The sequence below is a fragment of the Bufo gargarizans genome, chromosome 2, assembly GCF_014858855.1.
Source record: "Bufo gargarizans isolate SCDJY-AF-19 chromosome 2, ASM1485885v1, whole genome shotgun sequence".
Taxonomy (NCBI): domain Eukaryota; kingdom Metazoa; phylum Chordata; class Amphibia; order Anura; family Bufonidae; genus Bufo; species Bufo gargarizans.
This window is the reverse complement of record NC_058081.1, coordinates 29,537,631-29,609,719: the sequence shown is the minus strand read 5'-3', so window position 1 is coordinate 29,609,719 and position 72,089 is coordinate 29,537,631. Positions and strand designations below refer to the sequence as shown.

At 42.6% G+C, this 72,089-nt stretch overlaps 1 protein-coding gene across 1 annotated transcript; it reads left to right on the top strand.

Annotated features, from left to right (window-relative positions):
- Positions 1-27,820: 27,820 nt before the first annotated feature.
- LOC122929265 (leucine zipper putative tumor suppressor 1-like) lies at positions 27,821-55,799 on the top strand. Its single transcript, XM_044282782.1, has 4 exons — positions 27,821-27,864; positions 51,479-51,955; positions 52,207-52,833; positions 54,100-55,799. The coding sequence occupies exons 2-4, from the start codon at positions 51,590-51,592 to the stop codon at positions 54,604-54,606; spliced, it is 1,500 nt and encodes a 499-aa protein (XP_044138717.1). The 5' UTR covers positions 27,821-27,864; positions 51,479-51,589; the 3' UTR covers positions 54,607-55,799.
- The last annotated feature ends 16,290 nt before the right edge of the window (positions 55,800-72,089 follow it).

The window sequence follows — 72,089 nt, the reverse complement described above, 5'->3', positions numbered from 1 at the left end:
GCTGGCGGCCATCTTGGTTTCTGGGTTTCTTGTAGCCTCCCACCCTGCGGCTCCTCCTTCCCACTGGGAGGAGCTGGATGCCTAGCTCATATATATAGGAGGTCTGTGGCTTCAGTTCCCTGCTTGGTCCTCCTGTGCTCACATGCTTCTAAGACTGCTGCTGCTTCTGGTTCCTGATCCTGGCTTCGTCTGACTACCCTGCTGATTCCTGATCCTGGCTTCGTCTGACTACCCTGTTGGTTCCTGATCCTGGCTTCATCTGACTACCCTTCTGGTTCCTGATCTCTGGTTTCGCAAGACCCTGCTTCGGTTTAGCCATCCGTTTGGACTTTTGCCTTACAGCTTTATTTTCAATAAAGCCTTCTTATTTCCACTCATCTCTTGTTGTACGTCTGGTTCATGGTTCCATGACATGTGTGGTGCTCCATTCTCTAATATGCTGTATTCGTACTGACCCACAGAATAAGTTCTTCATGTCATGGTTACTACATAGTGAAAGCCATAATAAAAACAAAATCCAACAACAGAACAATGGCGGTATTGTGTTTTTTCACCCCACAGATAATTTATCTACAACCAGATGGTGTTTTACGGATTTTTTTTCAAAAAGTGTCCCCCTCCTTTCATTATTTTTTGCATTGTTTAAGGGTAACTACCAGTGTTGAGCGAGCATGCTCGGCTGAACACCGCGTGTGCTCAAGCGTGATGCTCGAGTCAGTGTATTTAAATCTAATTTAGCCTGTATTTCAGAAAAGTTTCTGCCGGGATTCAACTCACAACCTTCTATATTAGAGGCAAGGTACTTAACCACTCAGCTATGAAAGCTGCACAGCCAGTTATTTAAAGAAATAAAAAATAAAATATGAGACTTTTACTGTACTGTACTTCTACTGAGACCTATACAGTAGAAGTCTCATATTTACTGAGACCTATACAGTAGAAGTCTCATATTTACTGGCTATGCAGCTGTATAGTGTGTAGTGGTTGAAGTTCTGGACTATGATGCAGAATCTGTGAGTTCAAGTCCCGTCACAAACTTTTTTAGAAATAGATGTTAAATTAGATTTATATAGTTTTTTTTTTTTTTTTGTAATTGTAAAAAATGTATGGCACAAAATAAATGTGTAATTATAAAAAAATAAAAATAAATATATTTATATATAATCATACTTCTGATATATATGAATGCATAATATGTGGGAAACTACTAATGTTTTAAAGCCATAATATATTTACATATATTATAATATATTATATATTTTAAATATATAATAATATGTGTAAATATATTATGGCTAAAAATTATATATATGTTTAAATTAAGTTTAGCCTCTATTTCTGAAAAAAGTTTGTGACAGGATTTGAACTCACTGCTTCTGCATCACAGCCCAGAAGTTTTTAGCCATAACACATTTACACATATTATTATATATTTAGAATATATAATATATGTAAATATATTATGGCTAAAACATCGGTAGTAGTTTCCCAAATATTATTAGTGTTGAGCGAGCATGCTCGGCTGAACAGCAGTTTGGCTCCAGCATTGCTATGCTCGGCTCATTACAGTGTTCAGTCGAATACTGTGTATGCTGAAGCACAATGAAAATGAATAGGAGACCTGAGCATTAAACCAGGCACCCCCTGCTCTGAAGAAGAGAGAGTGCCTGGTTCCCAGAAAAAGGTTAGAAATTGATGGAAACACCACCGAAATGGTTTGAAAACAGCATGGGAAAATGTCTAGATGCATCTTAGAATCCAATCACCTATGACATACGATAGACAACCACACAAAGGCTATATGCCAAAAGCCAGGTATGTGCAAGCCAGCAATCTATCCATGAGTCAGATGCAGTCAGCATACCTTACAATGGCAGCCTTGTGCACTATGAGCCATTGAAAACCAGCTCTCATCTGACTGAGAACCAATAAGCCTCAAAGTTGCTTCATAACTGTTGGATGGCTTGGGTGGACCTGCACACCTAGATCATTATCATTAAGGTGACAAAAAGATTTCTGATTCTCCTAACATAATATTAAATAACCTTTCTATACAGTGGGCATATGTAAATTAGCTGAATCTGCTAGTTTTTCAGCTGAAACACAATTTGCATGGAAAATTCGCAATAAAAATTCGCAATAAAAATTTGCAATTAGAATATTCACGATCAACCCCACTCATGAACTGCGCCATTTATTGGATTCATAGGGCCAGATTTATCATTAGCTCTAGTCAGAATATTGGAGTGAAAAAGTAAAAAAAACGCTAAAACAGACTTTTTTCTGCTCTGCACTATGCTCGCCAGTTTTCTGAAAGTGGGCGTGTTTTCTTATGTAAATTAATCTCTAGACAGATTTACTATTGGGACTATTTAAAAAGTCGCAAAAAAGTCGCAAAAAATGCGCAATTTCACTCCAGTAAGGACCATGCTTATTTTATGAGACTTTTTAATAGAACATGTGACTTTTTCGTAAAAACGTGTAACTTTTTCATAAAGATGTGCGACTTTTGTAAAGCTGCTTACTGACAGATAAACTTCTACCGTCAAACCACATTTATTACAGTCTTAAAGGGCCGATCATAAATCTGACTTGGCTAAAACTGACTTTAGCCATATGTGAAAGTGGAGTGAGCTGTCAGAGTCATGATAAATTTGGCCCATAGTCTTATGAAAAGACTATGAATCAAATAGATGACGCTGTTTATGACTTATGAACAGCGCCATCTATTGGTTTTATAGTCTTATGACAAGACTATAAATCCAATAGATGGCGCTGTTCATGAGTCATGAACAGCGCCATCTATTGGTTTCATAGTCTTTTTTTTTTAAATACATTTTATTAGGTTTTGATATAATTTGCACATTTACATTCAAAGGTACATACTGGATCAAATTACAGGTCATATTCCTTTTTTACAGATATGTGCAGTGAAAACAAAGATAAAACACATATAAACCGGGCAATAATCCTTTCCCTAAACATTTCCCTTCACCCCCTAACCCTCCTCCCTTCTATAAAGGGGATGTGGTTTAAAATTTTCTTTTTATTATAGGTATTCCTGGAGGTGTACAGTGTCTCATTTCGGAGTTCATGTGGATTTACTGTCGTGTAGTCTCATGGTAGTGCGTCTTTATGTAAGGATTGATGATGCTTTATATGTTATTGGTTTCATAGTCTTATGACAAGACTACAAATACAATAGATGGCACTGTTCATGAGTAGTGTAGATTGCAAATATTGTAATCGCAAATTTTCCATGCAAATGGTTTTTCAGCTGAAAAACAAAGCATATTCTGTTCATGTGCATGTGTTTTCCATATGCCCATGTTTATGCAAATTTGTTTTTACATGACAAAACTGTATAGAAAGGTTATTCAATATTATGTTAGGACAATCAGAAAACGTTTTGTCGCCTTAATGATATTGATCTAGGTGTGCAGGTCCACCCAAGCCATCCAACAGATGCAAAATAACTTAAGTTTACTGGTTCTTAGTCAGATGAGAGCTGGTTTAGATTATCTCATGGCTGCCATTGTAAGGTATTCTGACTAAACCTGTCATCTGTCTCATGGATAGATGGATGGCTTGCACATACCTGGGTTTTGGTATATAGCCTTTGTGTGGTTGTCTATTGTATGTTGTACATAGTAGGAGTCTAAGACGCATCCAGCCATCCTCTTAATGCTGTTTCCAAGCCATTTTGATGGGTTTTCCATCAATTTCAAACCTTTTTATTATGAACCAGACACCCTTTTCTCTTCCGAGCAGGGGGTACCTGGTTGTCTCCTATTGACTTCCATTATAATTGGGTGTTCGGCCAAGCACACGAATATAGCAATGTGTTGGGGCCGAACACCCAAATACTTTGGTGCTCGCTTATGACTAGATACACTTATGACTAGACCACTGTTCCTTGGATCCGTTGGTCTGGCATATCTGAATCATCTCACATTTGCTGTGGATGTTGGCAGAAATATTGTTTGTCTTAGTGAGATTACTCTGTGTTGTACCACTTTGGTGAAACAGAGTAATACTGCAATAGTGTAGATAATTGATAACAGTAATTATTACCTGCCAAATTGTTGGGAGTTATCATTTTACAATCTGATATTTGATTCATTTGACCATTGTTAGGATCTCAGGGACATGCTTTTGCCACATGTGGAGTTCATCCAGGACTGTAGATATTTTAATGTGATTATTTATTACTATTTTTATTCATGTTTTAATAAAAACGTACTATTCATGGATACTATGTGGCATTGTGTTTGGTCCATCAAACAGCTAGCGCTGATGTATACAGTCCCTAAACCTTCCAGCCAGGCCAGTGCCAATATCTGGAAAGTAGCTCTGCACACAGCACAGGTATTGCTCTCTTGCAGCCATCTGCTGATGCACTCTAGATGGAATCTGTGTGAACAGAATAAACTGGAAATCTGCTCCCCTGATGAATAGTCCACTAAGCAGACAGAGCAGCATGCAGGCTCCTCAAGCTCTTGGCTGGTAAGGGAGGACTTCACACCGGTAATGCTGTCACTAGTAGGAGCACTGATGGTTTCAGGAATGAAGATGACAGGGGGACAGCTACTGCACTCAGATGTTAAAGAGGAGAGGCTCCTATCTTCATTAATTCTTCTCCTTTTAGTGTTGACCTGTACAGTTGTCCTTCTTTGCTGGCGGGATGATCGACTTCGCTTTTGATGGGCAATTTGCGAGTAATCCTGCACCCTTCCAGCTAATATACACACCTCCTCGGTACATTGGTGGTACTAAAGTACCAAAGGTCTATTAAGTCAGAGTATTAAAACTCAAAAGAACAAACAAGAGACACAAACAACAAAGTTTTTTTGATCAAATACTGCTGCAGAGATGCTTTTTAAAGCACTTCCCTTTGGCAAGTGGCGTCCAGCACAACATTGGAACATTACAGTAAGTCAATCATAGAAGATAACATCATAATCGTGTCTTGGAAACTATCACCTGCTTCCCATTCATTGTGACATCATAGTAGCGGCTTCGATATCATCGTCTGCTGCCCATACATTGTAAGATCAACATGGCTGGCTACTGGCTACTTACCTTACCAGAACATGGTGTAGCTCCAGGGATCATTATGGTCTATTACCTGCTCCTGTATGCCCTTATTGTGATACTAGATATGAATCCTGTTCTGTTCATTACCGCAGATACCCAGCTGGCCACCATCTTTATCATCACATCATCTTCTCCAACTGTAAAAATCACATCTCAAATTATCTTAAAGTTGCAGTAACACCATTTATAAAGGGATTTAACAACACAGTCAAAAAAATGCACATTGGACTTCTAGGCACATTGCAACTGTAAGAAAGTTACCTGTCCGGGCTCCATCGGCACGATCCACGGCAAGTCCACGCCCTGTTTACTTACCTGTAAAGACTTGCTAACACTGACTATGTTATGTATACAGAAGACAGGGCTCACAATAGACCATTATGTGATGTCCAGAAGATTTTATGAAGGTTGAGCTGGATGTGTTGGTGCATCATAATGTTGGTGTAAAGGATGTGCCCAGTGCCAGTCTGCACTTGTTGTTGAATGGTTCCTCAGCACATTGGACAGATGTATAATTATGCCATGATACTGCATACTTTGTTAGTTGAAGTGTAGATTTTGGATAAGCTTCATTTTCCTGTCTAATGGAAGATAGGTGGTGGGTGACATCTAGGGGGATAATGGTGATGGAAGAGCAGCTCATTTGGCTAGGCCTCCACCAAATTTTCCCAACATTTTTGAAAAAATTCCAGGGACACCTTGGAAGGGATGGGGTTGTCAGGTGCATCATAGTCATTATTTTATAATGCCCCCTAAGAGATAACCACAACTCTAAAACCTGTTTCATGCTGCTATATTGTATCAACATAATAAAGACATATAATAGGCAAAATTGCAGCGACTGGGCCACAGGAGCAATATGTGTGAGTTATGGTGGGCCGATGGGTGTAGCAATTTACTCACAGTTCTGTAGAAATCCCTTGGCCGGTGTGCAGTGAATAGAAGGACAGCACCAGTTCCTTCGGGGCGCACTCTGTTGTCCAGGGACTCCTGCCAGATGGTGGTTGAGTTGCCATTGGTGGTGTGGTTTTTTAGGTGCTGTGGAGGCAGGGTCCCTGGTGTTCGTAACGCCAGCACGGTAAGTTGCAAATAGGGGATAAGTTCACACGATAAGGAGACCAGTTTTCTTAACAAATTCCCAGTACTTTACTGAAGCGGCTCCAAAGGTCTTCAATGTGCACAAAAGTCATTTACAGCAAGGCAGCTTCTACAATGGTTCAGGTTAGTTCCCAAAAGTGGGATGAGGGGTTGTTTTACTCTATAGCATTAAATCTTCCTCTCTTGTTTCTCCAGGCTGGAGGGATGTACTATCTCTGCTGTACTGTATAGTCATAAGTCGGTATCCTCTCTAGGAATACTATCTCCTGATGGGTGGCCTTTCTGTCTTTGGTTATGGTGGGCAGCCGGTAGTTTAGAATCTCTCCACCAGTTACAGAGGAGGCTAGAGCCTGATAAATTACAATTACCTTCCTTTGCCAATATTCTCCCTCCCTCCTTGGGTTGCCTGGATCTCCTGTAATATTTCCCATCTATGGGTTGGTACAGGGAACTAACTCTGGAGTTTAGATAACTCTTCAAAATGGCTGCTGAGGTGCAGCTTTTCCTCAGACATCACAATCTTCTCCTCCTCCTTCTCCTTTCATAGAACAGGGCAGAGTCAGCCCTGGGGGGTTTGTTAGAACCTACCCCTCCCTGTACAACTTTATGGGAACTCAGGCACAAGCACATTGTCATGAAACAATCACAATATTAAGCAGTGTGTTTCAGGACACTGCAAAATGCAGTATTTATAAGCTAGCTATACATTTATTATCTGATGATAGATAGATAAAGAGGGAGAGAGAAATATGACTGCAGATCTCCAGCTCCTGGTAGGGTTTTCATGCCAGTTCATGGAGGCTCTTGAGTCTTTAGATGAAGATGAAATCTGACGTACACACAAATACGTTTCACCATTTATCATCAGTATACACCAGGTAGTGTCGCCATTCATCTTCTGTAAAAATCTATGTGTGTTGGTGGTCCAGCAAATAGCTAGTGCTGATGTATACAGTCCCTAGACCTTCCAGCCAGGCCAGTAACAATATCTGGATCGTAGATCTGCACAAAGGACAGGTGTTGCTCTCTTGCAGCCATCTGCTGATGCACTCTAGATGGAATCTGTGTAAACAGGATAAACGGAAAGTCTGCTCCCCTGGTGAATAGGCCACTAAGCAGCAAGCAGGCTCCTCAGGCTCTTGGCTGGTGATGGAGGACTCCACACCTGTAGTGCTGTCACTAGTCGGAGGACTGATGGTTTCAGGAATGAAGATGACAGGGGGACGGCTACTGCGCTCAGATGTTAAAGAGGAGAGGCTCCTATCTTCATTAATTATTTTCCTTCTAGTGTTGACCTGTACAGAGTACAAAGTACTTCTTTGCTGGCGGGATGATCGACTTTGATAGGCAATTGTTCCTGCATCCTTTCAGCTGAAGGATCATGTCCTCAGCCCTTTAGTGATACGAAAGTACCAAAGATCTATTAAGACAGAGTATTAAAACTATTTTTCTTTTTTTTGGGGGGGAGGGGGGTTACATAACAGTAATTACAACTCATTATTATTTCTAATGAATCCTCGTCACTAGAGATGAGTGAAGTTCTCAAAAATTCGATTTGGCTGCTTTGCTGAATTTCACAAAGAAATTAGATTTGTTACTAATTACTTTGCCACGAATCGCATACCATTGTATGGAGCGGACGCAATCGCGCTGCCCTCGGTCATGTAATCACTCAGATGCCACGTTCAACGCTGATTGCGGCGTCTGAGGGTCACATCAGAGGGTTAATCCGGGTTTAAAAAAAAAAAATGTACTCATCTCATCCATTGATTGAAGAAAACGCGCCAAATGGGGTGTGCGCTGGCGTTATGGGCACGACAGCCTCTTTGTGTTCAAATGGATGAGGTGAGTATGTTTTCTTTTTTCTGGAAAAATTAATTAGATACTACGAAGCGCTAGGAAATTCGGATTCGTGGTAAATCAAATTTTTCCTGAAATTCGGATAAAATTCCGTTTTGTTGACTTTAATTCACTCATCTCTAATCGTCACATGTAATTGTGCAGAAGATAAAGCAGAGGATGCGTAGAGGGAGCAGCGTGACATGTAACCGTGCTCTGCGTGAGACAGATAATTCATCTCCAGTAAGGGTTATGACAGGAGACGTGTGATGTCTTCATTAACAGCTCCCCCAGAGAGGGAGTGAGAATATTGGCAAAGGAAGGTAATAGTCATTTATCAGGCTCTAGCCTCCTCTATTTTTTTAGCAACATTAATTTTTCTTTTAAAAAAAAAGTGCCACGAATGGTGAAAAAAAAGCCTCATATGTTTGCAAAAAAAATAGGTCTTGAGCTAAAATGTTTGATTTTTGATGCCACTCACGACTTAAAATAAAACCTTCCACACCCCTCTTCCCACCTTCCCAAGGACCCTACCCTCACCAAGTAACCCATTAGATTATAAAAAAAAAAAAAAGTATGAAAAATATGTTTCCAAATCCAAAAAATATAGGAATATTCTTTGGATTATAGGTACATCTATGGTTACCTAAAAGAAGATGTCCATCTTTTTTCCCTAGCCTACTGGATTCCATTCTTCAACTTGGAGGTTTCCTCAAGGAGAAACTGTATTGCCCCAGCCTAGACCATTGATACCTCCTGACTAGAGTTGAGCGGACACCTGGATGTTCGGTTTCGACAGGTTCGGCCGAACTTCGCAAAAAAGTTTGAGTTCGGGACCCGAACGTGACCCCGAATCCGAACCCCATTGAAGTCAATGGAGACCCGAACTTTTGAGCACTAAAATGGCTCTAAAAATGTCTAAGAAAGGGCTAGAGGGCTGAAAATGGCAGCAAAATGTAGTTAAGAGCATGGCGAGTGCTCTGCAAACAAATGTGGATAGGGAAATGACTTTAACCCCATAAGGACTCAGCCCTATTTCACCTTAAAGACTTGGCCATTTTTTTGCAAATCTGACCAGTGTCACTAGAAGTGCTGATAACTTTAAAATGCTTTTACTTACCCAGGCCATTCTGAGAATGTTTTTTCGTCACACATTGTACTTCATGACACTGCTAAAATTGGGTCAAAAAAGTAATTTGGAAAAATTTGCAAATTTCCAAGTTTCAATTTCTCTACTTCTATAATACATAGTAATACCTCCAAAAATAGTTATTACTTTACATTCCCGATATGTCTACTTCATGTTTTGTATCATTATGGGAATTATATTTTTCTTTTTGGTTTAGAAGCAAATCTTGATATTTTTCCGAAATTTTCAAAAACCCAATTTTTAGGGATCAGTTCAGGTCTGAAGTCACTTTGCGAGGCTTACATAATAGTAACCACCCAAAAATGACCCTATTCTATAAACTACACCCCTCAAGGTATTCAAAACTTATTTTACGAACTTTGTTAACCCTTTAGGTGTTCCACAAGAATTAATGGAAAATAGAGATACAGAGATTTTCCATTTTAATAATTTTTTTCCAGTTACAAAGCAAGGGTTAACAGCCAAACCAAACTCAATATTTATCGCCCTGATTCTGTAGTTTGCAGAAGCACCCCATTTGTGGTCGTAAACTACTGTACGGGCACACGGCAGGGCACAGAAGGAAAGGAATGCCATACGGTTTTTGGAAGGCAGATTTTGCTGGACTGTTTTTTTTGACACCATGTCCCATTGGAAGCCCCCCTGATGCACCCCTAGAGTAGAAACTACATAAAAGTGACCCCATCTAAGAAACTACACCCCTCAAGGTATTCAAAACAGATTTTACAAATGTTGTTAACCCTTTAGGTGTTTCACAAGAGTTATTGGCAAATGGAGATGAAATTTCAGAATTTAATTTTTTGGCAAATTTTCCATTTTAATCCATTTTTCCAAGTAACAAAGCAAGGGTTAAGAGCCAAACAAAACTCAATATTTATGGCCCTGATTCTGTAGTTTACAGAAACACCCCATATGTGGCCGTAAACAGCTGTACGGGCACACGGCAGGGCACAGAAGGAAAGGAATGCCATACGGTTTTTGGAAGGCAGATTTTGCTGGACTGGTTTTTTTGACACCATGTCCCATTTTAAGCCCCCCTGATGCACCCCTAGAGTAGAAACTCCAAAAAAATTGCCCCATTTTAGAAACTACGGGATAGGGTGGCAGTATTGTTGGGTGGCAGATCGATCGCCGACAAGGTGGAAGCGGCGGTGGAGGAGGAGGAGGTAGCCTACACTGCTTTTTGGTTAGTTTATAAATTTTTTGTTTAAATTAGGGTACACCCTAAAACATTGGGAAATAAAACCTGTGATAACCCCCTCCAGTTGGGCTAAACACACGTTCAGACAATACACTGGCTGCAGGGCAGACCAGCACCTCCTAGGCATTAAGGTCAAGCTCAGGCCATGTGCCCAATTTGGAGACCCAGAAGTTAAAGGGGGCAGACCCATCAGTCAGTACGTGTAGGCGTGTGCACACATACTGCCCCAGCATGTCGCACGTCCCCGTGATGTTCACGATCCAATTGGAAATCTTCTCTATCAATTTTCGATGTTCTTTCTGCGCCTAGCATGTTGATCACGGTTAGCAGCGAATCAGGGTTCCACGGCGGAGAGGGAGCGTGAGAAAGGGATACCACATCCAAGGGTGGTCAATGGATGAAATTCAATGTGATTGAGCAGAAATGTGGGACAAAGTATTGAAGCAGAAGCTTTTAAGTTAAGGAGGGGGCGTGCAGCAATTACCCACTCCCGATTCGGGGAGGTAGTGACGATAAATAACAATACAGGACTCTTAAGATGCCCTGTTATTGGAATGATTAATAAAAAATTATAGGGAATGTCACTGTGGTATTTTGGATTGGTCAAAACCAATGAAGGGTCGAGCATGAAAATGGTAGGGCTCAGCCAATTCCTCCCAAAATTCAAATACAAAAATACTAATCCCCTAGGGGACAGAGGCGGTAAAACGTAACATTTAATAATAATGCTAAAATATCTGCGCTGGGTCACAGTAAGAACCAACAAAACATAAATAGACAGCCCGATTGGGCCTAGACAATCATACACTGATTGGTGCTTGTATATGTGTATAAAAAGGAACGCTCTCACCCATCGATGGCTGTACAGATAGATGGTCAAGTTTCTTCCAATATGATGAGTAGTGATGGACAAACATCTGCCAGGACGGTTCGCGAACGCGATCAAATGTTCGCGAACCGCAAGTTCGCGGCGGGTCCCATTCATTTTAATGGCAGGCGAACCTGAAAAACCTTCAGCTCATATTTGCAGCCAAGAAATAATTACTAGAAGTGCACAAATAGTCCCACAACATGGACAGTGACATACCAGATGTATTATTCGAATTTGCGATCTCCATTAATTTTTTTTTTCAATGCGAAATATCGGCAATATAATTTTCGCGTACGCGCATGCGCAAATGCACTATACAGTACCCAAATTCACTATAAAGAAAGTATATTGGTATATAACACCCCGCTTCAATCAGTTTTTGGGGGGATGACTGGTATATCACACCAGTAGAAATTATTTGTTCCAATAACGCTTGTGCCTCTATATACCTGCAGTATCGCAGCAGAACCGCACACAACTGCCGCACAATACAAATGCACTATAATATACTTTCTAACATAGAAAGTATATTATAACATTGTACAAGGAAGGCAATCTATTAGAATATACATAAAGATAAAACGTAATCTTTAATAATGTTACTATGAGGGTCCATTCACACGTCCGTAAGTTTTTTGCGGATCCGAAAAACACGGACACCGGCAATGTGCATTTCGCAATTTGCGGACCGCACATCGCCGGCACTATAATAGAAAATGCCTGATCTTGTCTGCAATTGCGGACAAGAAAAGGACATTCTATTTTTTTACGGAAACGGAAGCACGGATGCGGAAGTGTGGATCTGCAGATGCGGAACGGATGCGGACCCATTTTGCGGATGTGTAAATGGAAAAGATATCCCTCAAAATGAAAATAAATTAAATTATTAAAGTTAAGCAAAAAGCATAGATGTGGTAGGCAATAACAAGTGCTCAGCGGCACTAAATCAGGTGCTCGGCGGCACCAAATCAGAAACCATATGTCCTACCACAATCCGGGGAGTTCCAGTGCACATCCATGAATCCCGGAGGGAAAGCAAAAAACATCTATTACTGGGCTAGATGATGATGTGGTATTGAAGGACAGGGTGGGCAAAGAACTGTCCCTGATATTGCCCTACAGGGGGGTGCTATTCTGGCCGTGATAGCCTAAACATAGACCACCCGCCTTGATAAGAGCGACCCCATCCAGAACCTTACCCTATATAAAAATGGCCCTAGTAAGCCCCTAGCCCCCTGAATTCCAGGTGATCACTATATAGACGTATGAGTTTTTGACTCATTATAAAAGTATATTATAAGTATATCGCACCCCTCTGTGTATCACACCTATCGATGTAGAGGGAAAGGTGGGCCGTATGGTTTTTGGAAGGCAGATTTTGCTGGACTGGTTTATTTACACCATGTCCCATTTGAAGCCCCCCTGATGAACCCCTGAGTAGCAACTCCATAAAAGTGACCCCATCTAAGAAACGACACCCCTCAAGTTATTAAAAACTGATTTTACAAACTTTGTTAACCCTTTAGGTGTTGCACAAGAGTTATTGGCAAATAGGGATGAAATTTGAGAATTGAAATTTTTGGGGCAAATTTTCCATTTTAATCCATTTTTACAGTAACAAAGCAAGGGTTAACAGCCAAACAAAATGCTATATTTATTGCCCCGAATCTGTAGTTTGCAGAAACACCCCATATGTGGCTGTAAACTACTGTACGGCCACACAGTAGGGCGTAGAGGGAAAGGTGCGCCGTATGGTTTGTGGAATCCAGATTTTCCTGGACTGGTTTATTTACACCATGTCCCATTTGATGCCCCCCTGATGCACCCCTAGAGTAGAAACTCCATAAAAGTGACCCCATTTTGGAAACTACAGGATAAGGTGGCAGTGTTGTTGGGACTATTTTTAGGGTAAATGTGATTTTTGGTTTATCTTTATTACATCTTTGTGAGGCAAGGTCACCAGAAATAGAAATTCTGAAATGTCATCTCTATTTGCCAATAACTTTTGTGGGACACCTAAAGGGTTAACGATGTTTGTAAAATCAGTTTTGAATACCTTGAGGGGTGTAGTTTTCTTAGATGGGGTCGCTTTTATGGAGTTTTTACTCTAGGGGTGCATCAGGGGGGCTTCAAATGGGACATGGTGCCCAAAAAAAAAAAAGGCCATCAAAATCTGCCTTCCAGAAACCATACGGCGTTCCTTTCCTTCTGCGCCCTGCCGTTTGGTCATACAGCAGTTTACGACCACATATGGAGTGTTTCTGTAAACTGCAGTATGAGGGTAATAAATATAAGTTTTTTTTTTACCGTGTTCATCTGAGGGGTTGGGGAGGGGTATTTTTATAGAGCAGATTCTTACGGCTGCGGCGATACCAAATGTGTCTACTTTTTTATTTATTTATGTTTTACACTATATTATCTTTTTATAAACAAAAAAACAAAACATTTTAGTATCTCCATAGTCTGAGTTATTTTTTTTTTAGCCGATTATCTTAGGTAGGGGCTCATTTTTGCGGGATGAAAGGACGGTTTTATTGGCACTATTTTGGGGGGCATATGACTTTTTGATCTCTTGCTAGTACAATTTTTGTGATGTAAGGTGACAAAAAAATACCTTTTTTGCACCTTATTAAAAAAAATTTACCGTGTTCATCTGAAGGGTTAGGGGGGGTATTTTTATAGAGCAGATTCTTACTGATGCGGCGATACCTAATATGTCTACTTTTTTAAAAAGAAAATATGTTTTACACTATATTATCTTTTTATAAACAAAAAAAACATTTTAGTATTTCCATAGTCTAAGATTAATTTTGTTTTTAGCTGATTATCTTAGGTAGGGGCTCATTTTTTGCAGGATGAGAGGACCGTTTTATTGGCAGTATTTTGGAGGGCATATGACTTTTTGTTCGCTTTACAATTTTTGCGATGTAAGGTGACAAAAAAAAACTTTTTTTGCACCATTTTTATTTTATATAGCTTGAGGACTTGATCAGAGAGATCAACAGGTTTCCACTGGTAAGGGCACAAGTCACACCCCTGGGGATAGGTACCTGGAGGGGGTAGGAAGGGAGGCCGCGTTAATTTTTCCGCACGGTCCCACAAGCAGACGTAGATCTGGCGGTGAGGGACTGGAACAAGGGGATACTAGTATAAAAGTTATCCACGTACAGATGGTAACCCTTATCTAGCAGTGGGTGCATAAGGTCCCACACAAGTTTGCCACTAACACCCAGAGTGGGGAGACATTCTGGGGGTTGAATACGGGAATCTCGCCCCTCGTACACACGAAACTTGTAAGTGTACCCTGAGGTACTCTCACAAAGTTTGTACAGCTTCACGTCATACCTCGCCCGTTTAGAGGGAACATACTGGTGGAAAAGGAGTCTCCCCTTGAACGCAATGAGAGACTAATCAACTGCAACCTCCCTTCCAGGTACTTAGGCCTGTACAAATGGGGGGGGACATGCTGCATTATCTGAATAATGCAGGCATTTCCGGATAGCCTCAAACCGGGTGCGTGTCATGGCCGAACTGTAAAGTGGGGCCTGGTAGAGGACGTCCCCACTCCAGTAATGCCTGACACTAGGTTTCTTGACTAGGCCCATATGCAGCACGAGGCCCCAAAATGTCCGGAGTCCAGCCACCGGGCCTAGCCAAAAAGGAGCCCAGGTGTTGAGCAACAAACTGTTGGGCGTACAGGTTTGTTTGCTCCACCATTAGATTTACAAAGTGGTCACTGAAAAAAAGACTAAAAAGTCGTATTCAGTGAAGCCCACTGTGGAAATCTGGATTCCTGATTTGCCTACAAAATCAGGAATCATGGGCTCATACCGCTCTGGGGTACTCTGGGGTACACCAGGCAAGTTCACTGGCAGGGGGCTCCGGTGGACTTATCTGGTGGGCCAGAAAACTAGTACGAGCCCCAGAGCTGCTCGTACTAGGGTGGGCCACAGGGTCCCTAGCATGGCGGTCCCCTTGCTCCGCCTGGCGGGGTCTCCGCCGCCTTGGGGGCTCATCATCATCGCTAGATGATGAGGACGCGGATGACAAAAGGAAAGTGGGGTCATCCTCATCCTCACTGGGACTCTCGGACTCGGAGGCAAGCTGGGCGTATGCCTCCTCGGCAGATAACATCCGGCAGGCCATAGGGGAGTGTGTGTCTGTGTGTGTGCATGCGCGGAAAACTTTATTTGGGGGGTGTGTGGTGGCACGGGTGTTCGCGAACTTACCCTAAACCTAACAGACAAAAAAAAAAAGATTAACTAAAAAAAAGGAAAAACATGTGAAATTTTTTTATTCTGAATCGCTGATCAACCGTCTGAAGTTGATCAGCGGTGGGGTGTGCGATGCGCTAACAGAAGCCGGACACTAAGAGTGCCGGCCACAGTCAGCATACACACAAAATAAAACCACCTGCCTGCGCCCCAAAAAAGTTGTGGGGGGCGGGGGCAAGCTGCAGCACCCCTGGGGGGTCTAGGGTCACACAGCTGTGCTGTGGACCCCAGACACCCGATTTAGGGTGATGCAATCAGTAATTATTTTTTTTCCTTTTTCAACTAGCTTTCCCTAAATATCCCTGCCTAATCTAACTTGTCCCTAGCCTTTCCCTAAATACCTGGTGGTCCTGGGGCACGGGGAGGGGGGTCACAGGACATTTAGCCAAGGTGCCTGCTCAATGATTAGAGCAGGCACCGGGTTCCGAAAATACATAGAACGTACCGATACGTCCTGTGTCCTTAAGGATCGGGAAAGTATTGCCACCCACCCCCCTCCCACTCTGTTATCGGGTCACTTTCAGGTCTCCTGATGCAGCTGCTGCTGCCATCTCCAAACTACAGTATGTCACCTTGCCACTCTGTGGTCACCTCCTGCTGCTACCATCTCCGGTATGCTATTCCATCCAGTTTGCGTTTAGTTGGACCATCAGTTATTTTTCAACAGGACAATGACCCCAAACACACCTCCAGGCTGTGTAAGGGCTATTTGACCATGAAGGAGAGTGATGGAGTGCTGCGCCAGATGACCTGGCCTCCACAGTCACCGGACCTACTTTTACTAGACAAATCTAATGCACAAACTCTATGATTAGTTTAACTACAAGTATGTTACGTTCCTTGTATTAGTAATAAACGCGTCGGTTCATAGAACGCACAATATACAATTGTTTTGTTCTTTTCTTTTATGAACACTGTAGAGAGAAAGACGTTTCAGTCATTTTCTGGACTTTCTGGAAACGTGTCTCTAGTTAAGATCTTTTTTTTGGTCCTCTAACTTAATAACGTTGCTGCTAAAATGAAAAACTGGAAGTAATAGCTTCCTGGCTTGTCAGCAACTTGGCAACTCGAATTAGCGAGCGGTGCTTGGCATCATTTCTTCATGTCTGCGTTCTCGAATACTTTGTCATGTTGCATTGGTGTGATGTACTTTTGCAGCGGCTGTCGAATCTCCTGGGGCTCTGCCCACTTGTCCCTCCTGGATACATCTTGGATACATCTGGGTTGGCTCAGACTGGACGTCTCTTGCGTCATGGATAGCCGGGACCTCAGGTTCTCTTGGTTTCAGATACAAAGACTTTTAGGATTCCGCCATCTGTCCATCCATCAACACGTAATCCCATCTTGGGCCATCATCTAATCTTAAGAAAACAACAGACAGTAGGAGCAACAACGCAGCAAAAACTTTATCAAACAGATGATACCTGCCTATTTTAGGCCTTTGACTTATGCCATACTTTAGCCAGCAACTAGTTGAGGACTTTTATGTTTATTCCCAAAGAAAAACAAACTACAGGGGGTATCATAAATATATATAACTCTTCTTCCTCTGCTAGGCTAATACAGCCTTAGGTGTTATGCCTATTTTGGATAATGACCCAATCAATACTTTGATACAGAGTAATATATATACGTCCACATATCTGCATGGAATATAGCGACGACAAGTTAGTCACAATTGATAACCAATATGGTTAGTATAACTGTTCAATCTCTTTTCAGTCATACTATACCACCACCAATCATATGAAATTGATGATGTATCTCCATCTTCAAAATTTAGATTTTTCAATCTCAGTTCAGCTCTTGGCATTTTTAGCACTGAAATAAAACTCTACACAAACATCATGTTAATGATCCTGTGGAAAATGTTGATTAGTAATCAATATCATTAATCATTTATTTACTTGTTATAATTATTAATTTAATGAAGCAGTTTGTTTCATTTACTTGACATTCCTATCTCAGCAAAGTATTAAGCAACTTTTCCTTTATTCACTTCATGAGATAAAGAATTTACATTTATTCCCCCCTCCCATCTTTAAGATGGTGGGCCAAATTTTGGGACATACAGCATCTGCAGGAAAACTGATTGCATACACGACACAGCTTTGTGACCCCTGGGAGTACACTGTGGTCTGCTGTTACCGCAAACTACTCCTCACCCCTCCCTTAGGAGACTTTTTAAGGCAATTAGGGTTAGTTAACAGAGCTATTTAAATACAGTGTTGTGCTTTTCACTACTAAAACAAATTAACAGGTTCTAGGTACTCTGCTTTAAAAAAAAAAAATTATAATTCACAAACAGATAAAAAAAAATCTGAAACGATTAATCAGAGATAGATAATCCCCCAAGGAGGGAATTGTTTTATCATATCTGCGGCAATTGCAAATTGTACATTAGGATCCTATAAGAAAGCATGGTTACATCAACATCACTAAAACTGTGCTCTTATAGATTCTATTTATCAATAACATTGGGTCAGACTTTATGTATAAAGTTCCTCTATTATACTGTAATGCCCTGAGCTACAAAATTCAACCTCCCTGTATTCGGGGATCTCAATAAAATCAACTACTGTGATCTGAGTCCATTATATATATATGGGGGTTAATCTCTAACTATGAGAGTTAACTGGCCAGGAATTAATAGAAAGGTTCCTGAGTCAAACAAAGGACTAGAACCGGACCCTGTATCGCCTGGGTTAATGAGACCTACATCTGTTCCCTTTCTTGGGACAATTTACAATTCATTTCTGGCAATACAAAACATTAATTGTGTTTAGCATAGACAAACAACTCCTGAGTGTCACGGCGGACGTGCACTCAGACTCACAGATAACCCACCAACCAGGCTCTGGGCGAGAGACAGGGGAAGGGTCACCTCCTAGCTAATCCCTGACCTCTTTCCCTGCACTGCTCAGCCCACATGCAGACCTTAAAGGTAGGTAAGATGTGTCCCCCGTGCCTGGGCTGACAAAACTCCCTGAGATGGTGAAGAGAGGAAATAGGAGCAGCCTGCTCGCACAGAACCTGGATGGGAGAGCTGGCACAAAACAACCAAACTAGAATCACACTTATCTTACTGAGGTGGAACAGACAGACAACCTTCCTTCCTAGCTTCCAAGACCACAATGATTTGTATAATCCGCTCAGAGCACTGGGCTGGTGTGCTATTTAAACTAATGACCCCACCCAGTGCACCTGATGATCCAGCACGGCTCCAAAACACACACTAAACTCGTGCTGCTATCCTGGCCGACCTCCGCACATCGTCAGAGTGGGGCATGACATGTACTGGTTGCATTCATGTAATAACACTTTAATGCAACAACTCATCTACAGTTCTGGTATGGGCTTAACCCCTTCAGTGCCAGGACAGTAATATTGACTATGTATAGACCGTGCCCTTCTAAGGGTTGTAAACGTGATCTGGCTGTAGCATTTCTCGGTGGAACCTCCATTTATGTCATATATCTTCTATATAAAAAAAAATCTTCATAAAAAAAGAGAGAGGATCAAGAAAAAAAAATATGTATCAAAAAAATTATATGACCCTTCGAGTGGACATAAACACGCCTCTAAGTTCTTTTTATCAAGTACCTTAATTTGATTTGTGCAAGCAGTGAAACAAAGGGACAATTGTATATGCAAAAATATATAATCGTTTATTATAAAAACAAAGGATATAAAATCAATACAATTGCAAAACAAATTATAAAGTTACAAAATACCCAAAATGTACCACACGGTGGTGCTAACACACCCCTATCTCACCAGCACAGTATGATTTAGTGATTTATGACAACCAGTGTCATACTTTTAACAAACAGACTCATATAACAAGAGAAACTTAGGATCTTCTGTTTATCAAACAGAATATAACAATAAAACATGGATATACAGGAAAATAACTGTTATCCCTTATAACTTGACTCTGTTTCCCTATGACCAATCAAAAATATATGATATTAATATGATAAAATATAAAATATTCAGCTCGGTAGACAAAAAAAAAAATCACTGAAAAAACTAAGATAAAAACATCCTGCACTGTATGATATACAAATGTGCGGATGTCCCTGGCCATATTATTGAAGAAAATCACAGAAATAAGATAATAATGCACTTAGTAAAGTAGTTGCAAGCATTATATATGGACAAAGTCCTCACTCTGATATGATAATATCTGAGACACTTAACCAATATATTTTGATCAAAACACATCTGAGCCCGCCTACCAAGCGCCAAGGTGGTCTCAGGTCAGGCGGGTCCTAAGCTAAACCTACCTAAGCCATTGGGCTTCTATGTTCAGGAGCGCAGACGCCGCACATATGGTGTGCTGCTCCTAGTCACCTCCATGTGCATCAAGCAACCAATGGGAGGAGGGGCAAGCACACCCATATGTATCACCTAATCAAGGTGCTCTATTGGATAGGAAGGGCAAAAGTGCAGAGGAATGCTACTCCCAAGATAAAATAGGTGCGCATTCACACTTGAAGGTGCCAGCTCAGCAATCAGACTATGGAAAATAACTTTCCAAGGGTTTTTAGTCCTCTTTTCAAATAATGTCAGATCTTCCATTAACAATATGCATCTTTGCTAAGAGAATAACCAGCATTATGGAGGCACCTAACACTATATATTCCCACAATATGGGAACTCTTGGCTATATACCGAGAGAAATATCTTATTAATATCACGAGCAGTGAAAACAAATATACGTTACCGGGTCAAAGGTAGACAGAGTTCAGATGGGACCAGTTCTCAAGAACTTTCCAACTAATAAAAAAAAAATAATCCAAGTTTCCTCTGGTAAAGTTTTCTTTTTGGAGTTTTATTTTGGTCTTGATTGAGTGAATGGATGGATGGATCCATGGATCTATGGATCTCCCTTGCTGCTCCACACACAAGTAATTATTCCCCCCCCTTATCTAAGAATCATCCCCTTCTAGATTAGGGATTTCCAATCAGGTAAGGTGGGTGTATTTGCATGCTAATAACACCATGATGTCATATTAACTCTTGATATGGCATCAAACAAATGATAAAATATAATATTGTCCATCTGCCACCAGATGGCACTGTCGTACTCCAGATGAACATCACAACTTTAAACTAAATATCTAATACGTTCACATGAACTTCTTAACCTTTTGTATATACATCATTAAGGAAGGTCTTTTCCTGACACTTTTAATTACCTATATCCTGGACTTGTTGGAATCACGGTCTTCTCCTATCTTTTTGAAATATCTGTTAACTCTTCTCAGAAATCCAATTAACAGAAACTTACTTCAATGTCTCTGTATTTCCTACAGAATATATTCTAAATGATATATACATGGTATAACATATACAGTACAGACCAAAAGTTTGGACACACCTCATTCAAAGAGTTTTCTTTATTTTCATGACTATGAAAATTGTAGATTCACACTGAAGGCATCAAAACTATGAATTAACACATGTGGAATAATATACATAACAAAAAAGTGTGAAACAACTGAAAATATGTCATATTCTAGGTTCTTCAAAGTAGCCACCTTTTGCTTTGATTACTGCTTTGCACACTCTTGGCATTCTCTTGATGAGCTTCAAGAGGTAGTCACCTGAAATGGTTTTCACTTCACAGGTGTGCCCTGTCAGGTTTAATAAGTGGGATTTTTTGCCTTATAAATGGGGTTGGGACCATCAGTTGCGTTGTGGAGAAGTCAGGTGGATACACAGCTGATAGTCCTACTGAATAGACTGTTAGAATTTGTATTATGGCAAGAAAAAAGCAGCTAAGTAAAGAAAAACGAGTGGCCATTATTACTTTAAGAAATGAAGGTCAGTCAGTCCGAAAAATTGGGAAAACTTTGAAAGTGTCCCCAAGTGCAGTCACAAAAACCATCAAGCGCTACAAAGAAACTGGCTCACATGTGGACCGCCCCAGGAAAGGAAGACTAAGAGTCACCTCTGCTGCGGAGGATAAGTTCATCCGAGTCACCAGCCTCAGAAATCGCAGGTTAACAGCAGCTCAGATTAGAGACCAGGTCAATGCCACACAGAGTTCTAGCAGCAAACACATCTCTAGAACAACTGTTAAGAGGAGACTGTGTGAATCAGGCCTTCATGGTAGAATATCTGCTAGGAAACCACTGCTAAGGACAGGCAACAAGCAGAAGAGACTTGTTTGGGCTAAAGAACACAAGGAATAGACATAAGACCAGTGGAAATCTGTTCTTTGGTCTGATGAGTCCAAATTTGAGATATTTGGTTCCAACCACCGTGTCTTTGTGCGACGCAGAAAAGGTGAACGGATGGACTCTACATGCCTGGTTTCCCCCGTGAAGCATGGAGGAGGAGGAGGTGTGATGGTGTGATGGTGTGGGGGTGCTTTGCTGGTGACACTGTTGGGGATTTATTCAAAATTCAAGGCATACTGAACCAGCATGGCTACCACAGCATCTTGCAGCGGCATGCTATTCCATCCGGTTTGCGTTTAGTTGGACCATCATTTATTTTTCAACTGGACAATGACCCCAAACACACCTCCAGGCTGTGTAAGGGCTATTTGACCATGAAGGAGAGTGATGGGGTGCTGCGCCAGATGACCTGGCCTCCACAGTCACCGGACCTGATCCCAATCGAGATGGTTTGGGGTGAGCTGGACCACAGAGTGAAGGCAAAAGGACCAACAAGTGCTAAGCATCTCTGGGAACTCCTTCAAGACTGTTGGAAGACCATGTCAGGTGACTACCTCTTGAAGCTCATCAAGAGAATGCCAAGAGTGTGCAAAGCAGTAATCAAAGCAAAAGGTGGCTACTTTGAAGAACCTAGAATATGACATTTTCAGTTGTTTCACACTTTTTTGTTATGTATATAATTCCACATGTGTTAATTCATAGTTTTGATGCCTTCAGTGTAACATAGTAACATAGTACATAAGGCCGAAAAAAGACATTTGTCCATCCAGTTCGGCCTGTCATCCTGCAAGTTGATCCAGAGGAAGGCAAAAAACCCCTGTGAGGTAGAAGCCAATTTTCCTCACTTTAGGGGAATAAAAATTCCTTCCCGACTCCAATCAGGCAATCAGAATAAATCCCTGGATCAACGATCTCTCTCTAGTAGCCATAGCCTGTAATATTATTACGCTCCAGAAATACATCCAGACCCCTCTTGAATTCCTTTATTGTACTCTCCATCACCACCTCCTCAGGCAGAGAGCTCCATAGTCTCACTGCTCTTACCGTAAAGAATCCTCTTCTATGTTTGTGTACAAACCTTCTTTCCTCCAGACGCAGAGGATGCCCCCTCGTCACAGTCACCGTCCTGGGAATGAATAGATGATGGGATAGATCTCTGTACTGACCCCTGATATATTTATACATATTAATTAGATCTCCTCTCACTCGTCTTTTTTCTAAAGTGAATAACCCTAATTTTGATAATCTTTCAGGGTACTGTAGTTGCCCCATTCCAGTTATTACTTTAGTTGCCCTCCTCTGGACCCTCTCCAGCTCTGCTATGTCTGCTTTGTTCACTGGAGCCCAGAACTGTACACAGTACTCCATGTGTGGTCTGACTAATGATTTGTAAAGTGGTAGGACTATGTTCTCATCACGGGCATCTATGCCCCTTTTGATGCAACCCATTATCTTATTGGCCTTGGCAGCAGCTGCCTGACACTGTTTTTTGCAGCTTAGTTTGCCGTTTATTAAAATTCCTAGATCTTTTTCCATGTCATTGTTACCGAGTGTTTTACCATTTAGTATGTACGGGTGACTTGCATTATTCCTTCCCATGTGCATAACTTTACATTTGTCAGTGTTAAACCTCATCTGCCACTTATCTGCCCAAGCCTCCAATCTATCCAGATCGCTCTGTAGTAGTATACTGTCCTCTTCAGTGTTAATTACTTTACACAGTTTAGTGTCATCTGCGAAAATTGATATTTTACTATGCAAGCCTCCTACAAGATCATTAATAAATATATTGAAGAGAATAGGGTCCAAAACTGACCCCTGAGGTACCCCACTAGTGACAGTGACCCAATCTGAGTGTGTACCATTAATAACCACCCTCTGTTTTCTATCATTGAGCCAGTTACTTACCCACTTACAGACGTTTTCTCCCAGTCCGAGCATTCTCATTTTATATACTAACCTTTTATGTGGTACAGTGTCAAATGCTTTGGAGAAGTCCAGATATACGACATCCATTGATTCGCCGCTGTCAAGTCTAGAACTTACCTCCTCATAGAAACTGATTAAATTAGTCTGACATGACCGATCCCTCACGAAGCCATGCTGATATGGCGTTATTTGCTTATTTCCGTTAAGATGCTCTAACATAGCATCTCTCAGAAAACCTTCAAACAGTTTACCCACAACAGATGTTAAACTTACCGGCCTATAGTTTCCAGGCTCTGTTTTTGAACCCTTTTTGAATATTGGCACCACATTTGCCATGCGCCAATCCTGTGGGACATTCCCTGTCAGTATAGAATCTGCAAATATCAGAAATAAGGGTTTGGCTATGACATTACTTAATTCCCTTAGGATACGGGGGTGTATGCCATCCTGGTCCTGGCGATTTGTCTATTTTAATCTTTTTAAGTCGCTTTTTTTGTCTATTTTAATCTACAATTTTCATAGTCATGAAAATAAAGAAAACTCTTTGAATGAGAAGGTGTGTCCAAACTTTTGGTCTGTACTGTATATAAATCGATACATTGTTACACATAGATAACACATTATACAGATTATTGGTTAAAATATGTTGTAAACTAAATAAACCATACAGAGATATATACAGGTCCTTCTAAAAAAATTAGCATATTGTGATAAAGTTCATTATTTTCTGTAATGTACTGATAAACATTAGACTTTCATATATTTTAGATTCATTACACACAACTGAAGTAGTTCAAGCCTTTTATTGTTTTAATATTGATGATTTTGGCATACAGCTCATGAAAACCCAAATTTCCTATCTCAAAAAATTAGCATATTTCATCCGACCAATAAAAGAAAAGTGTTTTTAATACAAAAAAAGTCAACCTTCAAATAATTATGTTCAGTTATGCACTCAATACTTGGTCGGGAATCCTTTTGCAGAAATGACTGCTTCAATGCGGCGTGGCATGGAGGCAATCAGCCTGTGGCACTGCTGAGGTGTTATGGAGGCCCAGGATGCTTCGATAGCGGCCTTAAGCTCATCCAGAGTGTTGGGTCCTGCGTCTCTCAACTTTCTCTTCCCAATATCCTACAGATTCTCTATGGGGTTCAGGTCAGGAGAGTTGGCAGGCCAATTGAGCACAGTAATACCATGGTCAGTAAACCATTTACCAGTGGTTTTGGCACTGAGCAGGTGCCAGGTCGTGCTGAAAAATGAAATCTTCATCTCCATAAAGCTTTTCAGCAGATGGAAGCATGAAGTGCTCCAAAATCTCCTGATAGCTAGCTGCATTGACCCTGCCCTTGATAAAACACAGTGGACCAACACCAGCAGCTGACATGGCACCCCAGACCATCACTGACTGTGGGTACTTGACACTGGACTTCAGGCATTTTGGCATTTCCCTCTCCCCAGTCTTCCTCCAGACTCTGGCACCTTGATTTCCGAATGGCATGCAACAGTCCAGTGCTGCTTCTCTGTAGCCCAGGTCAGGCGCTTCTGCCGCTGTTTCTGGTTCAAAAGTGGCTTGACCTGGGGAATGCGGCACCTGAAGCCCATTTCCTGCACACGCGTGCACAGGGTGGTTCTGGATGTTTCTACTCCAGACTCAGTGCACTGCTTCTGCAGGTCCCCCAAGGTCTGGAATCGGTCCTTCTCCACAATCTTCCTCAGGGTCCGGTCACCTCTTCTCGTTGTGCAGCGTTTTCTGCCACACTTTTTCCTTCCCACAGACTTCCCACTGAGGTGCCTTGATACAGCACTCTGGGAACAGCCTATTCGTTCAGAAATTTCTTTCTGTGTCTTACCCTCTTGCTTGAGGGTGTCAATGATGGCCTTCTGGACAGCAGTCAGGTCGGCAGTCTTACCCATGATTGCGGTTTTGAGTAATGAACCAGGCTGGGAGTTTTTAAAAGCCTCAGGAATCTTTTGCAGGTGTTTAGAGTTTATTAGTTGATTCAGATGATTAGGTTAATAGCTCGTTTAGAGAACCTTTTCATGATATGCTAATTTTTTTAGATAGGAATTTTGGGTTTTCATGAGCTGTATGCCAAAATCATCAATATTAAAACAATAAAAGGCTTGAACTACTTCAGTTGGTGTGTAATGAATCTAAAATATATGAAAGTCTAATGTTTATCAGTACATTACAGAAAATAATGAACTTTATCACAATATGCTAATTTTTTTAGAAGGACCTGTGCCTCAAGGATATGAATTCTTATCTTGTCATGGCTTATCCATGAAACAACCTTGTTCCCTTCAGACAGACATGTCTGAGGAAGCTGGTGTACTCCCCATAGATAAACCCATATCTTTAGTAATAACTTTAAAAATATAATGTCCATTCATGTTCACAATTATTTTTTTATACAAACTGAACTTGCCATGAACTCATCTTGGCCTCTTCAGCCACATAATAGAACTTTAGTTCAGGCTGATTTTATTCTTAAAGGCAACGAGCATTCATTTTGGTTATAATGTCACTAGATAATATCGTATACGTATGAAAATGCACAACAGGGGAGAGGATAGGAGAGGTAGTAGCAGTGATGGCGGCAGTAGTAGTTACTCACTCTGATGCTCCCCTGAACCATACAGTGAAGGGAAGGGTGCACCTTTCTTCCCTTTGGGGCACCCCTTGGTTCTGGGATTTCTCCTGTTTGTGTTAGTTCGGGGTGCCCTTGGTGTAACATTTCTTTACTGAAGAATCAAGTATAGGTACATTAGTCACAGTTCTCAGCACACATGGACTGGCAAATCTTATATAATGTGCAGTTTTGAGTGTTCTTATAACTGCAGTAATAGTTAATAGGTGAAGGTCTTTTTCCTGAAGCAATATTCCTCACACTACACTTCTATAGCTGACTTAGGCACAAGCATCCAGAGATAGGGTGCAAAGCTTCTCCTTCACTATGCAACCAGAGGCAGCCCCTGACATCAGACTAAGTCCTGCTGCACCTTTTTCACAGGTCGCTGTACTAAAATAAATGGATCCACAATGTCCTCAGCTGGATGTGGATCTTAAAAAAAAACTTCCACCGTGTGCTTGCACAGTATATACAGGAACCATAAGACTTAAATCCCCTGAATAAGTTTGTTTTGGAGTCTATACGCTTCTTTTTAGACAAGTTATCTCCACAGAGCTTCTACATGCACTTCCTCTTCACACTGGTATCCTGCGTAAAGTTTTCTTTTGTCCTTTTCTCCACTTTTTCCACATCTACTGTTCCCTGGCTGGTTTGATCCAAGGGCTATCTCCCTGTATCTGCTCATTTCACTGTATAGACATGGACTGACCTCTCTGACCCAAATCCTCCTCCCTATGGGAAGGTTGGTAACAGCACTGCCTAGCAACTGGTTGCTATGGCCTGTTAGCTGGAACCCCTTTAACAGTGTACCACTTAAATCTGCACTTAAATCTCCTGAACAGGTTCATTGTGGAGTCTATAAGTTTCTTTTTTAGACAAGTTATCTCCACAGAGCTTCTACATGCACCTCCTCTTCACACTGATATGCTGTGTAAAATTTCTCCTTCTCCATATTTTCCACATCTGCTGTTCTCTGGCTGGTTTGATACCAGGCCTATCTCCCTGTATCTGCTCACTTCACTGTCTAGACATGGACTGACTTCTCTGACCCAAATCTTCCTCCGTATGGGAAGGTTGGTAACAGCACTGCCTAGCAACTGGTTGCTATGGCCTGTTAACTGTCAGCTGCTTATTACACAGGCATAATGCGTATACATCATAAAGCCCATCTGGAACCCTTTTAGCAGTGTACTACAGCCTTGCAGTAAGACGCTGGTACCGCACCATGTCTTTTGGGCCATTTTGTTTACATAACAGTATATGGAACTGCCTGTCACTTTAATCAGTAAGATTTTCTTATTCTTTCTTGAGTGCTTGAGAAAGTACGTACATTATAAAGAGGGGGAAAATAAGGATCTTGCAGTGAGTATGTGCGGGAGGATAGGAAAATCAAAGTGTGTGGGAGTCAGATGGAGCTTCATGTAAATGCTGCCTTTTTTTCTAGAGCCAATCAGAGGGAATACTGGATCTCATCCCAGCCCCTCATTACATGCCAGTTTGGCTACCAGACCTCTGCTGTCAGTGGATAATCGAGCGCTGTGAGCTACAGGTCTGGACTGGTGGACTATAAATGGGAGCAGGTGAGTGCAGAGGGCAAGTGGGCATTATACCGCAAAAGAGGAGATCATCATTCTTAATGCATGGGTTCAATGAGATCCATAAAAAGGAGCGATAGTCTGCAGCCTACAAAGAATTCTGATACAGGGACGGCAGCAGGTACAGGTAGATTTGGACACGTGAGACGTCTTTTCACCTGGAGACGCTGTGAGTGAGTCTTCTTGATTGTAATGAAATTTTAGGAAAAATAAGAAGCTAAAAAAAAGGGTTTCTAGAGGAAGAAGCTAATACTCTGCAGAAATGAGGGGGAGTGGGTAATAATCTGCAAGCATGAGGAAAGATGGGGGGGAAGGTGGAATGCTAGGTGTTTTCAGCAAGGGACCAGAAAGGAGCAATGTTCTGCAGGCTGGAAGAAAAAGGGTTCAAATTGGAGCAATGCTCTGCATAACTTGGGCAAAGGATTTGGCAGCTAGGTTCTTAAAACTTCACATGTCCATTGGCAAGATGTTTGTATGATCCCCTTCTATATATATGGATGAATTCATGCTGGGAGCAATCATCTGCAAATGTGGTGTTAATGGAGCAATACTCTGCAGTCATGTCCCCCAGTCCTAAAAGAGTGATGCTCTGCAAATAATATAGTAGCAACGTTCTGCACTAGCTGATCTTTTCTGCCACTTCTCTGTTTTGTGCACATCGATGAGCAATGCTCTGCAGATATTAAGTAGAAGCTGGTTAACGATATGAAGTTCTAAGAGGTATCAATAGGGTGATAGTCTGCAGTGGTATCAATTGGGTGATAATCTGCAGTTGTATCAATAGGATGATATTCTGTGGCTATATCAAAAGAGTGATACTTTGCAGCGGTTTCAATAGGGCGATAGTCTGCAGTTGTATCAATAGTGATACTTTGCAGTGTTATCAATAGTGTGATGCTCTGCAGTCCCTAATCCTTACGTCTCTCTAAGGCCTCTTGGACATGAACGTTATGTGCCCGTGGCCGTATTGCATCCCGCATACGGCGGGTCCGCAATACACGGGCACTGGCCAGTGTGCACTCCCTATCACGGATGCGGACCCATTCACTTGAATGGGTCTGCAATCGCGGAGATGCGGAACGGAAGCATGGATCGGAACCTGAGGGAAGCACTACACTGCTTCCGTGGTCTTTTGGTCCGTGCCTCCGCACCGGAAAAAAATAGAACTTGTTGAATGGGGCTCGATCCGTCCCGGCCGCTGCACGGACGTTGCCCGTGCATTGGGGACCACAAATTACACGGAACGGATGTACAACGTTTGTGTGCAAGAGGCCTAAGGATGTAGCAGAGCTGAGTTGGACAGACATCACCATTATCATATCGTAAGGATATAAGCTAACACGACTTCATTGAAAGGCTAGTTCACAAGAGTTAAATGACACATTCGGCTCTGCTACATCGTAATCACCAGGCACACTCTGGCAGAAGGGTTAATAGAAGGATGGTCCATAGGTTACAGGTGGGGAGGGATTACTGGTGTGATGTATTGTAGAGGCTGGGAACGAAGGACCCAGGAATCCTCGCAGATTTGGAGAGGTGAGACGTTACTCTATGCGTGCCTGTCACTGTGTCGATGCTTGAGGAGGGAAGGTGGCGTCTGTGGCGTGAGAAGGGTTAATTGACTGCACTCCCTTTGGAGTGACTGATTCTGGTTTGCATCTCTAGCAATTAGTGTCCGGGCTCTTGGGGTTCATCCTGCTGTTTTATTGCAATTGAAGAATTAGAAAAAAATTCGTAATATGGGAATTGGGAGTTTAATTTCTATGCAGCGAACTCATCTAAAATGGTCTAAAAATACCTCCAGGGACACAAGCGATATTTCTACGTCTCGTGTACGTTATCAATTCTGTCTCTAAATCCCGTTCTGGGGATTGTTTTCTACATTTAATGATATTAAAGAGCTGAATTTGTTATGTAACAGTGCAGATCTGCATAGGGTACATGATATAGCACCAGATTTAGCTCCGTCATGCTCTAAAACAAACTCAGCTCTGCGGCATCTGACAACTTCAGCACTGCTACATCTCCCTGCTATACCTTAGGATTCTGATTCTTGCACCGTTTCCCCCCCATAACCTTCTTTACACGTTTGGTGTGGTTCATCTATTGGGTTTGACATAGCGAGAAGCTGGGGGTGTTCTTGTAAATGTTGGGATTTTTTTATAAGTGTGTGGGTCTGTTGCCATAGGATGCTGTCAGAATTTGACATGATCTGGTAAAGAGGCTGTTGTCCCTGACGGTTGCTCCAGCCTGACTCATGCAGCACAGAGTGTGCGTGGGCGGCACTGCTACCTCTAAGACTATACAGTTGAAAAATCAGGGACTAAGAAGACTTTCTTAGGGGCTGAACACAGGAGAGTGAGGGGACGAATGCTGCGCGCCTAGAAGAGCCTGAACCTTCCTCCAGTATCATGAGTGGTGCTGAGTTCCTCAAGTGTTTTCTTCCCTTCCTGTATGGATGAAAATGTTTGAGACGTCTTCATCCTATGGCTCTCCAAATGTTGCTGGACTACAACTCTCAGCAAGCACTGGCAGCTTGCAGGCATGCTAGAAGTTGTAGTTATGACGCAACTGGAGAGCCTCAGGTTGGAGACCCTTGATGTACCATACACCCTTAAAGGGGTTGTCAAACCTTTTACAATTGATGGCCTACCAACCAGATAGGCCATCATTATTTGATCAGTGGGGGTTCGATATCCTGCACTCCTACCAGCCAGCTGTTAGCTCCAGCTCCCGGTACACCATTGTGCAGGGATGGAGCTGGTTAGCTGCACTGCTCCTATTCACTCCAACTGATCATGGGGGGTGCAGAGTGTCAGACCTCCGCCAATTAGATACTGATGGCCTATCTTGAGGATAGGCTATCACTTGTAAAGGGCTGGACAAGCCCTTTAAGGATGTAAACAGTCCTCTGGTTGGGTCTACTGTTTTTGGCTCCAGGTCTATAAGTCCTCAAGTGTAAATGTTTGAGACGTCTCCATCCTGCAGCTTTCCAAATGTTGCTAGACTACAACTCTCAGCAAGCACTGGCAGCTTGCTGGCATGCTGGAAGTTGTAGTTATGACGCAACTGGAGAGCCTCAGGTTGGAGACCCTTGATCTCAATCAGTGACTTAATACATCCTACCATTTAGGTCTCAAGTGACCTCACAAAGGTGTAAATTTCCATGATCATTCACCTACTTATGTGTTCATGTTTACCTAGTAGCCCTTTAAAGGGGTCCTCCAGAATTTTTTGGGGATAGGCCATCAATGTCAAATAGAGAATCTCTCGACAACCCTGCCAATCAAATGTTTTTTAGTAGCTCCATTACTGGAGCTACATAGCTCTTTCCAACTGATTGGTGGGGGTGCTGAGAGTCAAACCCCCTCTGATCGGATATTGATGACCTATCCTAAGGACAGGCCATTAATATAAAAATTCTGGAGAACCCCTTTAAGGCCCACGTATCCATTAGACTGTTGTACAATGAACCCACCATCTTTAGTGGGATTGGTGGACCATCTAATGTGTATAAAGGATCGGGTGCGTTGAATTTCAAGGTCCTATTACTTTGTTCCTCTTGGAAAATAAGCCAATGGCAAAGGTGTCTGGCAGCGACTTTCTCCCACTGAAAACACATGCATGCTGTGCTAATCCGAGCATGCATGTATATGGGGGAGTCGAGAAAGACAGCTGTTATTGAAGGGAGGATTATAGGTTGGACTGGAATATTTTAAAGGGTTCTCCTATTACAAACACTTATCCCCTGCTGGGGTCTCAGCCAATCACGGGGCCCTGTTTTCCCCCATTTGAATGGAGCTGAGGTCATACATTCCCACTGCTCCACCACTCAACTCTGTGGTACTGTCAGAGATAGCCAAGTACAAATGCTTGTTATTGGCAGGGGCCCTAGCGGTCAGAGAATAAATGGAGAGCTGCCACCTCCCCAGGTAGGACAAGATCAAGGGGCCCCTATTCTTGGGATCGGCACGGATCTATCAGACATTGACTCTACAGGGACAGATCCTGGTGGGCCAGTCAGGTTATGATGTCATGAGGTCGGCTTCCCCAGAAAACTAATTAGTATTTCAGACCTTTATGTTACGAAAGACCCATCAGCCAATACACTATAAATACATCCCAACCATCCCAGATCCAGCGGACAGTCCCTGGTTTCAGCCACTGTCCCTAGAGGACTGGTTCATGTCCTGCTTTCAACTGTGTGTGCGTCCTCAGGACACAGATATAGTTGAAAGCAGGGAGCCATCAGCTACCTGTTTCACCACTCATCGGCCTTTGTAACCTGATGCTTCAGCTATTCTGGACTTTTCTGCTGTGGATGGATAAGGAATTAAGACACCCTACACACTTTAACACAATTTGGCCACTCGTACTCATATGAACCTGCCCGCCGCAGTGCGAGTTGCAGGCATTATTGCAAGAAGACACTCGCCAGCTAGATATTCTACTGAGAGAGACTTTAGCAAGATAGTGTACCAAGAGGGCCATAACGTTCAGCATTGCCAAATGCCATACATTGCTATCTGGGAGAGGAGTTGCACTATGTACCTGGTTTACTGACTCCTACATCACAACACACTGGCCATTGCGTGCTCTCCATGCCCTGCTTTCCACCCGTACGAAAAGTGAACATCAAGGGCTCCCCAAACTACCATCAGGCCACTACCACTCCCATCTTTTGCTCCGTCTCCTCAAGGGCTCGCTGAGTACAGGTGCAGCACTTTTGTAAGGAGGCACTAGGGGGCAGCTCTTATAAGAGGGATACTAATGGGACAGCACTACTGTTAACCAGCGCTAAGGGGTAAGCACTTTTTCAGGGTACACTAAGGGGGCAACTCTTGTAATAGCGGAACTAACTGGGTAGCTCTGCTGTGAAGGGGCACTAAAGTGACAGCATTACTGTGAAGGGGCACTAAGAGAGCAGTACTTTTGTAAGGGGGCAGCACTACTGTGAGGTGGCACTAAGGGCCAGCACTATTGTGGGAGAGGCACTACATGGGCAGCACTTCTGTACGGAGGTACTACAGGGGCAGCTCTTATAAGGGGGATACTAATGGGACAGCACTACTGTGAACCAGCACTAAGGGGGCAGCCGTTTTTTAGGGTAAATTAAGGGGGCAACTCTTGTAATGGTGGCACTAATTGGGTAGCTCTACTGTGAAGGGGCACTAAGGAGACAGCATTACTGTGAAGGGGCACTAAGGGGGCAGCACTATTGTGTGCGGGCACTAAGGGGGCTTTCTACTGTGTTGGGGTACAAAGAAGACTGGTGTATACAACTTGATAGTCTTTGGGCGAAGAACCTCCTTGCACTTATCAAAGTTTGGGAGGTACTATATGCACTATATGATATTACTTGTATGGCTCCTCATATTAGTACATTACACTAGTTATATCCAACTGTAATAAGAACAGGGGCACTCTACGTACGAGCCACAACCTTTGCCTGGTCATATTTAGTACTATATGGTTGTATGTGTATTTATAGTGTTCCATATATCACTATAGGGCTGTATATATAATTCTGGGCTCCACTTCACTGTAGGGGTCTCTCTATATTGTTATGGTGCGCATTGTATCACTGTAGTACGGTTTATATAATAACTGGACTCCACATATCACTATAGGGCTGTATATAAAATTATGCTACTCCATATTGGACTATAGCACTGCATATAAGCATCAGCAAGCTTGGGCGGATTCCATTGAATTTTTACATTGGCTCCATCTACTACCATTGTTACCTTTCTGGCTATGGTTGACAGTTTGGTGACCACATCTACTTGTACTTGTGTTGACCCCACCAGCTGAAAACTTAGACCCACATACAATATGACTATAGATTTTTTTCCAGGGACCTGGAAGGTCCTACAGAACTTAGATCGCCAAAGATCGCAGTGTAGCATTGCTTGCATCATGGCTAACGAGTTGCCACAACTGCATCCCGTTGTTGCAGTAACTTTTGGGTTGTAGTGTGCAGCCTGCCCATGAAAGAGTGGTATGGAGGATAGGAGTAGTTGTACTCACAGTGGCGGTCTTCACTATGTCGATCTCCTGAGCAGTGTAATGTTAGGAAGGGTAGGCCTTTTCTTCCCTTTGGGGCACTCCTTGGTTTTGTGATTGCCCTGAGGGGGCAGATTCGAACAAATGTTAAGGATGGCTGAGACTCTCCTCCCTTATAACAATGCAGTGAAGTCCAAAACGTGCTTATATGTATTCCCTTCCACCGGCTTGTTTCTTCCTGAACTTGCTCTTTAAATGGCAGAAGTGCAGTCCTATAAGTTCTGTTTTCTTTCACTCAGAAGTTGGTTCACTTTGTTGGATGCTCTTGTCTCCCAGGGCAAGCGTTCCCAGTTCAATACTGCTGTGGCTCTCTCCCACAGCTCACTCTATGGCTAACTGCTAGCAGCTTCCGGAAGTAGGATGGAGCCAGCCACACCTAGCAACTGTCTAGCAACTAAGACAGGGCTGGATAATGAACCCCATACTCCCTGTCCTCTATACTTCTCTATACACAACCTTTGAGGACTCAAAATGGATAAATTACAGTACTCAAACTCCTTTGCAGTGGGCTTCCAGGACAATTGTGGCCCTGCTCTTTCTCATGCTGTGATGCAGAGCTACATTTCGATCTTTCTCGATTACATTTTTTTGGTCTTTAGGAGTGGAGCAATGAAAGTAATGGAAGTGCTTGATTGGACACATAACTGAAGCAACCGGCGAAGAACAGACACCATTGACTATAAAGGGATCCATTCGGTTTCTGTTCGGGAGAACAATGTTTTTGGCAGAGAAAAAAGTCCTACATGCAGGACTTTTTTTCTCTGCTATTTTCAACGAATTCGGCGATGGAGGCCTCAAATGGAGCCCCCAATGCAGATGTGAATGCAGCCTTAGTGAGAACCTTGTGTTGCACATCGATTGGAACAAATCAATGAGTCTAGCCACCCACCGTTTATTCCCATGGTTCAACTTGGCCATTAAGTCTGCTGCTAGGCCAGACAATCCCTTTAAGAATATATGATGTTGGCCCCCTTTTCCCTCCCAATCTGCTACCCTTGTAGAACTTGTGGGGAGGGGAAGAACCTACACACATCTGTTTTGTCTGTGGGTTGAGGATCTTGCTCCATTGTCTATGTAGCGGTTACCGGCTCTGTCTCTATGTATGCACCATACACCCTTAAAGGGGTTGTCAAACCTTTTACAATTGATGGCCTACCAACCAGATAGGCCATCATTATTTGATCAGTGGGGGTTCGATATCCTGCACTCCTACCAGCCAGCTGTTAGCTCCAGCTCCCGGTACACCATTGTGCAGGGATGGAGCTGGTTAGCTGCACTGCTCCTATTCACTCCAACTGATCATGGGGGGTGCAGAGTGTCAGACCTCCGCCAATTAGATACTGATGGCCTATCTTGAGGATAGGCTATCACTTGTAAAGGGCTGGACAAGCCCTTTAAGGATGTAAACAGTCCTCTGGTTGGGTCTACTGTTTTTGGCTCCAGGTCTATAAGTCCTCAAGTGTAAATGTTTGAGACGTCTCCATCCTGCAGCTTTCCAAATGTTGCTAGACTACAACTCTCAGCAAGCACTGGCAGCTTGCTGGCATGCTGGAAGTTGTAGTTATGACGCAACTGGAGAGCCTCAGGTTGGAGACCCTTGATCTCAATCAGTGACTTAATACATCCTACCATTTAGGTCTCAAGTGACCTCACAGAGGTGTAAATTTCCATTATCATCCACCTACTTATGTGTTCATGTTGACCTAGTAGCCCTTTAAAGGGATCCTCCCGAATTCTTTGGGATAGGCCATCAATGTCAAATCGAGAATCTCTCAACAACCCTGCCAATCAACTGTTTTTTAGTAGCTCCATTACTGTGGTTAGAGCATGCTGGGAGTTGTAGTTTTGGAACAGCCACAGGTTGAAGTTGGCTGATCTTTAAATTGCTACTCTCCGGTATAGTCCAACATATTATGGTACATACCCCATACCTATGGTCGTCAGACCTGATAACTCTAGAGAAGTCCTGCGCTTTAACCCTTTCCATGCGTGCCAGCAGAACCCTTTGTCCTGCTCTTTGCAGGAGGTGTCAGACTTCCTGTTGCCACAGAAACAGAGTGTACAGCTTGGAACGCAGTGTACATTGTGTGTATTTTTAATGTGGCCTTTATGATTGACAAACCGTTGCATTTTGCTTGCGCACAGGATATGATTATACTGCACAAATGATGGGCTATTCATAGCATTAGCTGCGCATTACCAAATCAGGATCTATAGCGGCAGCATGGCAACATAGAGTTTATCCCCTAGTGTTATATCAGAATGTGCCATGATATATACGGTGCAGGAAGCTCTGTACTGTCCTATGTGTCTCCACAGGCCCTATACATGACATGCTAGCTCTAGGTTCCTCCAGTCAACACTGTGCTTCCACAGATGCCCTCAAAACAGTGCACCAGGACATTGAGAGACAGGCGTTAAGCACATATGGGGCATGTACCGCGAGAGGGATGAGACGAGTTCCCATGGGCAGGGGCGGACTGGGAACCTAAAGTGGCCATTTTCATAGCTGCCATTTTCTGCTCTCTTTTTCCATTTATCTCTAATTAAAATATTGAGCAGGGAACTTAGGAGGTGAGGGCCACTGCAGGCTTGGACGGCCTCCTGGGCATCGGCCCGCCTGGACACTTCCCTGTAAAGTCTATGTCCAATCCGCCCCTGCCCATGGGAAACGGAGATGGATTGTCCATCTCAACCTCGGGTTACTGTAGGCCATCCTGTAGGGGTAATTCTCCAAACTGCGGAGATAGTTAGGTGCTCGTGCAAAGATCAGAGAAATAGTAAGGGGCCCATATACCAGCCATTGCTATCAGCCTAAGATGATAACCATGGGCCCAAATACATAAAATGCCTAGCAGAATCAATTCTTAAATGAATACCTCAATTAATAAAGCGATAAACACATTATTGAAAGAAAATAAATGAAGCACTAAATGAGTGGATACATCGATGAATAAACTCATATGATGCCAACTTCCAACTAGAAGCTAAGATGTTATAAATGCGATGCAGTGGCTAAATGGTGGACACAGGATATGATTTTGCCCGTCTAAAATGTAGGGGCACTAATAGAGAGCACAAGATGGCAATAGCAATATACTAAAGATATTACAGCAAACAGTAAATCCATAGGAGACCAAGCACCATCATAAACAGTATAAAAAATATAAAACGTGCATCAGTAAAAAACATTTTCTGGTATAATAAAAATGATGCTGTACTGGGGTAAATTCATTCAAATGGGTTGTATGGGACACCACACGAATGATGAGCTACAAAGTCCTTTTATTCTTCATGTTTTTATGGTTAAGAAACAGTTCCTTCAGCGTACTTGTCCCTCTATCATGATGACAAAATGTCCTATCAAATATATTTTCAAGGGATTCATTGAGACCCATTTAGGGCTAAGGAGTTAATCTTAAAAATCCAAAACCTTTCCAGCCTTTTAAGGGGTTCTTGGCCATTTGGGAACTGTATGTACTATCTGATTAATGGGGATGATGTGAAAATGGGAGAAATCATGGTTGTGATGAACAGCGGTGGGTCTTGACACCGAGAAAGATTTACACCGGCATTGGATGTTCGCTGAGCTGCCGAAGAATGCACTTAATTTGTGACGAGGCAAAGGTCTCTGACTGGCGTAGATTTCAATAGTCAATTACACCAGGAAACTTTGCCAGGGCAGGGGAGTGGCTATAGCTCTGAATTAAATATACGCTGGACTCAATGACATCACGCTGGACTCAAATCAGCTCATTAGCATGCGGCATCTTTGTGTGTATATTATGAGGTAACCTTCTGTCACACCAATAAGTGAATACATCTAAGGCACTTTTTAGTAGTTAATGATTGTATATAATTAGTTAGATTATAATCAAATATCCACATGACAGGTTCCCTTTAACAAGCTTTGCCTCTAATGCCACCAGATGTAAGGCAGCTATCCTATAAGTCAATATTCAGCTCTTAAAATAAGCCTTGAGACATGACTTGGAAATTAAATAAGCCTGCACCTATTCCAGAGGAGCATGTATGGCCTATAAGCAGGCTCGGACTGGCCTACAGGGGTACAGGGGAATCCCCCGGTGGGCTCCTGAGCAAGGTGGGCCCCTAGTCTCCCACCCCCTGCACAAGTGGCACATAACACAGTAGATTTACTGCACTACATACATATATGTAATGTACAGCACCTCAGCCAGCCTATGTCCATATAAAAAACTTCTTAAATTATTTATTATATTTGAATGTATCCATACGGTGGGCCCCCAAAATAAATTTTACTGGTGGGCCCTGGTTACCCCAGTCCGACACTGCCTATAAGTCTCCTCACACTGAATAAGGTGCTCCCTCCCTAAGGAGAGTTAGTTCCCCCCATGATCTTGCGTTGATATGCAAAATCAGAGTCCCATCTTTATCTTTGGAACTGTCTGTATGGGACATTATTCCCCCGTTTTCAAAAATGAGAGCTCCAACAATCCAGCAAGCCGATACAATACAAATGACGTTGAAATGTCTAGTGAGAGTTTCCTAATAAATGTGTTCAGATCCTCGAAAAGGTCAAATATGTTGATTTTGCTGTGTTGGCAAAAAACAGTTTTTTTTTTCATGTGCTAGTGAGCATACAATGCGATAAATTGGATATTTTTAGATTACCTATTTTGATTTTCATGTGGGACAGACAGTCAACCACTGTGGACCAATTTACAGTATATTAGAATGACAAGCTAGTCATTCACCCCTGTACAGCATAGTTTTTATTATGCCAGAAAATGGATTTTACTCATGGCCTTTGTATATGCTTTTATACGGTTTATGATGGTGTTTCTATGGATTTGTCGTCTTCAATATATTGATATTGCCCTCTTATGCTCTCTATTAGTGCCCCTATTTTACAGTGGCAAAATCATATAGTGAGTCCATTATTTGGCCACTACATGGCATGTCTAGTTGTCAGTTGAATTCTAGAGAGGAGCGAATTTCATATTTTGAAATTCGTTCACGCTTCGTTTTGTGGTAAAAGCAGAATTGCAATTTGAATTCGGTTACCACGGACCATAACGCAATTCTATGACAGAATATATAACGGAATACCTTTGGGACGGAAGCTGCTTCTGTCTCCTTCACCGCTCTGCTGTTGCCCTGAGTTGAGCCTGAGATGTCCGCACCATGGGATGTGCCTTCCGTTGCCATAGGACTTTGTCTCATTCACCTTGCGGCCCATACGGGCTTAGCACCGAATACTGCATAATACTGCATCAGACATAGATACCCTGATGACAGTAAGCCAAACATAGATACTCCATAACAGTATACCAGATATAGATACTCTACAAGTGTGCAAATCATAGATACACCATAACAAGGAATCAGACATAGATACTCCATAACAGTGTGTAAGTCATAGATACTCCATAAGTGTGTAACTCATAGATACTCCATAACAGTGTGTAAGTCATAGATACTCCATAACAGTGTGCTAGACAAAGATACTGCATAACAGTGTGCTAGACAAAGATACTGCATAACAGTGTGCTAGACAAAGATACTGCATAAGTGTGTAAGTCATAGATACTCCATAACAGTGTGCAAGTCAGATACTCCATAACAGTGTGCAATTCAGATACGCCATAACAGTGTGCCAGACATAGATACTCCATAACAGTGTGCAAGACATAGATACTCCATAACAGTGTGCAAGTCAGATACTCCATAACAGTGTGCAATTCAGATACGCCATAACAGTGTGCCAGACATAGATACTCCATAACAGTGTGCCAGACATAGATACTCCATAACAGTGTGCAAGACATAGATACTCCATAACAGTGTGCAAGACATAGATACTCCATAACAGTGTGCAAGACATAGATACTCCATAACAGTGTGCAAGACATAGATACTCCATAACAGTGTGCAAGTCACAGATACTCCATAACAGTGTGCCAGACATAGATACTCCATAACAGTGTGCCAGTCATAGATACTCCATAACAGTGTGCCAGTCATAGATACTCCATAACAGTGTGCAAGTCACAGATACTCCATAACAGTGTGCAAGTCACAGATACTCCATAACAGTGTGCCAGTCACAGATACTCCATAACAGTGTGCCAGTCATAGATACTCCATAACAGTGTGCCAGTCATAGATACTCCATAACAGTGTGCCAGTCATAGATACTCCATAACAGTGTGCCAGTCATAGATACTCCATAACAGTGTGCCAGTCATAGATACTCCATAACAGTGTGCCAGTCATAGATACTCCATAACAGTGTGCCAGTCATAGATACTCCATAACAGTGTGCCAGTCATAGATACTCCATAACAGTGTGCCAGTCATAGATACTCCATAACAGTGTGCCAGTCATAGATACTCCATAACAGTGTGCCAGTCATAGATACTCCATAACAGTGTGCCAGACATAGATACTCCATAACAGTGTGCAGATTTTCTGGAGGAATATTGCGCCATGTGTGAGTGTCCCCCAAGGCCTCTTTCACACGAGTAATATGGATCGTGTCAGGATCTGTTGCGTTCAGTGTTTGCGTTTTTTCCGTTCGGATTGTATCCGTATGTGTTTCTCACGCGCATGAAGTAAAACTAAAGAATAACAATCTACTTCTCCTAGCAACCATCCGTGAAACACGCATTGTATCCGGATGCAATCCGTTTTTCACGCAAGCCACATTCACTTCTATGGGGCCAGGGTTGCATGAAAAACGCACAATATAGAAAATGCTGCAATTTTTTTACTAAACCCAGGAAATACAGACCCATTGAAATGAATGGGTCAGGATTATGCTATGCGTTCATGACACGCATCGCATCCAGATGGAGAACTCACTTGTGTGAAAGAGGTTTTACGGCCTCTTTCACAGGAGTGAGTTTTCCGTCCTGGTGCGATGCGTGAAGCAAACGCATAGCATCCAGACTATAAATCTTGTTTTTCACGCATCATTTCTGCATTCAGGAAAAATCGCAGCATTTTCTATATTGTGTGTTTTTCACTCAGCTCAGGATCCACAGAAGTGAATGGGGCTTGCGTGAAAAATGGATTGCATCCGGATACAATGCGATTTTCACTGATGGTTTCTGTGCGATGTAAATTGTTATTCTTCAGGTTTTTTTTACAATAGAAACGCTGAACGTAATTGAGGACAAAAGTGAATGAACCTGGTGCAAAACCATCATTCTTTTTCCTAAACAGACCCTGAGAGAATCTGTATCGCTCGTGTGAAAGAGGCCTGAGAGTTTGTAAGGCGCAGATGCCTCCACAATAGTGTATATCTTTCACTGATGCCTTCATAAGGCCTCATTCCCATTTCCGTGAAAAAATAAATCTGTGTTTCATCCGTGAAGGAACAGTGTTTGGTCTGTGTTTTTGCCCTCCGTGTGTCATCCGTATTCCACGGACAAGGATCAGCAGAAAATTAACTTGAAATGCATTTTCCATCAGTGGTCAGTGAGAAACGAACCTAACACGGACCAAACATGGGTACCATCCGTGCAGTTTCGGACTGGGGTACCTAGGGACCACCAGTAAAATGTATTTTGGGGGCCCACCATACGGATACATTCAAATATTGTAAATAATCTAACAAGTTTTTATATGGACATGGCTGGTGGAGGGGCTGTACATTACATATATGTATGTAGTGCAGTAAGTCTACTGTGTTATGTGCCACTTGTGCAGGCGGTGGGAGACTAGGGGCCCACCTCGCTCAGGGGCCCACCGGAGGATTCCCCTGTACCCCTGTGGGGCAGTCCCAGCCTGCATCCATGTTGTTTCCATGATTTTCATGGACCCATAGACTTCGATGGGCATGTCTGGTCCACATCACAGACCAAAGTAGTGCATGTCTCCGTGACTTTTTCATTAACCCAGTCAGTAAAAAAAAAATACTGATGTGAGAACAAACATATTAGACTGTCGGGGGGGGGGGGGGGCTATAAGCCCCCTAAAACACTTCTGGCCCCTCCCATGTTAAACCAGCCATAAACGACACTGACACCAAATCTCTCTTTATGATCTATATTGTCATTGTTGGATGGTAGTCGGCCACAGCTATTTATTAACGGCATAACCATAAACCAAAACCGTGCGATCTGCCAGCCGCTGGCCTCCCAGCGGGCAGTTACGCCAATTTCCTTACTCCAACAGCTTACTTTTCTTTACCTACCGCCTGCTGTGACTTACAAAATATTCCTCCAAAATTAGGACCATAAACGCATAACACTCAATTACCTTCCGAATCATAAAAACCCACACACCGAGAAACTACCTCCATACCTGACGCCGTAAGGGAGGGAGGGACACAGCACTTCTGCTCAAGAGGAAGATGAGAGGTGGACAGAGTATATATGCCCAGCACACTGCCCGCCCCTTCCTACACGGCCGGATTCCCTCATTAACCCTCCACCCACCAAATTAACCCTGACCAGCCACACTAGGGGCCCATTATTCCACCAAACAGGATAGGGAACGAAAGAGTGGGGGAAGGGGACCCCCAGTCCGTGCCCACCCTCCCTAAATGGTCGGGTGCTCACCAAATCAATGGCTGCGTGTGAAAATGTGGCCAACACACATCGGAAATGTGAACGAGGCCTAACTTTGTCTGACAATTTTCCAACAGTCACAGAAACCTCCATAAGGGCATGTTCACATGAAAAATATTTAACCTATGGGTTTCTTTATATAATCTGTGGATTTAAACAGATATATATTATGATTTTGGACAGTTTTTTTTTTTGTCTGGATATGTAAATGGGGCATAAAATATCCCTTTCACGGGAGAATGTTAGCCAATTTTGTCAAGATTTAGGAGCGGAGTGTGTGAATATGGCCCAACACTATTATAATGCAGCAGATTTAGGAAACTGCTTAAAAGAGAAACTGGCTTTGTTGCCCATAGCAACCAATCACAACACAGCTTTCATTTTTCAAGTGCACTATGAGAAATGAAAGCTGCGCGGTGATTGGTTGCTATGAGTGCCAAAGAAAGATTCTCTCGTAGACAGTTTTATGTGCGGTCCTCCATGCACGGAACGGGCGGCACACGTTCTATATTCAATTAGCCTCTAATGAATTGGATCTTTAACCCCTTAGTGACTAGGCATTTTTTTTTTCCATTTTTCCATTATCGCCTTCTAAGAACTGTAACTTTTTGATTTTGCGGTCGATGTAGCCATATGAGGGCTTGATTTTTGCAGGGGAAGTTGTAGTTCTTAATTGTGCCATTCTGGGGTTTACACATAACCTACTGATGCTGGGGTCATTCACTCGACTCTATCCGGTTTTGCGGCCCCATTGAAATGAATGGGTCTGCGTCCGATCAGCAAAATTGTGGAACGGATGTGGACAGAAATAACTGGTTGGGTGAATGGGCCCTAACTTTTAGGCTACATGCATATGACACTGTGCGTTTTTCATAGCCAATTTTTAACTATTTGTGCATCCATTTTCTGTCCATCTGTCTGTTTTTAATGGCTCTTATGCATCAATACATCTCAGTACACCCCATGGTGCCCCCAGTATCTACAATGCCCCCCTGTAATGCTCCCAGGGTTTATAATTCCACCCACAGTAGCCCCAGTATATACAGGGTGGCCCAGAAAAAAGTAGCCCGCCTCCAATATCTCCAAATCAAGCTGCCTAATAGTAAATCTGTCTTAGTTTCCCACATCAACCAATCAGAGCTCAGCTTTTATTTTTTCAGAGCCCTATAGGCTACGATTGGTTGCTATGGGCAACTAAGACAGATTTACTATTAGGCACTTTGATTTGGAGATATTTGAGACAGGCTACTTTTTCATGGGCTACTCTGTATAAGGTCCCCCACAGTGCCACCCTGTATGTAAAATGCCCCTACTAGTGCCCCTGTATATCAAATCCCCCTCCAATAGTGTTCCCCAGTATAGAATACCCCGAATAGCGCTACCTTATGTATTAAGCCCCCCCCCCCCCAGCAGTGCCCCCTGTATATAAAATGCCCCCATAAGTGCCTCCAGTATAAATTAGTAACTCTTGGTCTTGGTGCCAAAAATAAATAAAAAATACTTACCTCATCCACTTGAATACACTGACACTCGCTCTGCACTGTAAGGACCTGACGCTCCCAGAGTCATGACGTCACTCCTTCAAGGGCAGAGCGAGTGTCAGAGCATTCAAGTGGTTGAGGTAAATATATATATATATCACAATTCCAACAGGTGTGAACACAGCAGTATAATTCGATAGCGGGTGCCAGCGGCTGATGAAGCTATCCAAAACTTCAAAATACCAATACCAAGATAATCCACGGCACTTCCTTACGTAAAATAAGTAATTTATTCACCAAACGGCAAAGTTTCGGTTCACACACTGGAACCTTTCTCAAGCAGTGATACAAAAAGGGGAGGTGCATATAGTGTATATCTAGCATGTTACATCTCAATTAATCAGTGAACATCATTAAGTATAAAGCATGATAAATTTCATAAATTCATGTGTAAAGCCAAATAAACATGATTCAAAAACAAATGTGATGCATGTGCAATCTATACGTGACACAAGTATATATCCCAAAACATATTTTGGACAAAAATACAGCTCTAAATCATATTTTATTCTAATTAAAGTATTCAACAATACCCAGGTGATCATATACATACATAATCAAAAACAATAGTTGAGCGCTTATGACCTGATGGGGATCCGAGCAACACATGGGGATCTGGTGTGGTGCCTCGATAACTGCGCCTGGCGTCGCTGTTGCGCATTCGTCAGTGGTATAAGTCATCTTCTACGGACATTCGTATCACCAGGTCAGCTGATCGCAAAGTCATGTGACCGGAATATTGTAGTCACATGTGGAATGTTTGTAAGCGTTGCTGTGGAGACGATCACATGTCTCAGGTCCTGTAGTTTCAGGTAGAACTTTCACAGGATCTCTATCGTTATTTACTTCTTAAGACGATGAGGCCAGCTTAATACAAGATGGAGCTGACTTCCATCACCCCAAGTTCGTGCTCTCTATCCTCCACCACAGAATATTCCGGTCACATGACTTTGCGATCAGCTGGGGCATTGTGGAGGTTCCTCATGATTAACTGCCTGAAAAGCAGACAGGCATTGTCTCAGAACCCCATAGACTGCAATAGTATTCTATTGCAGTCTGTGAGACAAGTGATATGAAGATCGCCTTTTCAACTAAAAATGTGCAAAAAGTAAAAAATATTTGGCCAGATTTATCATTAGCTCAGGTCAGAATAATGGAGTGAAAAAGTCCCCCAAAAAGTTCCAAACGCTAAAACTGCGCACAAATTTGCGACTTTTTTCTGATCTGCACTATGCTCGCCAGTTTTCTGAAAGTGGGCGTGTTTTCTTATGTAAATGAATCTCTAGACAGATTTACTATTGGGACTATTTAAAAAGTCGCAAAAAAGTCGCAATTTCACTCCAGTTAGGACCATGCTTATCTTATGAGACTTTTTAATAGAACATGCGACTTTTTCATAAAAACGTGCGACTTTTTCATAAAAACGTGCGACTTTTGTAAAGCTGCTTACTGACGGATAAACTGCTACCGTCAAACCACATTTATTACAGTCTTAAAGGGCCGATCATAAATCTGACTTGGCTAAAACTGACTTTAGCCATACTAAATATGTGGAGTGGTTCTTATTTTTGCAATTTTTCCATCGAAAGGAATTTTTTTCAGTGGAAAAGGGTGCATTTGTTAACTTGGAGATATGTTTTATTTAATAAAACTTTATTTGAATATTTTAACCATTTACTAGTCCCACAATGGGACTTTAACAGGCAATATTTTGTTCAGTTCTATAATGCACTGTGCTGCTTCTGGAGTACAGTGTAATATGCTGTCAATGCTATACTGACAGGCACCGTCAGGCTGCGCCAGAGAGTCGTAGCCTGATCGGCATACACTGGAGGCAGGCCCTTAGGGCTCCTGACTCCCTTGGCACCTCGCAATTTCATTTGTGGGGGTGCCGATGCCTGACAGAGGGAACTCCCTCCCTCTAAACCTCTTAGATTCCGCGTTCACTATTGGCAGTGGCATCTAAGGAGTTAAACCACCAGGATCAGAACTTCTGCCAGTCTGGGCTGTTAGAGTTGCACACCTGCTCTTAGACTAGGCTGCTAAAAAAAAGGCGATGCCCTGGCCTAAGGCTCCTTAGTGACCAATGTAAAAAGGCTTCTTGGTGGTCACTAATGGGTTAAAGTTGCGACCTCCCCCCTCCCATGGTGTGGATCAGTTGCTGGCCGTATGCGTCAAGACCATGCCTGCCTGTGGGCTCTCATGCTAGTGGAAAACTCGTGCAGCCACTGGTTGTGGCAGGTGGGCATGGTAGCACCCTAATATTATTTTAATGTCATGTATAACTTGGCTGCTATGGCTAGGTCTCTATTCACATCTGTGTTAGAGGCAATTCCCATATCAGCTGAGGCCAAGAGGACTCTTTTGACCATCAGGTGAATGGAGCTCACATTTAACTTAGGCCTCTTGCGCACGAATGTTGTGTACCCGTGGCCATATTGCAGTCCGCATACGGCGGGACCGCAATACACGGGCATGGATCATGCCTCATGGATGTGAACCCATTCACTTGAATAGGTCCGCAATCACGGAGATGCAGATAAGAAGCATGGATCGGAACCCCGCGGAAGCACTACGGAGTGCTTCCATGGTGTTTCTCTCCTTGCCTCCACACTGCAAATAAATAGTACTTTTTTGCTGTGCGGACAGATCACAGACCCATTCAAGTTGAATGGGTCTCGATCCGTCCCGGCCGCAGTGTTGCCCGTGCATTGGGGACCGCAAATTGCACGGAACGGATGCACAATGTTCGTGTGCAAGAGGCCTTAGGCTCTTAAAGGGGTTCTGTTCTCCACGTTTTCCCAAAATTCTGTGTATCGGCTGATGTGTGCAAATTAGAAAGTTTCTGCAGTACTTACCCTTCCGTCTCACTGCCGGTGCCTCAGTGGATCACGTGATCGTTCGAGCTCTGTGCCCGTGCTGCGGACCGCAAATAGCGGGCACCAGCCATGTACACTCTGTGCTGTAGATGCAGACCTATTGACTTAAATGGGTCCGCGATTAGCAAGATATGGCAAAAAGATAGGACATATTTGTTCTTCAATTATATAAATGTTAAAAAGTATAAATCTGAAGGTGTCGGCCCATTAAAGAGTAATGAGGGGGACGTCGCAGAGAGCGACGAGGAGAAAGCAAAGCTGTTAAATATTTTTTTCTCCAATGTATTCACTGAGGAAAATAAACTGTCAGATGACATGCCGAATGTTGAAATAAATTCCCCATTAAAAGTGTCCTGTCTGACCCAGGAAGAAGTGCAACAGCGACTTAGAAAGATTAAAATAGACAAATCGCCAGGACCGGATGGCATACACCCCCGTATCCTAAGGGAATTAAGTAATGTCATAGCCAGACCCTTATTTCTGATATTTGCAGATTCTATATTGACAGGGAATGTCCCACAGGATTGGCGCATGGCAAATGTGGTGCCAATATTCAAAAAGGGTCCAAAAACAGAGCCTGGAAACTATAGGCCGGTAAGTTTGACATCTGTTGTGGGTAAACTGTTTGAAGGTTTTCTGAGAGATGCTATATTAGAGCATCTCAACGGAAATAAGCAAATAACGCCATATCAGCATGGTTTCGTGAGGGATCGGTCATGTCAAACAAATTTAATCAGTTTCTATGAGGAGGTAAGTTCTAGACTTGACAGCGGCGAATCAATGGATGTCGTGTATCTGGACTTCTCCAAAGCATTTGACACTGTACCACATAAAAGGTTAGTATATAAAATGAGAATGCTCGGACTGGGAGAAAACGTCTGTAAGTGGGTAAGTAACTGGCTCAATGATAGAAAACAGAGGGTGGTTATTAACGGTACACACTCAGATTGGGTCACTGTCACTAGTGGGGTACCTCAGGGGTCAGTATTGGGCCCTATTCTCTTCAATATATTTATTAATGATCTTGTAGAAGGCTTGCATAGTAAAATATCAATTTTCGCAGATGACACTAAACTGTGTAAAGTAATTAACACTGAAGAGGACAGTATACTACTACAGAGGGATCTGGATAGATTGGAGGCTTGGGCAGATAAGTGGCAGATGAGGTTTAACACTGACAAATGTAAAGTTATGCACATGGGAAGGAATAATGCAAGTCACCCGTACTTATTAAATGCTAAAACACTCGGTAGCACTGACATGGAAAAAGATCTAGGAATTTTAATAAACAGCAAACTAAGCTGCAAAAAACAGTGTCAGGCAGCTGCTGCCAAGGCCAATAAGATAATGGGTTGCATCAAAAGGGGCATAGATGCCCGTGATGAGAACATAGTCCTACCACTTTACAAATCATTAGTCAGACCACACATGGAGTACTGTGTACAGTTCTGGGCTCCAGTGAACAAAGCAGACATAGCAGAGCTGGAGAGGGTCCAGAGGAGGGCAACTAAAGTAATAACTGGAATGGGGCAACTACAGTACCCTGAAAGATTATCAAAATTAGGGTTATTCACTTTAGAAAAAAGACGACTGAGAGGAGATCTAATTAATATGTATAAATATATCAGGGGTCAGTACAGAGATCTATCCCGTCATCTATTTATTCCCAGGACGGTGACTGTGACGAGGGGACATCCTCTGCGTCTGGAGGAAAGAAGGTTTGTACACAAACATAGAAGAGGATTCTTTACGGTAAGAGCAGTGAGACTATGGAACTCTCTGCCTGAGGAGGTGGTGATGGTGAGTACAATAAAGGAATTCAAAAGGGGCCTGGATGTATTTCTGGAGCGTAATAATATTACAGGCTATAGCTACTAGAGAGATATCGTTGATCCAGGGATTTATTCTGATTGCCTGATTGGAGTCGGGAAGGAATTTTTATTCCCCTAAAGTGAGGAACATTGGCTTCTACCTCACAGGGTTTTTTTGCCTTCCTCTGGATCAACTTGCAGGATGACAGGCCGAACTGGATGGACAAATGTCTTTTTTCGGCCTTATGTACTATGTTACTATGTCTCATCTTTTGCGTTGCGGAGACATGGACCTGGAAGCCCAAGGAAGCTCTTCGTAATGTTTCCATGGGCTTCCGATCTGTGCCTCCTAACCACAAAACATAGGATATGTCCTATCTTTGGCTGTATCTTGTGGATCGCAGACCCATTCAAGTCGATTGCGATCCGCAAGACGGGCACTGAGCCGTTACTTTCAAGTGCATATGCCCTAAACAAGATGATACAGGAGCTCATCGAATTCTGGACCTCAGCGGTAGAGCCTGCAGCCAGTCTAGCGGTCCAGCGGTCAGAGCCGAGAATGTGGAATCAGCAGTGCGACGGAAGGGTAAAAGTCCTGCTGAAACCTTCTCTCTTCCACAGGTTAGCTGATACACAGAATTTAGGCAAAGCTTAGAGAAGCCTTTTAATGTGTGATGTGAACAGAGCCCCCTGGCTCATCTCTGCCTTGAGTCTAGATGCTTTCAGAAGGATAATTAGAGGACACCACCCCCTGCTGACCAGCAGGTGGAAAATTGTATGACTATACCCAATAGTCCTGTAAATCCATGCAGATATATAAAAGAGAGCGTTCAGTATGAGAGTGCTTATCAGAGGAGTCGTTGGGTAGAAACCCGACTAGTAAATTATTCTAAATGCTAGCCAAGTATACAGTAATACATAGTGCGTCAGACTGTGCCATTATTAGTATTTACCTAGTATGGAGGTGTAACGCTGAAGACACTGGCGATGTATCCTATAACTCCTACACCTGGTATTGGATATTACTATATCATGCCATATATAACATCTATGTTACTACAGACCCAGCAACATTAAAGGGGTTATCCCATGACTAAAGTAAAACGTGAAAATTAGACATCATATAGTACATGACAGTCTCTTTCTAACAAAGCTAGAACCAGCTCTGTACTTCACATGGATCTACCCATCCATTAATGCAATTGCTCTTGTAGATTTAATTCAAGCTGGAAGCTCGGGGGTGTGAACTTTCTCAGAGGAGGCGTGTCTTTTCTGCTGCAGGTTGTGACAGTTGAAGGATGGAACTGAGCATGAGCTTCTATCTCAGCGAGCAGGACAGCGAAAGAAAAAGAGCAAACAGCAGGTGGCACTGTACAAATTCATTTTATTGAATTACTCAGTGGCTATGCAAAATTTTTAATTACAGGCAATTACAAAAATATTCTGATCTAGGTGCTGGTTTGAAAAATGTAGAATATTTTTTGTGGGACAACCCATTTAACCCCTTTCCAATCGCCTCGTGTAAATTTCCATCAGCGCTCAGTAAATGGCTATAGCCGGAGGGTGCCTGCTCTTAATGTATGCGATCGACGAGAACATCAATTGCACACATTAAATCCCTCAGATGCTAAGGTCAAATGTGACCACGGCATATGGGCGGTCAAAAACCGGGAGCGCGTGCTGCTGGTTGTGCACCAGATACCCCCCGCTAAGGATCGAGGGAGCCCAATGCAGTGTACGACAGCTGCAGCACATTAGTTCCTATATTTTAATAAGCCAGTTCTACTTTACACTAGTTTGATAAATCTCCCCCATAGTGTATTTCTGATAGACTCCAACGCTAATGCATTCGAGTCTATGAGAGAAACAACCAAATAATTGCTTCTTATAGTTCCCTATGGGAACTATTAAACTGTGTAAGAAAAAGAAAAGAAAATGTTTTTAAAAATATAAAAAGGAAAAAAAATTCAATGTACCACCTTTTACCCAAAATAAAAAATAAGCGTCATAGGCATCGCTGCATGTGAAGATGCCCCTGGTCGCTTCACCTCCCGCAAAAAACAGACCCTCATACAGCTATGTGAATAGAAAAATAAAATAAGTTATGGCTTTGGGAAGGTAAAGTCAAGTAAAAAACTAAAATGAAAAAATAGAAAGTCGACCGGTCTTAAACAGGTTAAGGACAGGACTATAACTAAGTTTCAAGTTATAGTCCTAACTCCTGAGACCAGTGCAATCTGTAACAGGGCTCCTCACCTACCATGTGTACTGTTGAAGAAGAGTCTTCAGACATTCTCAGACATCAGGGCCTAGGTGCAACTACTACTTCTGCATCCCCTAGAGCTACAGCCCTGATTGGGGTCCTATCAAAAAGACATATACTTTTAGGAAACTGTATTTGTTCTTGAGATCATGTAAGACTAGCTATATTTGAGCTGTGCTAGACTGTGGTTGCTTGGGGCCATAAGACGGAATTATTAAAGCCCTCCATCTATAACAGAACATGAGCATGCCGACTATTAATTACATTGTGATTGTGAACATCCAATAAGAAATAGACCCAAGTGTCAAGCAATTGTTTCCAAAGTCACCTCCAAATGGGGTTGTCTTTCTGTGGATTTGTGGGTCTAGTATTGTGCAAGAGTCTAGGCCCACCAGTGGATCTTCAAAAGTCTTGAAGGACATTGCACATAAAGCTTACCATATAATGCTAAATTTAACTACGTATTCCTTTATCCCTTAGGTTTTTTACATCAAAAGATGGGTGACCCTGGGATATGACCTTTGCTTCCTCAACTTCCTTCCTAGCTCCTTGCATAACTGGTTCTATCTACCTGTCCATACTGGAGGCACAATGGGCAGCGTGGGTAGCCTCCTCTCTGGGCATGGCTTTAACAGCAAGCAAGGAAGAGGTTCTCAGCATCGTGGGCGAAAACCACCCCACCTCAAGAAACTGAGTCGTTGCTCAGATGGGATCCTCCGATTTGGTTTTTCCCAGGAATCAGGACATGCCAAGGGAGGGGGCTCTAAGATGGGTCGGAGTGAAGACTTCTTCTACATTAAAGTAAGCCAGAAATCGCATGTGGGTCCAAGGCAGGATTATCATGAAAGAGTGACCAACACCGAGCCAGAAAGTCAACCCGTCCAGGAGTATCCTGTTCCAACAAGCAAACCCTGTAACCAGCCAAGCATGATCCACTTTCCCAATCGGCTAGAACTGGTAAGATTATCATTATGGACTATAACCTTATGTACAATTTTGAATTTGGTACGTCTCATTTGCAGGGTGAATTACGTAAATTTTACTTATGTTCTAACTACTCGGCTGTGCCAGGCTATGATTGTAACTGGACTTAAGTTAAAAGAACTTATTTTATGGAAGAATTGCGTAATATCATGATAAATGCAGCTATCATAATTACAATACAAGTATTAATAGTATCAAAACATTTTTCCTTTTTTCTTCTTCAGGAAATGAATGCCCTGCGCCCATCACCTCTTAAGCCTGGAATGCGAAGAAATTCAGCAGTCACCTGTTACCCAGCCGCAGAGAGTGGGCCTCAACTTTCACTGTACTACCGACCAGATCGGGTGCGAGAGGCAGAAAGTCGGGGTGGTCACTGCATAGGTGGCATGTCAGAATCCGGTAGAAACTCCATGTCTAGCCTTCCAACACATCCCAGCAAGCTGGGAACAGTATGCCAACTGGATGCATTACTAATGCCAACAGGTCGTTTTGGAGGCAGTGCCCACAATATCACCCAGAGTTCCCGAAGCAACATGCTGAGCCTTCGAGCAATGTCTTTGTCAGATGGTGGGAACACTAATAAAATTCTCAGTGTACCACCCAAGTCAGGTTTAAGGTCTCCTCCATCTTGTGAAGACTTGGCAAGATCAGAACCCAGTGAGAACACAGATGAAGGTCACAGAGGAGGTCCTTCCAGGTCCAGGCAAAGTTCGCAAAGGGGTCAGAGAGGCCAGCATAAGTTACAGATTCAAGTGACACAGGAACGAGAGTCTATGGAAAGCAAGGTCCGAGCATATGAAAAGGAGAAGAAGATTTCCATTAGTCCATCAATGGATGAAACACAGTGGGAGGTGAGACTATAAAGATTTTTAGGAAAAGATGGACAAAGGTGGATTTATAGGGTACAGAACAAATTGAGGAGGAGATTGTGTTTTTTTTCCCCCTTAATCCATATCTCAAATCTATATCTCATATCACTTAGATTGTTTAAACCCTGTGCAGTACCTTCTTTTCATGTGCCCCATATGATGTACCATATAGTGCCCAAGTAATACAATCAATAAACTAGGGCATGTAGCTGCATTCTGCCACCTTTCCATGTAGGTCTGGCTAACAAATATGGGATCATAAAAACAGTCTATGGGTACCCAAGCCATCAGGGACAGTGGCACCTTTTTCAGTAGTGACAGGTGATGCACCTTGCACCTCCTGAGTAACAGAAGTAGAAAACTTATATGACATAGAGTTGATTTGCTTAGTGACATTGTTTTTAAAATACTGTTGGGTTTCCTATAAAGAAGTCTTCATGGGGTTGGTTTCTCGGACTAGAATATTGATGTCAGAGGTTATCAGTATCTGATTGGTGAGGTTCCAACTCCCGGGACCCCCACCAATTAGCCCTTCTTGTTTGCACCACAACCTCTTCCTAGGCCAGTGATGTCATGTTTCTCGGTAACATGGCCAAAGCACAGCTCAGTCCCATTCAAGTGAATGGGCCTGGGGTGGAATACCAAAAACAGCCACTATGCAATTAATGTGCTTCTTTTCAAATGGTGCCAGGTGTCGGAACCCAACCCAATCAGACACTTGAATATGCCAAAAGAGTGTATACTGTTATTATAACATAATATAAGAGTATGAGAGTCATTGGGCGACATATGTACTGCATAGAATACAGTTGCCTATGAAGGGAGATTTCCCTAGAATATAAGCAATACATGCACCACAACCATAGCGTGTAAAGCGTTATTTATACTTGTGACCTAGCCAGTATCACTTGAGAGCTCACAAAGCAGCATGTAATGCTTAGTTTCCCCTGTGGTGGCACTGTGGCAAAATTGAACACTTGATATCAGATTACAGGTGATCGCTGGAGGTCTCAGTAGCAAGATACCATAATTGTCAGGGAACCCTTCTAAATAATAAGCATTCCCTCCTATTAAGAATTGTCCAAAGTAGACAATCCAGACAATATTTTATGGATGCAGATTGTGAAAAATTTGTATAATTTTCTTAAGATATGAAAATAAAGAGAGTATAAGAAGAGAGTCATGGTTGAGGAAGGCTGAATATAAAAATTGAGTTTTTTAAATCTAATTGTTCACTACTTCCTACAGGTATGCCAGAAATCATCAGAAATTGCATCTCTCCGCCAACAGCTACGGGAAACTCAAGAAGAGTCTTCCCTCCGAGCCAGTGAAATTCTCAGTTTGAAAGCCCAACTGCGGGAGACCAAAGGCCGAGCTGAGGTCCAGGAGCAGCGGGCAAGGGAAGCAGAGGAAAGATTACGAGCAGCAGAAGCAGAAAGAGAGGAGAGAGAAGAGACGGCATCATCAGAGGCCGAGCTGGAGACACTCCGCACAGAGCTTGAGGCGGAAAGACAGAACAATGAGCAGATGACGGATGTCTTCCAGCGGGAGAGGAAGACATGGCGAGACGAGAAAGAAAAGGTCATCCGTTATCAGCGCCAGTTGCAGCAAAACTACCTTCATATGTGCCAACGATGTCAGGCCCTAGAGCAAAGGCTGCGGGCTTTGAGTGGAGAGGACCTGGATGATGGGCCCATCATGACCCTTCCCGATATGGAGCTCTCCTTTCAGGACATATTAGCCACAGAGATATGATTGGAGTAGTGGTGTGGGAGAACAGGTATGAATCGGTGAGAGAATGCTTGAGTGCTTTGTGACTAGATGTATGGAACAGGGGAACTAGTTATGAAGCTGCAGATGACAATCTTAATACTGTGGTGTAGGGGCTTAGCTAGGGGAGGCCTGGTGTGGCATGTTTTCTAAGTGGTAGATGTTGGAGTTGTCATGTCCTGCTGCTAGGGTATTTAGATACAAAGCTAAGGTATTAAACATGAAGTAAAGCCTAGTTTCGCCTCTGAGCGTTTGTATAAATGATAAGTGAGAATGCTTGGAATAAGAACATGGTTTGTGAGGAAGAAAATATGAGTGAGTCTGAAGAACATGTATGGTCACGTGAGTCTGAGTGGTAAGATGAATGCATTGTATCGCCTGCTGTGTGCTTTGTAGAGTGGTTGTATGTTGCCATGTGTGCTCACACAGTATATTTTGTGTGTATAAGGAGCCCTTCTTCTAATACCCTAATGGTTCTTTTTGTTCCTTGATCATTTTGTGCAAATTACCACAATACCACAGATGGTCAATGTTTTGTGGACTTTGTGCTGCACGCAATCTATGAGTGTTCTGTGCCCTGTTGGTATGAGCACGAACAGATACTATATAAATATGTATGTGACCAGCAACGGAACAATCACTAGAACGGTCCTCTACTGAATACAGAAAACGCTACTGAACATTGACCATTGACCTCTGATGGAAAGTGGTGCTAATGGAAAAACACTGTGCTGGTGTTTGGCAGAGGACTGGAATTCTGGACAACATACTAGAAGAAGGTGGAACAAAAACAACATTACCATGCCAAGCATTTGAATCAGCTGGCACTTATGGACTAACGGCAGGGCTAGTGGAACCTTTAATAGAAAATTCTTTCATAGGCCGGTCAAGCTGGACAATGCACTGCTGGTCATTTGCAGGCCAGACAATCACATGAAGTGTGTAACATGCCATAGAGGGATGCACTTTGAGTGTATTAAATGGCCATTGTGATGCTAAGCCTTTGTGAATGTATGGGTGGTGGGGATATTACACCAACACACTTTTGCTAATTTTTGGGGTGGGACTGTAGGGTCCGAATACTTGGGTTGGGGAAGCCATATTTCTTTGTGTCTGGTGCAGCCTGGAAGCTGCTAACTGGGTGACAAAATCTTAAATTTGGTGTTTAAATTATTTAAATAAAGAAATCTCCAAGATGATGTGTCGCTGTGTGATGATGACTTATAGTGTTATATATCTCCTTTTATTGGTCACCACTGATGGTTGTTTTTGGCTTTTGGTTTCTTTTTAGCATTATATTGCCAGATAGTCATTCAAACTTCCTTGATGAGATGGTCATCAGGGTGGACTATTAAAAATTATATTTTTATAAAAAATTACATGCTCCACCACATCTTATAGATACTTTTTGTCTGACTTCTTCTTCCACCTTAGGCTACTTTCACACTGGCGTTTTGGTTTCCGTTTGTGAGATCCGTTCAGGGATCTCACAAGCGGTCCAAAACTGATCAGTTTTGCCCTTAATGCATTCTGAATGGATAAGGATCCGCTCAAAATGCATCAGTTTGACTCCGTTCAGCCTCCATTCCGCTTTGGAGACGGACACCAAAACGCTGCTTGCAGCGTTTGGTGTCCGTCTGACAAAACTGAGCCAAACGGATCCGTCCTGACACACAATGTAAGTCAACGGGGACGGATCCGTTTTCACTGACACAATATGGCACAATAGAAAACGGATCCGTCTCCCATTGAGTTTCAATGGAGTTCAATACAAACGGATCCGTTCTGAACGGACGCATGCGGTTGTATTATCTGAACGGATGCGTTTGTGCAGATCCATGACGGATCCGCACCAAATGCGAGTGTGAAAGTAGCCTTATAAGGAAAACCAAATTGCTTGATGCATTTATTCATTAGAGAATCGCAAAGCCTTCTGTAAAAAAAAATTGGCTATTACCAAAACATCTTCACATTCTTCATTTCAATAACATGCTAAATATAGTTAAAAGTAATGTCCAGGTCGACCTCCATGTATTGGTAGAGATGGTGAAAAACCCACCATTGCGAGATATTGGGGATCAGAATGTACTAAGCAACCAAAAGCTCTTTTTTTGGAAAACAGGTGCCAAAGGATATGTTCACACAAGACAATGTGAAGAAATTCAGTTCCATTCATCTGAATGGGAGTGTTTTGGTGGCCAGTTCTTGGATTTACCATGCCTTGAAAAAGTATTCATTAATCTTTTCCACACTTTTTCCCGTTACACCCACAAACGTAAATGTATTTTATTGGGATTTTATGTGATAGACACAAAGTAACAAGTATCTGTGAAGTGAAAAGAAAATGATACACGGTTCTCAAAATTCTTAATAAATAAAAATCTGGAAAGTGGCGCATGCATTTGTTTTCAGACCCCCTGAGTCAATACTTTGTAGGACCACCTTTCGCTTCAAATACAGCGGCAAGTATTTTGGGGGATGTCTCTACCAGCTTTGCACATCTAGAGGATGACATTTTTGCCCATTCTTCTTTTCAAAATAGCTCAAATTAAGTCAGATTGGATGGAGAGCGTCTGTGAACAACAATTTTTAAGTCTTGCTACAGATTCTCAATGGGATTTAGGTCTGGACTGTGACTGGGCCATTCTAACACATGAATATGCTTTGACCTAAACTATTCCATTGTAGCTCTGGCTGTATGTTTAGGGTCGTTGTCCTGCTGGAAGGTGAACCTCCGCCCCAGTCTCTAGTCTTTTGCAGCCTCTACCAGGTTTTCCTCCAGGATTGCCCTGTAAATAGCTCCATCCATCTCCCCATCAACTCTGACCAGCTTCCCTGTCCCTGTTGAAGAAAAGCATCCCCGCAGCATGATGCTGCCACCACCATGTTTCACAGTGGAGATGGTGTGTTCGGGTGATGTGCAGTGTTAGTTTTCCACCACACATAGCTTTTTGCATTTACTGTAGGCCAAAAAGTTAAACTTTGGTCTCATCTGTCTAGAGCACCTTCTTCCTCATGTTTGCTGTGTCCCCTACATGGCTCGTGTCAAACTACAAACTGGACTTCTTATGGCTTGCTTTCTACTTGCCGTTCTTCCATAAAGGCCAGATTCGTGGACTACATGACTAATAGTTATCCTGTGGACAGATTCTCCCACCTGAGCTGTGGATCTCTGCAGCTCCTCCATAGAGACCGTGGGCCTCTTGGCTGCTTTTACAATTAATGCTCTGCTTGCCTAGGCTTTTAGTTTAGGTGTTCGGCCACATCTTGGTAGGTTTACCCTTGTGCCATACTCCTTTCATTTTCTGATTATGAATTAAACAGTGAGATGTTGAGAGCTTGGTATATTTTTTTTATAACCTAAGGCTACTTTCACACTAGCGTTGTTTGAATCCGGCAGGCAATTCCATCTTCCATCGCCGGAACTGCCCACCGGATCCGGAAAAACGCGTGAAAACGGATTACATTTGAATCCTGATCAGGATTCTGATCACAATGAAAAAATGCATTGGAAAAAACGGATCCACCATTTATGGACTTTAACTTTTTTTGCAAATTTTTGGGGTTTAACATGCAAAAACCGATTTGATGGAGCACACAGCTCCAGATCCGGGAAATGCAAGTCAATGGGAAAAATGCCGGATCCCGCGTTCAGTCAAAGTGTTCCGAATTTTTGGCCGGAGGTAAAAATACAACATGCTAAGGTTTTCTGAAAAGCCTGATCAGTAAAAAAGACTGAACTGGATGCATCCTGATGCCTCCTGAACGGATTGCTCTCCATTCAGAATGCATGGGGATAAAACTGATCAGTTATTTTCCGGTATTGAGCCCCTAGGACGGAACTCAGCGCCGGAAAATAAAAACGCTAGTGTGAAAGTACCCTAACTCTGCTTTGCTCTTCTCCGCAACTTTATCTCTGACCTGTCTAGTGTGTTCCTTGGTTTTCATGATCACTAATGTTCTCTAACAAACCTCTGAGGCCTTCACAGAACAGCTGTACTTATACTGAGAATCAATTACACACAGGTGGACTGTATTTACTAATTAGTTGACTTATGAAGGCAATAAATCACATTGGATTTTATTTAGGGGGGTCAGAGTACAGGAGGTTGAATACAAATGTACGCTGCACTTTCCAGATTTTTATTTATTAAAAATTTTGAGAACCATGTATCATTTTCTTTTAACGTCACACATACTTGTTACTTTGTGTTGGTCCCAATAAAATCCATTTATATTTGTGGGTGTAACGTAAAAAGAAGGGGGGGGGGGATTTAAAGGGGGTATGAATACTTTTCAGATGAATGGGATAATCACTGGAAATTTCGGGAATCAATCTGCCATTTGTGAGTTGACATTTTTCTCCTCCTATGTAGAAAAGTATATGGGTATATTTAGCTTGAAAATATAAAAGGGGTTCTCTGGGACACCATATTCAAATTTTTTTAAAACTGCACACTTTACCTCCTATACATCCTAGATATGGCCCGAATACCTCATTCCTTTCGTATGATCCACATCCCTGCATTACCAGTAACAGTGCTGAGGCCCAGATGTTCACAAGCTTCCAGCCTGAGCCAGGATGCAGGCACAGTAAATAGCTGTATGTGCCAGGGAGTCTCAGCTTCTTCATGGACGCGTCAGGCTTACAATGTATGTGACATCAGTGATGACTACCATACATTGCCCAGGCCAGAAAAGAAGAGCAGGAAGAATGGCATGTCACCGGAACAAGAGAAAAGCTATAAAGGGGGTCACGCGAACAGGTCGAAGATCCAAGAATCAGCGGAACTTTGGATGTTATGTATATTAACAATACTGTTTTTATATTGTCCTAGAGCAGTGTTTCCCTCCCAGCATGCCCGGACAGCTTATGGTTGTGCGGGCATGCTGGGAGTTGTAGTTTTGCAACAGCTGGAGGCACACTGGTTGGGAAACACTGTCCTAGAGAACCCCCATTAATAGGGTTAAACCATGGATAATGAAAAAAAAAAAACTAAAATCATACATAATCTAGTACATGGCAACCTCTTTGTAACAAAGCCAGAACCTGCCCTGTACCTCTCAAGGATACAGAGATCTCTCCATTCATAGCTCACATTGCTTCGCTAGATTTATTTCAAGCTGGCAGCCTAGGGGTCATGTCCTTTCTCGAAGGATGTGTCCTTTCTGCTGCAGCAGGTGGCGGTTGAAGAATGGAACTGAGTATGTGCTTCCATGTCAGTGAGCAGGACAGGAAAATTTGAAAAAGAGCAAACAGCAGGTGGCGCTATACAGATAGACTTCAGTGAATTCCTCAGTGGCTATAGTAAATGTTTAATTACATGCAATAACAAAAGTATTCAGATCCAGATATTTTTCTTGGGATGACCCTTTTGAGTAATTTTGCAGAGTTAGGCCTCATGCACACGGCCGTAGTTTTGGTCTGTATCCAAGCCGACGTTTTGGCAGCTCGGCTGCGGACCCATTCACTTCAATGGGGCCGCAAAAGATGCGGACAGCACTCCATGTGCTGTCTGCATCCGTTGCTCCGTTTCGTGGCCCCGCTAAAAAAAATATAACATGTCCTATTCTTGTCCGCGCTTTGCGGACAAGAATAGGCATTTATATTGAAGGCTGTTCTGCAAATTGCGGAACTCGCATGGACGCCATCCGTGTTTTTCGGATCCACGATTTGCGGACCGCAAAACACACCATGTTCTTGTGCATGAGGCCTTAATTGGAGAACAAGTTTTAAAGAGACCTTTTGTTATCTTTACCTGGGGTGGTCCAGAAAACCTCTGACCATATATTAGGGTATATGATGTCTTTAACAGGGCTGGTTTGAGACAATTCAATTTTGTTGGCGGTAGTATGACAAAAAAAAACGTTGTGGAAAAAATATTTTGTATATTTTAATAGTTCAGATCTTTTTGGACAATACCTGTTATGTAAGTTTTTTCATTGTTTATTTATTTTTATGTGCAAAATTGGGAAGGGGGTAATTTGAATTTTTTATATTTTTTTATGTTTTAAAAAACTTTTTTCACTGTATGTTTTTGTTCCCTTAGAGGACTTGTTTATGCAATCATCTCATCACTTGTACCATAGACTGCAATAGAATACTACTGCAGTCTATGGGATTTTCACTGGCTGCCTCAGGCACAGTTCTGCAGTCAGCTCTCTGTGCCAGCACTGAGAGACTTCACAATGCCCCAGGCTGTCATACCAACTGATTAAACCCCCTGATTTCCCTGCGGGGGCTCTGAGAATAGAGAGAGCCCCCTCCCTCTGTCTAACCCCACAGATGCTGCGGTCACTAATAACCGCAGCATCTGAGGGGTTAAATTAATGGGATCGTAGTTATTTCTAAAGTCTCTGCCAGCATCTGTCAGCTGTTTTATACTACCGGCACCCGCTGCGTATGGAGCTAGCTCAGATAGTGAGCCCACCCCGTGCAATCCCTTCACACGAAAGATGTATGGATATTAGGTTCTTGGGGCAGGGATACTCAGGGGCGGATTGGCCATGGACCTTACAGGGAAATTTTCTGGAAGGCCAAAGCCCAAGGGGCCACGTGGTCCCTCCTCGTGGCTAGCCAGTGGAAGTATTTGGAGATGTATTTTGTGATGGACTGTGGTATTTGGCTCTGTTGGGGTGGTATAATGTGTCGCAATACAGTTTTGTTGGCCCTGCTTTCATCAATTTGGACCCGACTACAAAATGGGGCCACTTTTAGAATTTTTCCAGGGCCACTTTAAGTTCCCAGTCTGCCTCTGGCTACATTAATGTATATAGGAACATCAGATCTTGCCCCTGTCCTACCCCAGTGCACATGTCCTACTCCTCCACTCTTTCCCACACTGCTAGAGAGCGAAAATACTTATCGTTTTGTCTAAACTCCATGTCTCGTATACGTCCTCCTGACCCTGACAGTGTGACTGCTCAGGTGGGTGACATCGTGGGTCAGGTCCTCTCGTGCCACCCAGGTCATAGTTTGTGATATGTAGGCTCTGCAGCAGGGGCATAGACATGACACTGTTCCCCCTCTTGTACTACTGTCACATAAGTACAACATACAAGAAGTGGATCCAGCGATGTGGTGCTCTTGAGTCCTGTCTCGGCTCCCACTGGCTATGCACTCCTTTAAAAGGACAGTACTCAATCTGGAGAACCACACTTTGCCCTTCTTAGCTGCGGCCTGGCCCACCTGCATTCTTCCACAACTGAGAGTTGGGCCAGGCAGCTAAATAAAAATGGTGCTGAGCAGGGCCCTGGACAACTGACAATCTGATCCCCCCCTCCAACACCACCCCTGGTTATTGAGGGTGCAGGTCAGGCCTATTTATGCTTTACATGGTTGACCAAAAAAGGTTTCTGGCTAAACTAGGGCACAAGTAGTAAGGGAGACATTATTTCATCCTTAGCCCTCGTTCACACTTCAATGTTTGGTCAGTGATTTCCATCAGTTATTGTGAGCCAACACCAGGTGCGGGTCAAAACCACAGAACAGGAGCAGATCTTTGCATTATACCTTATGTCTGTGTAGGCCTCACTTCTGGTTTTGGCTCACAAATCACTGACCAAAACACTGAAATGTGAACGAGGCCTTAAAGGGGGTTTAGTAATTCCGTAACACTGTACAGAGATTGTTGTCACTTACATCAGTCCCTGTCCCTATTGAGACTCACCATCTAAATTTCAAATGAACCTATCTGTGTGTTTTTGGAATGTGAGAAGAAAACCCATGCAAATACAGGGAGAACATACATACTTAAATGTTGCCATTTGTCAATTCAAACCCAGGACACCAACACTGCCAGGCAACAGTCCTAACCACTGAGCCACCATGCTCCCCATAAATATGTAATCAAGGAGAGATATATTGTCCATGCATACATGGCATGGTGGGTCATTTATTTGATTATGCAGCATGTAATGCTACGTTCACCTCGCAGTAACAGAAATGTGTGGCCAGAATCAACTTCCAAAAATGATAGTAACTGACTGTCTAGAGAAGTTAGACTTTAGAAATGGGCAATTTTGCAGAGGTATCCCCTTTAAATCTTTCAAGGAAGTCTGTTTCGGGTGATATGAGGTTGTAGTTTACAGAGTAATCTCAAGAACACAACAACAGCATGGACAACCATTGGCGGTAAGGCAGAGGAAGTCAACTAGGTCAAGCATTGATGTAGAATAGAACTGAAGAAGTAACCAGCTGAACAGTAGAAGCACTAAAGGACATGCTGGAGACATGGGAGGAAATTATCATGGACCGGCACTGCTGGAGGCTATGCCTAATTTATGACGAGACGTGATTTATGACGAGTCAACATAAATTAGTGCAGCCTCCCGCACTCTTTGCATCTAAATGGAAGCTCTAGGTGGTGTAGATTTCAGCTTCCTTTTACACCAGAAAACTCTTGGGGGATTGGAGAAAGACCACTTTCCCGAAACTTTATGTGCAAGTGGTAAGAACAAAGTAAACACGCAAACAGATGGTTGGAAGGGGGATTAAAATACATTCCCCCCAAGAATCAAGACCATAGCTAGAGAGGAAAATCAGAAGAGAAATGGAGTGGATATCTTGGTCACAATAAAACAAATATACAAAAGTGAGCGAGAGCCAGGTAGACTGGAGATCATTAAAGGAACCACTTCAATATTGAGTTTTCAAAGCCAATGACTAGATAAGGGGTTTTCGTTCAGGATTGAAGGAAAGTAGCTTTGCAGATCTGGGTAGAAAGACCTCATTCTGAGAATTTTGCATTAATTATTAACATGATGAATAGATGACATTTAACAGGTTCTATACATTCAAGCTAACACACATATGAGTGTTCAACCTGAAGAGGAACCACCATCTTTGGAGCCACTTAAAGGGTTTCTACCACCAGATTTTCACCTAACTTCACCTAATATATGAACATGGTTAGGTACAGCAGACACTAGCAGATCGCTAGTGTCAGACAGCTAAATAGGTGAAAATCTGGTGGTAGAAACCCTTTAAAAGTTTAAGGGTCCATTCAGACGTCCGTAGTAAGCCTACGGGTACTTTCACACTTGCGTTAGAGGATTCTGGCAGGAAATCCGTATGCAAACGGAGAGCATTTGTTTCTGGATCCGGATTCGTCTGACAAATGCATTGAAATACCGGATCCGTCTCCCCGGTGTCATCCGGAAAAATGGATCCGGTATTTTTTTTTTTTTTTCATTTTTAAAGGTCTGTGAATGCGCAGACCAGGAAACCAGATACGTCTTTCCAGAACATTTGGTACCGGATCCTGCATTAATAAATTTCAATGAAAATGAATGCCGGCATTCTGGCAAGTGTTCCGGAATTTTGGCTGGAGAAAATACTGCGGCATGTTGCAGTATTTTCTCCGGCCATATATCGTAAGATATGCATACTGATGCATACTGAACGGAATGCTTTCTATTCAGAGTGCATTAGGATAAAACTGAAGCGTTTTTTTTTTCCGGTATTGAGCCCCTGTGACGGAGCTCAATACCGGAAAACTTTAACGCTAGTGTGAAAGTAGCCTAATTCTCCTATATACAATACACTTTAAATTTCTCATAAACAGTTGAGTGACTTCTTTTTATTACAGTTTTTGTTGAGATTTCGAGTTACTTGTCACTTTATGTATTCCTATACTGAGCTTCTTTCAAAATTACGTGGGTTGCCTTTGGAAACAGACTGCATTTTACGCCCAACCTGCTGTCAGATGTGTGACCTCACAGTTTAGCTAAAGGCTGCAGTCAGTACCATATTGTTTTGGCTGCATCTGTTACCTCCCACACACCCCTGCAGCCAGTCATTGGCCTCAGCGTTATGCTGCTCTCATTACCGCTGCAGCTAAAACAATAGGATTTTGCAGTAAGTATGGGGCAAAATCCATGCAGATTTCCTTCAACAATTAATGTAACGCGTGGTCACAGCAATGTATCTTCACACCCAAATTTTCTGCTCGGATTATAAACCCAATATGATTTCCGTTGTTTTCGACACCATAGTTTATACGATATGGATTTTTTTCATGCACGGTTTAGCACAAGAAAAAGTGGGCACGTCCCTTCCCAATTTACCTCCTGCAAAACCCCCTTTGAATAAGAATTTCTGGAACACACTTTGATGTGAACTCCATCTGAGAAATACAGAAGAATTATTTATTATTTGTAAATTATTCATAACTCTAGAAAATTAGCAGTTTTGATCTCTAACAAGCAAAAAGTATAACATTAGAAAAGCTGACTGATCTCACTAGAGGCAACGAGCTTGGCGGTTACAGAGTTCTTTCTAGATGCAATAGGGTTAAAGGGGTGGTCCGGGAATACATAATTTCTAACAGATAATGGAAGCCTGCCTCCGCTACTGAAAGGTCCATACATAAATCTGGCGAAGGCGGGGTGGTTTGGGGAGTTCAGCCAATAGCAGGCTGCGAAGGTAACAGCCTCCTTAGCATCGCGGGTGATGATAGGGAGCCTCGGCCCCATCGCGGCCTGCTATTGCCTGCCCCCAAGACTCTCACACGCAATTGTGCACAAAATGAAGACTGGCTGGTTGGTCTTGGTCCAGGCCTAACACACAGGCTACAACTGTTCTCAGGATGCAAGGATTAGGCCCCTATCTTCTACCCCTAGATCCGGCCTTAACTGCACCTTTGTCTTATCTAGACTCAGAGGTGCTGTGCCTTTATTACTAGGGCTACTTACTTCTACTGCTAGCTAGCTACATGCAGGAATCTGCATTGCCTTCCAGCTAACTCACACTACCGTGTCTCATTTTCAATCCCTTCTGCGTCTGTCTATGAGGCATGTCCACACTTCTATTTATTACCTCACATTGATGCTTGACTTTATACCCTCCTTTTCCTGCATTTTAGCCAGTTGAGACTTTTCACTGCCACCAATGCATTGCATAGACTACACACGTTCCAATCGCACCGCCCATCCAACTCCTGACATCTCTGGCTGTTTGAAGAGACCACAGTGCTCCAGTGATCATTGTGGGATTCTGACAACATACCAAGTACAGCGCATACATTGTATAGTGGCTGTGTTTGGTATTGCAGCCTAGACCCATTCATTTAAACCCCTTTAAGTGCGGGGAGATATAATACATGCACACATGGGTTTTTTGAAACCAGACAACCCCTTTAAATGACTCCCACTGATGAAGCTAGTGAATCTGCTGCTAACATTATATAAGCAAATTGCTATTAGAAGCGGTTTCCTGGTTTTAACCCTTTCAATGGCAAAATCTATATTAGCCCGAGTTTATTTGGAGTGCCCTTTATAAAGAACATGTATGTGTACAGCAGCATGCCTATAGTCATATTAAGGTGCTGATGAGATTCACAGCAGAGTGCAGTGCTCGCTGTGTGCTTCTTGCAGCCCACACACAGCAGATGAAGATGCTAATGAGCTATAATTGTTCTTCTAAGAGAAATGATCACAGAACTGATTACATAAAGAAGCATGGGAGTTACACATTGCAGTCTGATGGAGCATCCTCATAAGAAAACATAACTAACCCCGTGTGCTGAAAGGCTATGTTCCCACGGGATTTTATTTCTGAAGAATCCATTTCGCGGCCTCTTCAAACCGCTGATCTGTGGCGGTGCTTGGTGTTGGACCCCATTGATCATAAATTGATGACCTATTCTGAGGAAAATCTGCACAATGTATTTATTGATTCTGCACAGATTTTGTAAAATCTTTTCCTTTTTGCTGGTACTGTAAATACTGCCGATTTTCAACCTTTAAATCAGTAGAATTAACAGTAGAAAATCCACAATTTATTTGACCCGTTAAAGGGGTTGTGCCAGCTTCTATCCCCAACCCATAACAATCTATTCTGTAGTGTAGTGCCCTGGAGCAGGGGTACTTTAAAGTCTGGATACTTGTGGACATTTGTATGTTTCCTCTACACAAAGTCATCAACTCTTTACTTTATTTCACTTTAAAGGGTTAACTTTCACTGACTTATCCTGTTTAATACTGTGTAACTGCATTTTATATGTACGTTGTGGTATATATCCTTCTCATTTCCACTGTATTTGTACGGCACTGTGGAAATGGTTAATGAGAACTGAGAGACTTTGGGGACTTTCTAGCTAATAATGAGAAGCTGGTAATTTTCCACAGCTATCATAATGTTTAAAGAAGAGCATGTTTTGGAGGGGAAAAGCCAGATCCGTTTACCACCAAAACCAGACAGACTGACCTTTTGAATGCCAGGTGCTGCTATGTTATTATGTCTGAAAACCTATTTTTGTCTGGAAAAGCTGCTGTGTCATTGCCATTGAGTATTATTGAAGCTCTAATGTAAGTCTATAAGAGACAGAAAGTGTAACATTGTATTTGTTTGTGCTGAGTTTCTCCACTCCACCTTTCCCACTAGAAGGTTCTAGTTCAGCTAGAAACTGTATATAAGCAGAGCAGTCAGAGCCCCTAGTGTTCTGCAGTTAGGGAACAGTGCTTAGCAGAGGAAACTACTTGAGTGACCAGAAGAAGATGCTGAGGTGGGGATGCTGAGCCACATACCATGGGTCACCAGGCCTGTGACCAAGGAGCCAGCTAAACTACTGAGCCTTCTGAGAGAGAGGGACAGCCTGCTCAGCCTTTCCTTCTTCTGCCCAGGAGGAGACTGGAGAAGCCAGCCCTTCCTGTATTGTTTTGCACCTGAATTCCGCCAGTAAAGAAGCAAACTGGTTTACTGCAGACCCTGACTCTCTGGACTTTTTTCCCACTGGGGTGCACCACGCCTTACTATACATTCCGGAGAGCAGTTTCCATAACCCCGGCTACCACACAGTTCAGCTCTTCCAGTCTCTGCCATCAATTTCTGAAACAGGAATACCACTTTAAAGGGGTTATCCCATGATTATTGAAAACTATGAACATCAGATATCATTTAGTACATAACAATCTCTTTCTAACAAATCTAGAACCAGCCCTGTACCTCACATGGATCAAAATATCAACTCATTCATTGTTCCAATTGCTCTATTAGATTTATATCAAGCTAGCAGATCAGGGAAAATTCGATACGCCACAAAGCCTAATTTCCTAATGCTTTGCGGTAACGAATCAATTTTTCCTGATATGGCATAAAAAAAAACATACTCACCTCATTCGTTTAAGCACAAAGAGGCGGCCATCTTGATTAAAGATCCCATGCAAAATTTCATGCGCGGTGACGTATGACATCATCACACTGGCGATCACGCACTGCGTGAGATTTCACATGGGATCTTAAATCTAGATGGCCGTGGCCATCTCTTCACGCTCAAATGGATAGGCTGAGTATTATTTTATTATTATTTTTTTAACCGGTTAAACCCTAAAAGCCCCCATATTTTATCTTAGATGCCGCGATCAGCAATGAACACGACATCTGAGGGGTTTAATGACGGGGGCTGTGCCATTTTCCGTCATTGCGCCCGCTACTTATACTTATAAAAAAAATGCACTTCGTCACAAAGTAATTTGTCGCAAAGCAAATTTCTTTTTGAAATTCAGTGAAGCAGCCGAATCGAAATTTTGTAAACTTCGCTCATCTCTTCTTAGGAGCCCCGTGCAGTAGAAAATGATCCACAGCTATCTCTGTATGCACACTTATCTAGGGACCACCCACTTGACTCCTAAACCCTAAAGCACAAATTTATTAAATACGAGGTACGCTGAATCTTTTTCCCAAAAAACTATACCTGTTCCTCGTAGATCACACAGCATTTCCAAGGTGACAGGTTCCCTTAAATGGACCTAAGAAGCAGAAACAAAGCGAAAACATAAGAAAGAGCATCTGAGAATTACTCAAGGCAGTAGGATTGGATTCAAAGGGAGGAAATGTATAAAAGAAAAGGTTTATACTTTGGCTTTTGGAATCTTTCCCAGTCTTAGCAAAGAAAAACATGTAAAATAGCGCTGTGTGAACACAGACTTAATTGATGGTCCTTTATGTTAATAGCTAACCAACTATACCTTTAGAGCATGAGATGATAGTTATACATACAGCCTATTTCGACCTTGAAGAACCGCATTAGAGCAGGATAGAATTTCATATACATACATAAACACACATAGCCACGTGTATGGAATCTGTATGGAGGCCCACAGAGCATTCATGGATTGTATTACGGAGTTGTGAGTGCCATCCTAAAGTGCCTCAGCGCTGACTCCTTCCTTAGGTGCAATTCATCTCGAGGGGATAATACTTGAATAATAAAGCATATGGTGGTATATGGCACTTTTTTCTCATAGATTAAAGGGGTTTTCCAGTTTAATAACAATTTTTTTATCTGCTCATAGTACCCCAAACACACCATATTTTGCCCATATGTCTGTTTTTCATGTCAGTGTTTTCCTTTCTCTGTTCTCAACATCACTACATCCTAACAGGATGTTTACAAGCAGAACTTCCTGTTTTCATCACACTTCTTGCTGGATTTTCTAGCTAATCCCAGCATGCTTTGTTTTGTAATGTATCACAGGGCTTGCTCCCCTTCTCTAACAGAGAGAACATAGTGGTAGACAGAGCAAGCTCTGTGAAATATTACAGAACAAAGCATGCAGGATCTGGTTAGAAAACCCAACAGGAAGCTGATGAAAACAGGAAGTTCTGCATGTAAATATCCTGCCAGGATATTGTATCAAATATATATTAATGGTGCTCTAGACCTGCATATACCTTTTTACCATTTATTATGGCACTGTAATGAATCATTCATACATACATAATACAATATCATAAAAACATAAGTTGAGTCTCTTAACGGGTTTTCAAGCAGATAACATTTAAAGGCGGTTTTCAAGATTTTTATACTGAGGAGTGAAGACCTATCCTCTGGATAGGTCATCAGTATCTAATTGGTGGAGGTTCAACTTCCGAGCTTCTGTGAGCTCCACTACCTTCTCTCTGCTTTTCATAGGTCAAGTGATGACACGTTCATGTGTCATGTGGTCTAGGAGCAGTTCAACCCCGTTCAAGTGAATGGGGCTGAGCGTGATACCAAGCACAGCCACTGTGCAATGTATGGCACTGTGCTTGATAAGCTGCAAGAAAGCAGCGGCACTCACACGAGTGCAGATGCCTTCTCAAGACAGCTGATCGACGGGGGTCCCAGGTGTCAGACCCCAACCGATCCAAATCTGGTGACTTATCCAGAGGATAGGTCATCAGTAAAAAAAATCTTGGAAAACCCTTTTAATGGTGTCTAGCTGACTTATGTACCGACTATATTTATAGAAGACACATGCAGAACAGTATTTCAATGTTTTGTGTGATTTTGAGGGGGTTAATTGATAAATTCATAGAACACTGACTTTATTCACACATTTTATTGTCTATGCCTTACAGATTTGGGAATAATACATTTCTGGTACAGTTAACTGTGCAATCGTTGTCACACGCCTGATCCGCGTCCGATCAAACATCAGCTTATGGCTAATAGCATGACATTCTGCTGCAGAAATTGCTAGTACAATATAGAATTCATTGTTCTTTTGATGGCTGTGAGTCATCCTAGTCCTGTTGTTGTTGCCAAGCAGCTAAAAATCACCCACGAGCGAGCTTCGTGTTTGGGATGAGGTTGGAATACAGCGTTTAGCACCCTGTATCCTTTGTTTACCAGAAGGTCCTCTTTGTCACATCCGTCTATAGAGCATCCTTTTATATTATATTGGCCATGCTGCACATGAAAAGCAACAGTGTTCAGAAGTAACATCATGTAGATTCAGAGATGCAGAGAAGTACTAAGCAGCACCCCGTCTATTTATAAAGGACATGTCCCAAATAATGACATTTGAATCACAAGTACTGAAATTAGGGCTAGCTTCTAAAATAATACAGATCCCAGAGCAGACCCTTAAACAAATACAAACCCCATAGACCAACCTGCCTAAAAATACAAACCCCAAACCAAGCTCTTCAGATATTCATGTCCTGCAGTTTTCAGACTATACACACAGGATCACAAACCAAATGCAGACCCGAAACCAGTTCTATTAAATACAGACCCCTTCCGGGCCCATAAAAAAAAATACTGGTCTACCTAAACAGAGGCCCGAACAGACCATATTCTGTAAACAAATACAGTCCACAGACCAGATCCTCTAAATAAATAGATCTCAGACCAGACTCCCTAAACAATTACAGACTCAAGACCAGACTCCTGAACTAATGCATACCCCAGGCAAGATGGCCTAAACAAATACAGATACAAGACCAGATAATCTAAACAATGATCCGAGAATAGATACGCTAAACAAATAATGACCTCAAACCAGACTCCTGAACAAATACAGACCCCCAGACAAGATCACCTACACAAATACAGAGCCCAGAACAAATCCACTAAATAAATAAACCTCAGACCAGACTCCCGAACAGATACAGACTCCAGACCAGATCCCCTAAATAGACCTCAGACCAGACTCACTAAACAATTAGAGAACCCAGACCACATTCCTGAACAAATACATACCCAACACAAGATGTCCTAAACAAATACAGACCCCCAGACCAGATAATCCAAACAAATAAAAACCCCAGGCCAGACTCCTGAACAAATAGAGACCTCAAACCAGACTCCTGCACAAATACAAACACTAGACAAGATCGCCTACACAAATGCAGAGCCCAGACCAAATCCCCAAAATAAATAGACCTTAGATTAGATTCCTGAACAAATACAGACCCCAGATCAGATTCCCTAAATAAATAGACCTCAGGACAGACTCACCAAACAATTAAAGAACCTAGACCAGGCTCTTAAACAAATACATAACTGTGACATGATTGCCTAAACAAATACAAACCCCAGACTAGATCCCCTAAATAAACAGACCTCAGAGCAGACTCACAAAACAATTACAGGACTCAGACCAGACTCCTGAACAAATACATACGGTACCCCAGACAAGATTGCCTAAACAAATACAGACCCCAAATCCCCTAAAGACATAGACCTCAGACTACACTCCCTAATTAATTACAGACTCCTGAAGAAATACATACCCCAGACAAGATCTATTAAAGAAATACAGACCCCAGACCAGATCCCAAAATAAATAGACCTCAGACCAGACTCCTGAACAAATACAAACCCCAGACCAGATCCCCTAAATACAGATCCCAGACCAGACCCCTAAATACTGCTAATGGGCCCCAGATGAGACCCCCTAAACCAGGCATGGCCAACCTGTGGCTCGCCAGCTGTTGTAAAACTACAACTCCCACCATGCTCTGCTGTAGGCTGATAGCTTTAGACTGTCTGGGCATGATGGGAGTTGTAGTTTTGCAACAGCTGGAGAGTCTCAGGTTGGCCATCCCTGCCCTAAACAAATTCAGACCTCAGACCAGACTCGTGAACAAATAGAGACCCCAGACGAGGTGACCTACACAAATACAGAGCCTAGACCAAATCCCCTAAAGAAATAAGCCTCGGGCTAGACTCCCTAATTATTTGTAGACTCCTAAATAG

Bases quoted from the DNA above. Each gene is read 5' to 3' on its own strand.
- LOC122929265 (XM_044282782.1), top strand. From the start codon at position 51,590: ATGGGCAGCGTGGGTAGCCTCCTCTCTGGGCATGGCTTTAACAGCAAG. The intron at 51,956-52,206 runs GTAAGATTATCA...TTTCTTCTTCAG, and splicing joins TTCCCAATCGGCTAGAACTG to GAAATGAATGCCCTGCGCCC. The intron at 52,834-54,099 runs GTGAGACTATAA...TACTTCCTACAG, and splicing joins TGGATGAAACACAGTGGGAG to GTATGCCAGAAATCATCAGA.